Raw genomic sequence first — 68,971 nt, 5'->3', positions numbered from 1 at the left:
AAAATAAAAATAAATGAGATAAGAAAGTTAGCTTTTATATGACGGATAAGAGAAATCCTATCCGACCTTATCCTACCCCCTCTCCTAAGATTTTTTTATCCGGGTTATATCCCCCCTATATCCGACATTATATTATCCGGGACACCTACCAAACACGGGATAGGATAAAACATATCCTATCCCGAGTTTTATACGGACGACCAAACGCAGCCTTAGTGTTATGCAACCAATGCGCTTTGACGATAAGTCAACGAGTTTTCCCATGTACTGGGGTCACAAACACGTGGCGGGACTTTTGGATGCGACGTCGTTGCCATGTGGGTTCCTCGTCAGTGTTTTGTCGGAAATTTGGTTGAACTCCAACTGTGCACAGTCGGTACATGTGAAGCTGGTGGGCTTAAGACCTCAATTCGAGCGAAGGTACAGCATGAGATGATTCGCAAAAAAAAAAAAAAAAAATTAATACCATGAAAAACTCTAAATTGATATATTTGTGACAAAATTATTTTAAATTATTTTTTTATTATGAAAAATTCCAAATTAATATAATTATGATAAGTTTACTTCAAATTATTTTTTTTACCATAAAAATCCTAAACTGGTATACCCGTGATAGATTTACCTTAAATTAATTTTTTTTATTTCAAAAAATCTTAAACCGATATATTTGTGACAAATTTACCCTTCATTCAATTGGGTTAATACCATGAAAAATTTCAAACTGATACACATGTAACAAACAGAGGGTAAAAATCTCAAATTGATACACTCGTCAATTGTCACGTGTCATACAACTTTGCACCTTAACGGTTAGATCTAATGAAATTTAAAGAATGGTAAATTCATCATAAATGTACCAGTTTGGGATAAAATTCTCACAAGTGTATCGGTTTGAGATATTTTGTGGTTAAAAAATAGTTTATGATAAAATTGTCACAGATGTACCAATTTGGAATTTTTTGTGGTATTAACCTATAAATCTCCACCTCATATCTGGCTGTTGGATCTTGCAAGGCAAGATTGTTGTGCAAGCCCACAATGCAATAGAAAGATCCCAATCTTGGTATACAATAGCAAGATGAAGATCCGATGAAAGACTATGATATAATGAATTATTTTGTATGAAACATGACATGATAAATTTATGTCGCGGCTTTCCTCCAAGACTTAGAATTTTGACCAAGGCATAGATTTTTTTTATTTTTCTGTCCTAACACTCTTCACACTGACTTTTTACTTTATCTTTTTGTACAATGCGAGAGTCAAATCTCGTATTTATGATATTGGCGTTTTCATTCGTCCAATCTCTTTACTAGGAAATCTGCATGCGTATTCGCAGGCCTGCACATGACTCGACACTCGCCTTTTTTATTGCTGATGAAACCACGAAGCGTGAGGACACGGACTGCTTAGGGGAGCAACCAGAGGCCTCTTCCTCTGTCTCGTGGGATCGAGGGAATCAAAGTACGGACGGGAATTGTCTGGTTGCACGATTTAGTCCGACGGGGCATCCTTTCGTAGCTTCTTGCTGACGACGACGACCCACACTTGGTAATACATTTCCCTGTCGGAAGACGCTGCCCTCATCATCAACTAGACACTCTCCTTTCAGACCCTTTTGGTAAATGATTCCGAATTGAAGGGTTGATGTTCCTTCGAGTTCGGTGGATCTTTCAACTTCAGCTTTTGTTCTCTTCCTTTCTAAGGAAGAGTTAGCACAAGATCCCTTTTTTGTTTATTTAGGAGATGGGAGTTCGAACTATCATTACTTGTGAGACCTTCGCGGATGATCGAATCATGCCTACGATCTCCTTACATCGGACAAGATCGGGGAAGGAACGATTCACGACGATGCAAGAAACCAAACCACCCCTCATTCCCGGTATAAAATTTCATTTTACGAAAGTGCTCATGAGATCAAGATGCAAGTGCCATCGACGCATTGTCGCGTCAAGCAATTACGTTCGAGTGAACGAGCGCCGAGGTTTAGAGGATGTATAGAAGAACCGTGTCGCTAGGGTTTTTTTTATATCAAAGTCTATATTACTTATTACATCACCTACCTTATATTGAGTTCTTATTCAAGCAGAGCTGAAAAAATGGGTGCTAGTTAGGGGCGAGCAGTTTCAAGTTCCGTACAAGTTTCACTTGAAACTAAAATTTACCCGTCGGAACATGTTCCTTATTTTTTGAAACATAGAACCTAAATTATATGCTCTGAAACCTACCGTCACAGGTTCCATCTATAATTTTAATTGAACGATTATACTAAATCATCACTTTTAATGATCACCACTTATTGCTATGATCCGTTGATTACAACTCATATTTAAACATGTGAATAAATACGAGACATTAACAAAATAAAAGTCTTAATCATAAATATCACCAGAAATGAAAACTCGAATTAGTGGTTGCAGATTACACGCTCAATATCGCTTACTATGGAATACCGAGCGGATATCTATTCTAAGAATAAGTAAGAAAATTTATTACAAATTTCAGATTCTGCCTACCTAAAACTTAGAACATATCTATCGGAACCAGTTTTTCGATTTTTAAACCTGGATCCTACTCTACAAACTTTGAAATTGGATTGATTCCCGGTCAATTCGATTTCAGATTTCTTGAAACCATGCTCTCTTGAGGGTAGCTCCCCATAGTCGCTTCCCAAGAGCACAACTTTCATGGATCTGTCATTTCGGGCGATTTAATGCAACACCCATCGATGGGCGACCAAAGGGGAATTATGAATACGTAAGCGGAGCCATCAGTACCCACATAAGTGCTCTGATACGCGCAAGATTTCAAACTGAACCGCATGTCCTGCGAAACTGGTGAAGTCTTAATTATCTTCTTCGGATGTCCACCAAATTCTATTCACTACTGGCCCGTATCGTTTTGTCTCGTGCTATGGTTGCCCGATGCCTTCTATTTCCCCGTTAGGATTTGCTTTGACGTCCATGGCCGAGTAACTTTCAACTTCGATCGCGTGGATTCAATGTAGAGAGTGGAACGGAAATAGAAAAGCACAACGCGTGCCGACATGTTTGTACCCGAAATGTTTATAACTCAGTGTAATCGAGATAAGCTTTGTGACATCCCTAAACTAACTTAATTAAAGTATTGTCTATTTTGACCCGTTTCGTATGGAGCTTTACAATTGTCATTTGGCATACAAGTAAGCACTTTCTCAACAGATCACCCATCCTGATTATGTTCCTACCTGAGCACGCTTAGCTTTAGAGTTCCAAAGCGAAGTATTGTCGTTATCGTTATCGTTATCGATTTCCTTTCATCATCTTTGTTCTTTTTGTTAGTCATTTGGCTATCGACTCAATTCCAACCGGTTCGTGTTCTCTCAACACACCGAAAACAAAAGAAGATTTGAGCTGGGGGCATCGTCTCCTGGATATAGACAGAATTTCCAAACCACCCGGCCGAGTTGAATTACGTATTTATTTGGAAGAAATCATCGTTCTCTCGGATAGTGCCGTCGAATATCGGATAGTGCCGTCGAATAGCGCCTTGCCCTATTTCCTCTTCGCATTTTAATGGCTTCCATGGCTTCTCTTCGAACACCCCCGACACGACCGAATCGGGCAAACCGAGCGGTTCATTTGTGGATCATCAAAAAGCAAGTCAGTCCAATTGCAACTTCGAAATGTCGCAGGGACGCAGGGAATGATCATCAAAAACCATGCTACCTATAACTATGTAACCCATGAATAATTTCCTCCAACACGAGTTGAAAGGATTCCATATCGTGAGAGCTATCTGAGTAATTTTTCATTTTATCCCGAAGAAAGTCATGGTCAGATATTGAGTGGGATCTCTCGTATGATACATCCCCTCAATCTTCGAAATCTAGTCTAGTCCAACTATAGAGGACTTGATAGTTATCTTCGACAAGCCTCGATCGGGACGAAATCAATAGCAGATGGGGACACTCGATCAATTGATCTCTATCGAAAGACCTGTTATAGCCTCAAACCATATGGTACTTAGTACTAGTGCCACGGAAAGATATGGTTTTAGATCTCGTATTTTAAATACTCTTTCTCTATTCTTTTTTTTTTTGTTTATTGTATAATTTATTGTAATGTCTAATGGTAATACATATATGATTCGATATAATATATACGTAAGTAGTTAGGGACCACTTGTATATGAACGCATTCAATTCAATTATCGTAATCATATTGCAATTGTGTCAATTAAGTTCTAAATTTTTTGTACTTGTGCCAATTTAGTCCATTAGCCACTTTTGACCGGAAATCGCTGACGTGACAATTTTAGTCGTATTTTTAAATATTTTATAGAATATTCTTAAGTTATTTATTTATAACTTTCGTTTTCTTTTCTCTCTTTTCTTTTCTCTCTCTCTCTCTTTTTTTGCCTTTCTTCTTCCTCCGGCCAGTAAAAGTTGCCACGTTAGCGTCGGTAGCTCTACATCAACGATTTGCGAACAGAATTATCCGAACGGACTGAATTGACGCAAACGCAAAATGTTTAAAATTTAATTTGTAAAATTGTAATAGGTTTATGAATTTTTTTGATAATTTTCGTCGAGGAAAAAGCATCAAACGAGAGGCCACGCCTTTCTATAGAAATAAAACGAGAGGCCACGCCTTTGTTGTTTGTTTTAACTTCAAGCGGTTAGAATTTGGCAATCTTGTATGGATCAATCAGAAATGGAATTTTATAGCTCACGTCTACGTCATGTATTTCGAACTTTTCTAATTTTTATTTTATTTTATGTGTTCAATTTTTATGATTGTCAGATTAGGGGTGATCGGTTCCCGGTTCGATCCGGTCCTACTCAAGAACTGGAATCAGTCCAATTGCAACTTCGAAATGTCGCAGGGACGCAGGGAATGACCAAGAAGCATTTTGTGATCATTTTGAAACTATGATCTCTTGGAGGTAGCTCCCCATAGTTGCTTCCCAAGAGCACAACTTTCATGGATCTGTCATTTCGGGCGATTTAATGCAACACCCATCAATGGGCGACCAAAGGGGAATTATGAATACGTAAGCGGAGCCACAGTACCCACATACGTGCTCTGATACGCGCAAGATTTCAAACTGAACGGCATGTCCTGCGAAACTGGTGAAGTCTTAATTATCTTCTTCGGATCTCCACCAAATTCTATTCACTACTGGCCCGTATCGTTTTGCCTCGTGCTATGGTTGCCCGATGCCTTTTATTTCCCCGTTAGGATTTGCTTTGACGTCCATGGCCGAGTAACTTTCAACTTCGATCGCGTGGATTCAATGTAGAGAGTGGAACGGAAATAGAAAAGCACAACGCGTGCCGACATGTTTGTACCCGAAATGTTTATAACTCAGTGTAATCGAGATAAGCTTTGTGACATCCCTGAACTAACTTAATTAAAGTATTGTCTACTTTGACCCGTTTCATATAGAGTTTCACAATTTTGTCATTTGGCATGCAAGTGAGCACTTCCCTAACATGCCACTCATTCTGATTATGCTCCCATCCGAGCACGCTTAACTTTAGAATCCCAAAGCTAAGCATTGTCGCTATTGTTATTGATTTCCTTTCACCATCTTTGTTCTTTTTGTTAGTCATTTGGCTATTGACTCAGTTCCAACTGGTTCGTGTTCTCTTAGCACGCCGAAAACAAAAGAAGATTTGAACTTGGGGCAATCGTCTCCTGGAGGCAGGCAGAATTTCCAAACCACCCGACCGCATCGAATTACGCATCCATTCGGAAGAAATCATCGTTCTCTCGGATAGTGCCATCGAATAACGCCTTGCCCTATTTCCTCTTCACATTTTGATGGCTTCCGTGGCTTCTCTTCGAACACCCCCGACACGACCAAATCGGGCAAACCGAGCGGATCATTTGTGGATCATCGAAAAACAAATCAGTCCAATTGCAACTTCGAATTGTCGCGGGGGACGCAAGAGATGACCAAAAAGCCTTTTGTGTCCACGAATAGTGGCCATTCTTTTATTCTCCCGAAGCATCGCATGCACCCAGTTGCGATATTCGATTGCTGGCTCTTTTTCCTGATAATCTTGTTGTTATGCGCATAGAGGTATGGCCCCAGTACTAAATTTTCTTTCACGATTATGTTTGTGTGCGGAAGTTATCATCATACCATGATCTCCCGTGTCCGGAGAATCAAATACAGATCCGATGTACAAAATCACTCGTTGTTGTTACTTGTTACATAGGCGACTGACGTCACCCTCTCGGTCAATTCGCTTCTTCTTCCGGTGCTTGATGTTCTTTTGGCTCTTTAGTGGCGCTTCGGAGTAGGGAAAAGTTTTAAAGTCCTCCCATTCTCGAAATGGCCCGAGCATCTTAAATGATTGTTGCACCGACCAACTTTTGTTTTTCTAGGACACATTGCGTTGTAAATCCCCTTCCAAATCTTATATCCTAATCATATTGATTCCGTCGGGTGCATCGTGCGTAAGCCTAAGGTTGAGCTTCTCCGCCTATCCTGGCATGAGGGAAAATCATAAAAAAAAATTTAAAATTATTGCAACTGTGCCAATTCAATTCCAGACAGAATATTTTTTTTTCCGATTCAATTTTAAGTCTTTTGTAATTATGTCAATTCAGTCTATTTGGTCAAATTTGGTCAATCGTCATTGATGTGGATGCCTAGCCGATGTTGGCCTTCTTGCAACATAATATTTTTTATTTTATTTTTATTTTTTTTTTTTTTTTTCCCCCCTTCTTCTTCTTCTTCTTCTTCTTCTTCTTCTTCTTCTTCTTCTTCTTCTTCTTCTTCTTCTTCTTTCTCTTGTCGGTGATCGGCCAAAGGGACAGCCCGCGAGGTCTCGGCCAGCCTCGCTCGACGAGGGCGAGGTCTAGATCTGGACTAACCTCACCGTCGTCGGGAAAGGCGGCTCGAAACTTCGTCAAATCTGGTACGCCTCGGGGACTCGGCTACGTGTGAGTCCCTCACCCACGGCCCCAATCTCGCCCAAAATTAGCCGGATGGACTCAATCGACAAAACAGGAAAATGTTTACGCAATTAAGAAAATTAGAAGGTTTACGACTAAATTGACAAAAATGCAATAGTTTTGAGATAATTTTCCCCCATTAATTTGACTTATATAATAAGAACCCTAATTATTAGTTAATAATGCTTGCCAAGCATATCAGATGATTTCAAGCTTTGACAATGAGGAGAGATGCAAAAGGGCATGTTAGATCACTGTTCAGTGTTCATCTTGAGTTTTACGTCGCCCTTGCAAATTAAGTTCCTGGCAGGCTGTTTCGGAATCAAGCCACGTGCTGTGTCTGCATTCATTGTTGGAAACTTAATTATAAATCTGTGTGGGTTTTCTGTTGAGCGTAAGCTTAATCACGAGCCCAAAATAATTTGGTGCTTTGAACCTTATGATCCATGAGTAGAGAAAGGCATCTGGCTTGTAAGGATTCAATTAGCTGTTCTTTTTATTCTTTCGAATTTAAATTTAGCGGGGTCCTTCGTTTCTTGGATTTGTATAAGGTACGTTGCCAAACCAAAATCTTTTCAAACATGCAGTTACGAATGGAAACTCATGGAATAAATTCGGCAAAAGGACACTTGGAGTATCAAAATTTATATACGGTGTTCACTTAGGTGACAATATTTTTTTTATTACATAAGTGTCAAATCGGAGAAAAAACGATCACTTTAGTACCAACAGTGAGAAATTCTGATTAACTAATTATGTGGTTATTTAAAAAAAAAAAATCAAGGCGCGTGGCGTCCACGTGGACTTTTAAACTTACGAATAAGTTAAATTTTCTTAAAAATTACAATTAAGCATAAAATAACCTTAAAAAAAAAAAACCATCGCCACCATTGGCCCCACCATGCCGGCAATGGCCAGCAAGGGTGGGGATGGCCGAGGTCTCTGAGCCCTTGCAACTCTCGCCTAGGCCTTGCTAGGATCAGCAAGGCCCGACCATTCATGGGCGAGGTCGGCCTTGCCGCCCCTAGTGAGGCTTCGGCGACCCTCCTCCGTCAGCCCCCACCCATCATCGGTATTGTCGGTGAGGGCTACCCTCGTTGGTGCAACTTCCTCCTTTTTATTTTTATTTTTTTTAATATTATGTGGATTTTTTTATCGATTTTTATTTTTATTTTTTGCCGATCATGATACTCCGACAAGCCATGTAGATGTCACATACGATTTTAGGCGAAACTCATCGGAGTCAGCATTGAAATAACCATTTTTCAAAAAAATTGACACTTAAGTGATCAAAAAAAATATTGACATCAAAGTGAGCGCAAGACATAAAATTGATACTCCTGGTGTCCTTTTACCGAATAAATTTGATTTTATCAAAATTAAAAGTTGTACCCGTCAATGCCTAAACAAGAAAGGTTTTTTGACGTCTACACCGGACCAAATGAAAAAGATCTTCTTTCGTACACTTTCTCTATTTATTCTAGAAAGCTAACAACGGGTCTGTTTGGTTCAACATTTGGCCAATGGACTTTGAGAAAATGCAAATACATTTGGGCTAAAAGCCTTTTTCAAAATGCAAGTAGTATCTGGTAAAATGTATTTTAAAAACACATTGAAAAACAATTTTGTCATAAATGCTGTTTGGTGAAAAATGAACTTTGTAAAGTATTTTTACTTTTTGAAAAAAAAGCGGCGGTCGACGGCAGCGGTGGCGGGCGACGGTCCGCAGCAATTGGTGGTGGATAGTGGTGGCGGGCGACGGTTGGCGAGCGGCGGATGTCGGTGGGGGGCGGCGGCGATTGGAGGGCGGTGGTGGGCGGCGGCGGTGGCAATGGACGACGGCCTGCGGTGGTGTCCAGTGATGGGCGGAGGCGACCGTGGCGGACGGCGGGCGGTGACCGGTGGGTGGTAGCGAGTGGTCGGTGGCGATGGGAGGGGCTGCGGTGATGGGTGGCTGCAAGTTAAGGTGGCAAATTTAAAAGAAAAAAAATTAGTTGCATTTCGTAAAAATTCTTTAACCCAAAGTACTTCTAGGTGACAAATTTAAAAGAAAAAAGAATTAGTTGCATTTCGTAAAAGTCTTTTAACCCAAAGTACTTCTAGAGGTACTTTGAGTTAAAGGACTTTAGAGAGTATTTGAGATACAATTACTTCTCTCCAAAGTGGGTCAAAAATGAACCAAACACCATTTACATTTTGTCAAGGGACTTTAGAGCCCCAATGCTCATTCCCAATGCTGAACCAAACATGGCCAACATCACTGGAACATCTCTATTCTTAAGTCACCACTAAACAAGTCTAAGGAAAATCTATCTTCAAACCTTGTTTATACTTTGACATTTAATAGCTTTTCTTAAGAAATTCGCGATTGTTAATTATAAAATGGACCGACAATGTATACCGACCATATATCCTAGTACTTTTGAATATGGAAATCTCGATAAAACGTTTGTATGGAACTTGAGTTAGCGTCCAACCCGAAGCACTTGACCTCGGGTCCTGCTGACTCTGACCTTACCAACATCGAGACTTCATAAGCAACGATCTCGCCTGAAAGGAAAGTCAACGGGCATAATGGGGTTTGACTCACCGATCCTTTTTGCATATCGACGCGCCAATTGCAAGCCAACGACCGGGGGCATTGGACCGACCAAAGCCACCGCCGTTAAAAAGCAGTCGCTGACCTTTTGACTTCTCCGGATGCGAATATTCCGAAGGGCGGTTCGCCCGTACTCCTCTCCAGGGAAAAAAGGGCAAATGTTTGCTTCCCGGTCGAGAATCATCGGTGTGATCAGCAATCCACCAACTTCCATCGCGAGTCGATAACGAGGTAGTTTCGAGCTTTTTTATCTAGCGTCGTCGGACCTGTAGAAGGCATGGATTCGACTGGCGTTCATTACTAGTCTATCGTCTCCGAGTACCAATTCCAATTAAGTGAGGAATCGAGTCACGAAACTTTTGAATGTCAATTCTCTATTGAAGTTATGAATCGATAATTTGGTGTTCTTCTTCCCTTTTGCGGAACTGATTATTATGGGTGAGCAATTTCAAGATCGGTCCAAGTTTCGATTTAACCGTCGAAAACGATTCCTCAATTTTTGAAATTTAAAACGTATCATGCATACTCTGGAATCTAGAACCTACTCTATCTCAAGTTCGGGGTTTACCTAGATTCCACCTATATTTTTAATTGAACGATTGCAAGAAATCATTGCCTATAATGACCACTATTTGCTACTACAATCAATTGACCAACTTGTATTTAGACATGCAAAAAATATGAAATGTTAAGGAAATGAAAGTCCCAATCATGGATATCGCCAAAAACGAAAGGTCAGACCGGTAGTTCTAGATTGCACACTCATCAATGGACGCCATGGAGTACTATCGGATCGCGCGAAAACATTGATAATGAAAATCACAAAGATTTATTCTAAGCTACCTATCAGAACAAGTTCCCCAATTTTTGAAACTTTTTTTTTTTTAAATGAAACCTATCTTGTATATCTTGAAACCTGAAATCAGATCGAGACAGGTCCGATTTTACCATGAAACCATGCTCATCTCTACTAATCATTAGCGTGAAATGATATGCTCTCCAACATAATTTGAGAACGGTCTTTTAAGTGGAGAGCTCCGCTGAGTTAGGCACGGAATCACAAACTCATCATTCCCCCACATAATCTTCGTGCGCTAAGCTTTGCTGGCCACTTAATTTTAAGTGAATTTAGATAACCTTAACATGCACGACATAATCATGATTATGGGGAAAAAAAGAGGTACAAACGGTGCAGTTTGTCTGTCTCTAACGAAACTTCTTTGAGCAACCACGTTCAGGATGTAGTGTTGGGAGGTGTCCGGGCTCCGACACCAACCGTCCGCCACCGCCATCTCCTCCTTCCTATCTTCTTCCCCTCCCTTTGACGGACCTTTGCAATTTAATCATGCATTGCTTCAATGTAGGACTTTTCTCCCCCTATTTCGGACTATGCCAGCCATCCTACTCGGCGCCATCACCATGAGTGACGAGCACCTTGATTTTGATTAGCTGGTTCTGTCATATGCCGCTAACACGTTGCGTCCTCGTCGCATAAAACACGTACATTCTCGACCCCTTTGCGAGTCGCTACCCTTGCCCCCCACCCCCAACACGTTTTCGCTTTTGATTCTCATTATCTTCTTTGTTATCTTGGCCGAAAGTAGCCCCCACCCTAATTCCTGTCTAGAGCTCCTAGGCTTCAGTCTGCAGGCTGGAGATAGTACCCGCTCGAGTCCTAATTTTGAGGCCCGAGTCCGTCCAAAGATGTCACGACCCATCAACTCTCCGCGGGCACCCGCCTCGAAGTAGATCGGATCTCCTCTTTTATCATGGATCTCTGAGGACCCGTTTGTTCATGAATGGAGATCTTGTTTTTAAGTCTTAGCTGTTCTCTAGGGGGCCATGCGCATGAGATTAGGACCTAAAGGACAGCACAAGACGAGCTCGCCAAGCGCCCCATTCCGCAGTTAAGGATCTGTCAGCTCGCAACACATGCATACGGGGAGATTAGTAACTGAAGGATGATATGGCACCCGTTCACCCCGTTGAGTTCTTAGGATGGCTCGAACAAAACGGACCAATCCTCGCTAGATGTGACAATGATGCCGTTTCACGGACGATGGTGCCACCGTCCTACGAATATGGAATCCTTTACGTCGTTAAAATACTCTAATCATATCGGAATACTTCAAATCGCTAGCTAGAGTATTTCCGTGACCAACCTATCGCAAAAAGAATTGCAATGAGATAGTAAAATGTAGCTCGTATGGAGTAAATGTGATATTCCTCGATGTTATAAACATGACGGTTAATATTTTCAATCCGTTTTATGTGGCAATTTCAATCCAAATTGTTAGGCCTATGACAAAAGATTCTTTGTTTTGTTGTTGTTTTTGGATGTGTAGCATTCAGACGAGCAATTTCATGACTCGTGTGGGACATCGTGCGAAAAAAAGTTAAGTAGTCGTTCATGTCATCTCCCTATAATCTTAAACAAGGTCCGGTTTTCACACTTCGTAAAAAAAGTGTACCGAGTGTTTTTTGATAGCAATAAAATTAACTGATGATCGTAAATAAGAAATTATAGTTTTTTCTTGTTTAAATTCATAATCGATTGCTCAACGTGTACCTTTAAATACTCACTTTAAATCCAGGTTAATCAACCAAACTACAAACAAACACAGCACCGCCCCCTGTCAAACTCGAGCATCTGCCGTTTTTCATCAAAGAAACTCTGCGTGTGCACTGGAAGAGGATGTTCGCGTTAGGCCACGAGGAAAGTATGCAAAGCAAACACTACTGATTTGGTGAAACGTTTTGGGGACCCGACCGGACCGGACCGGACCGGACCGTCCATCCGATTTCGAGTGAGGCCAAAACTGTCTTTGGTGGTTTGGCGTTTCATTGGTTGTACTGAAGAGAAAACAACATTGTCCTGCACTTCTCTTTTGGGAGAATTAAATTAATCGTACAGTTAGCACTCAAAAGAAAAAAGAGCGAAGAGAGAAGAAATTACTAAGGTAAGAAATATTTGGCCATGGAAAACATGCTCAGGCGGAACCTTGGAACCCTTCTTGTCGATATTTGGGAGACGCATTCCTCGGAGACACGACGTGGACAATCGTGTTCTTTAGACCAATTACTACAGCAAACCAGGCGATAATTAGCTAAGAAAAGTGCAAAACAAAGCAAAAAGAAATCAAAGCTAGGAAGCCACGTGGCCATGCCTTAGAGGGTATATAAGAAATGGGCATAAAATTTCCTGAAAAACCCTAAACTTTATGTTTCTTTTCTAATTATGCCCCGAACTTCCTTTTCTGTCTCGAAAAGAAATTACAAACATTCGCTCAGGTACCAAATCTGCGTTGCGTCTGAAAATCGCCATCATTTTTGTCAAAACTATCAATACCAGGAGACCGTTGTCGTTCCAAATGAATTTTTAACTAACCACCATATTCACGATTTTGAAGAAAGTAATGGCGATTTCTTTACATGGGGCCACATTTAAGACTATAATGAAAGTTGGTGACTTTTTTTAATAGACAACAAAAGTTCGGGCAAGATTGATATTAAACCTAAAGTCGGGAGCTTTTTAAGGGAATTGAGCCATAAGAAACGCGACGGTTAGATATCCTATAGGGGTTTGATTCAAGTGATTTTGGAACCGGGTTTGATAAATTTCATGCAATGCTTGCCTAGGAGAATTATTACTTTTATAGCTATCTTTTATTACCGTCAATATGCCGGATGGAGAACACAAATTCATCATTGAATCTTACCATGGATGGCAAAATCTTACCATGGATGGCAAGTACCTTAGAAAATAAACAACGGCCATTGTCTTCTCCTCTCTTTGTTGCTAGTTTTGCTGAAACTAAAGCCATACAACCCGCCTCTCAAGATATTAGGAAAATGGATCTTATTAACTAGCGTCCTACAAATTATTTTATCGAGCACGTTATTATTGAACGAGGACGGTCAATATATCTAAAGTGTCGATTGCAAATACAAGAAAAGAGGTTGATGTGCTAAAAACTGATTACTCGACAAATACTGTGAGAACACTCTACAATCGAATGCATAAACACATTACTATTTTTTAAAGAGTGAATATCATATCGTCGCACTCACATCTCGCGGGAGGGTTCGAACCGGTTTTAACAACCGGTAAACCAGCGATTACACGAATTATGAACAATTCGTTTCAGCACGTGAAATGAGAATTTATGGCATCTTGGAATGTCGAGAGCTGATGATCACGACATGGGATCGGTCCCAAAAATCCTTTTTTGCCCTTTTAGGAATATTCCAGCCGAAATTGCCAAACCGACGCCAACAAAACAGGACTCCAGACTCCAGACCAGAGCACAGACGGAGTCGCTCGTTGCGCTGCGCACTCGGATTCGCTTTCGTCTCCCAGTTCCCTCCTGATCAGAAGTCAAAGCTCCATTCTTTTTCACTGCCCGACTAAAAGCCCCGTCGAACGAGCGTTTACTGTCGTCTCCTTGTCTCAATCTCTCCCTTCAATCTTTTTCTAATACGCGCTCCCGCATCAAAGGAAAGAATAAAAGAAAGTAAGCATAAGAAAACGATCAGTAACTTCTCCCCTCTGACAAAATCAAGAATCGACCAATCGCGGGATACACACACACACCCGTTCGCTCGCATCTCTTCCTGAGATCCCTTTTCGCTATCGTTTTCGATGCCCCTCAAAATCTTTGCAGTCGTCCTCCTCCAAGTCCCCCCCCATTCGCTTGCAGAGCGAGATGCAGAGACGAGGAAGTAGGAATTAAAAAAGGAAAGGCAAATCACCAAAGCCCCCCAACTCCACCCCATCAATACGTACTTCCACACAACCCCCACATAGAGGCATAGGGCTTCGTTCCTCTCCACTCCCTCTTCCTCTCTCTATATATACCGTCATCGGATCTGATTTCTGCAATACCCACATCGTGTTTTGTCTGATCTGTCTCTCTAACGCACGCAGTCTCTCTCTGTGTCTTGCGCTTCTTTTTCTCGTTCTTGAGAATTGGCCGACGACTGAGAACCGAGAAGTGGAGAAGAGAAGGGTGGGGGGAAATAGGAACTTTTGCTTCGGTCCCATGAAGTGAAGGGGCATTTTCATTTCTTGACCAGATGAAATGAAAATGCCCAGCTCATATACACGCCAACGATGACCAGAGCGATTGACCTCAGCGACGGCGACGAAGAAGAGCGTTACTACGAGTCCCTCGATCGCCTTATCTCATCCTCTTCTTGCTCCTGCTCCAACTCCGAGGATGAGCCCGACGATCCGAGCCCGGATCCGAATTCCGCCTCCGATCACCCCTTCCCCGTGCCCCGGTTCCCCGTGGGAGTCTTCCGGTACGATGTCTGGATCTCACAGCCGTCTTCGGTGTCGGAGCGGCGGTCTCGGCTTCTCCATGAGATGGGTCTCACCGCTGACCCGTCCCTTTCACGGGCGAAACAGGGAAACGAATCGGGTCACGCCGACTTTGGAAGGTCAGTATCGGCGGATCACTTGACGAGTCAACAGAGTGGTCAGAGCGCCGGTATCGTGCGGTCGAGATCAGATGGGTCTGTGGATCACGATGCCTCCACGAGTGACCAGTGTAATTCGAATTCCTTGCAGCCCATTCGTTATTCTACTTCTATTCTTTCAATTGATAGCAACGGTTCTTTTGTAAATAGCAATAATTTTGTGGATGGTGTCGATGTTGAATCACGGGGTACTGGGATTGGATCCGCGAGTGCCAGTCCCCTTAGATTGGATAGACCGCTAATCACGCAATGTTGTGAAAAATTCGACGAGGTTAAGAGTGATTCCACGAGTTTAAAAGTTGACTCGAATGACCGTCGCGTTGCGGCTGAGCGTAATGGAGAGGGTGGTTGTGATATGCACCATAATGGCACTGATGATAGGGCAAATGACACGGTTTGTACGATTAAAAACCTTGACAATGGGAAAGAGTTTGTGGTGAATGGAATTAGGGAAGATGGTACTTGGAACAAGCTCAAGGAAGTTGGGACTGGTCGGCAATTGACATATGAGGAGTTTGAGATTAGCGTCGGGCATTCCCCAATCGTGCAAGAGTTGATGCGGAGGCAAAATGTGGAAGAGGGTAATAAGGATCACATGGATGTAAACTTGATTGGGGGTGGTGCAGGGGGGTCAAAGTTGAAGAAGAAGGGTGGGTGGTTTAAGAGTATAAGGAGTGTGGCAAGTGCAATGACTGGTGTTAATAAGGAGAGGCGAAGTAGTGATGAGAGGGATACTTCTTCTGAAAAAGGTGGTCGGAGGTCAAGTTCGGCTACAGATGATAGCCAGGATGTATCATTTCATGGACCTGAGCGGGTAAAAGTGAGGCAGTATGGAAAGCCTTATAAAGAGCTTGCAGGGCTTTATAAATGCCAAGAAATACAGGCGCATAATGGATCTATATGGAGTATCAAATTTAGTTTGGATGGGAGATATCTTGCAAGTGCAGGCGACGATCATGTAATTCATGTGTGGAAGGTGGTGGAGTCCGAGAGGAAGGGAGAATTACTGATGGAAAAACCGGAAGATGGGGGCTTTCACATGTTGTTGGGGGCTAATGCATCACCAGAACTGGGCATCTTGTCGCCGAAGAAGGATTATTATCTTGAGAAGAAGAGAAGGGGGAGATCATCAATAGGCCGGAAGTCATTGAGCTCGGACCATGTTTTTGTTCCGGAAGTTGTGTTTGCGCTTTCCGAGAAACCTGAATGTTCGTTTGAGGGACATCGTGGTGATGTTCTCGACCTCTCATGGTCCAAGTCCCAGGTTAGTTACCATCCTCTGATATTCCAAATCTTTTCCTTAACGTTTGATTGGTCATCGGCAGTTCATGCGCATGTACCATTTCTAATTGTGTACGGTCTGATGGGGAGTTCATGAAACTCATTGCTTAATGACTAAGCTTCCCCTGGCTTAGCTATATTGCCTTGCTTTTGGGAGTTACATCTTTCTTGATCTGCTATGGAGAAAGTATACTGTTAGTTTAGGATATACTTTCCAGAGCATATCATGACAACCGTGTTATCACCACTTGAAAAACCTGCGTATGCATATTTCCAGGTGCCTTGTACAAGTTCCCCTTTTCTCTGCATGAAGTGTGTTGAAGCATATTTAGGGTTGTTAGGCATTAGTTAGTGGTTGAGTCTTAAATAAGTCAATGAATAAAGATGAAGCCTTTAGTTTCTCTCCACTCTTCTCTTGTTCTTTTCTCTTTTGATAAAGTTATTTGGGAAGTAAGTTTCAGCATATCTTATGCTTATCGAGTTATAACTGAGTGAGGCCTGTATGTTATGTTTAATTGTTGGATTAAAACTAGTGAAACATGCTAAAATGGAGTGTGGCATAGCTCATTCAAGTGATTACTATGTAAATGATGCTAAAATGTGTGTTCATGTTTGTAAGGAAAAAAATTTTAACTACTCCTTTTGGAATCCTCGTTAGAAAAAATTCATTGTGATGTCTTATGAACATGTCCGTGATGCAGTTTTATGTCTGTTCCGGTTCAAGGTTAACAGAAATTAGGTTGTTTAGAGTGTGAAAAGTTGGTCCCATCCGCCCAATGGATAGTTATTGGAGGGTTAGGAGCTGCTGTGAAAAGTTTCGTTTGATTGCATACTTGTCGATTCACCTCATTTCATTTGTATTTATATATTGTTCTGAATGCTTTTGAAGTGCAAATTTTGCTTGTTTCTTGATTAAGTGAACTTAATTCTTCACGAGCTCAAAAACTTCGGCTGCAATTGATTTTTATGGACCTATTGTAGTGTTGGAACGGTGCACTTCTGAGCATCTGCTTTTGTTCAAAGCGATTTGCCTTTGAGTCTGTGGTAGTGATCTGCAGTTGGTAGCTTGACATGTATGATGGATATCTTGGCGTGACATGTTTTGGTACCTCATTTAAGCAGAGGAATCTTCATTTCTTTTCCACTTAAGGTCCTTGTGGTGTGTGTTACGTATTTTTGATGGTAGAAAGACGACAGGCCACAACTCAATGAGTTTGGCCGTGAAAGTAAAAAAGAAAAAGAAAAAGAAAAAGGATATTGCCTGATTTAAGGGGTTAGATGTGAAAACAGACATGCAAATAGAGCCAGTCTGACCAGTGAATACCACCTCGTCTTGCAATATATGCGCTCCCTGCCAGAAGAGCTGTCGTAAGAAACACAAATTTTCGTGTCAAAGGTTTGCTTTATTAGAAAATGTGTAAGGTTTGTGTACCTGACTTCCATCTTGGAGCTGCATTGTTTTCATGAGAGTGAGGTCATATGTCGAGTTGATGATTGGTGTGTTATTGTTTAATGTTTTGAAAGCTCCATGTTGATGTCCTCATGCAACAAGTCTTAAAATTCTTAAAATTGTTGCTCTTTTGATGTTGATTGGAGTTAAATATTCCTGTTCATTTGAAGCTATTTACATAAGTTATGCCTACCGTAACGGTTGTGCTTTTTTAAAAAGGCTAAGGATGAGTGAGGACGGCAAATACAAGTGGTAGTCTTTAAAGGAGGTCTTGTTGCATTATGTACCATGCAGTGGCAGACTCTTTGTTACCAATATTTGCAACAGTTGCATCATTTAGTTTCCTTAATCATGACCTTATATGCTAACCTGAAGCTTTTTAACAGCACTTGCTCTCATCTTCAATGGACAAGACAGTTCGATTGTGGCACTTGTCTAGCAAGTCTTGTTTGAAAGTTTTCTCCCACAGTGATTATGGTGAGTTTTTTGTCTGCTTATCTACTTCCAGGGGATATATACTTGTTCCTCTTTGGTGGTAAACCGATGGCATCATCGGGCATGTACACTTTTTCTGTGAGGTGAAAAATAACTTGACAGGAAAAAAGAAAAGAAATAGAAAAGCATAGTGATTAGATTCAGTCATCCTTTTCTAATCGGGGCAAGTGATCGGGAAAATTAAAGGGATTCGCAAAATCTGCAAATGAACTTACTTTTTTCCTTTTTGGCATGCCATCCAAACTTATCAGATTTTGCTTTTATCGGATATGCTTTGATGCAGTAACCTGTATCCAGTTCAATCCTGTCGATGATAGATATTTCATTAGTGGATCCCTAGATGGCAAAGTGCGTATATGGAGTGTTCCTAATAGGCAAGTTGTTGACTGGAGCGATTTCCATGAGATGGTCACTGCAGCTTGTTACACACCAGATGGTCAGGTATGGACTGTAATTACTGAAATGCAGTTTTTCATGTATGGTGTTCACTATTGAGCCAATTGCTTAAGAGTTTTCCCTCCCCTTCTGTTATTCCCTCTCTTGACAGGGAGCTTTAGTTGGTTCATATAAAGGGAGCTGCCGTCTGTACAGCACATCTGGTATAACTTGATAAACAGACTATTTCCTAGTTTCTTGTCTTTATCTCTCCGCTTCAGAATCAATTGCCACATGTCAAGTTTCACTACTCTTACCAGCTTTAGTTTACTTTTTCCCAGAGAACAAGTTGCAACAGAAGAGTCAAATCAATTTGCAGAATAAGAAGAAATCTCATCATAAGAAGATCACTGGCTTTCAGGTAATGAAATGATCCATGATGTATTTGATAGATATGATAATCGGACACATCATGGAGATCCTGTTCGTCTATGGATTTTCAAGCCCTCTCGTATTTGATTTTTGTGCGCACAAAGTATCTTTCTCTGATATAAAACGGTATATCTAATGACAACTTTGCTTGACAGTTTGTATCTGGAAGTTCATCTGAAGTGCTCATCACATCTGCTGACTCTCGAATACGGGTTGTTGATGGGGTTGATCTGGTACACAAATTTAAAGGTCAGGGAAAAAGACTGGAAATTAGATTGTATATATAAAAAATAAATTGCTGTATAACCCGCTTGGTGGTCCGATACGTTAACTTTGTACTTAAATAGATTGAGCTGTCAATGGGACATACACTATATGTGCACTCGGGCACGATGCTGGGATATTATTGAACTTTCGTAAATATAGGGAAGAGCTCCAGATATTTTTATCACATTCTTGTATGCAAGTTCATGATTTCATATGTCGTCACATTGAATATTGGTTCTTTTCACGATAGGGTTCCGCAACACAAACAGCCAAATCTCTGCGTCCCTCACTGCCAATGGAAAATATGTGGTCTCTGCCAGTGAGGATTCTCATGTCTACGTGTGGAAGCACGAAGCTGACTCTCGACCCAGCCGTGGAAAGGCTGTTACTGTAACACGTTCCTACGAACATTTCCATTGTCAAGATGTTAAGGTGGCCATACCTTGGCCCGGTCTGGATGATGCATGGGGAACTCATGATGGTTACTCTGCCGATCCAAATGGACCTGATACCGAGGAGGCCTCCACCGCCAATCATCCTCCGACGCCTGTTGAGGAGACTAATGGTGCTGGAGGCTCAAGATCGGCATCGAGTTGCAGCAGCAGTCCACTTCATGGTAGCATTTCTTGGGCGACCAATAACTACTATGACAAAATTGCGGCCGCTTGGACAGACGAAAAACTTTTATTAGCTGCAAGAAGCAGGAGCCCTCGTGTCAGCGTGGATTTCTCCAACGGGATTGGCGAGAACATGTCAGCATGGGGGCTGGTGGTTGTAACTGCCGGGCTTCGAGGTGAGATCAGAATTTTTCAAAATTTTGGATTGCCCGTCCGGATTTAGGGGGCCTATGAGAAACCAAGAAAGTCATCATCTCTTTAATTTCCATGTTGAGCTCCATACGCCCTGAGTTCATATCGTCCTTGTTGCTAAAAACTGTACAGAATATACATGGGTGAGATTTGTAATATTAGTGAGTTCAGTTTTTCATTTTCTGTTGTCATGCTTGTGCTCGTCGGACGTGTCCAGATTGGGATCGCTCTGGCTGAGCATCAAGAGAAGCAAAATAGATTTGTAAGCCAGAAAAAGTTAAGTACAGTGATCTAGATCTGATGATCTTTCAGTAAGCGGGAAATTGTAGAGTTAGTGAGAACGAAAAAAAATCTTGTTAAGTTGGATAAAATGAAGATTTTTATGATGAAAATCTTGTGTATGCTCAGTGGAAAGCTGCAATTATGCAGAAAGTCGCTAGGTGGATATCTCCAATTCATGGTTCACAGCTATATTCTTTTGCCAACATTCTCGTTGCGGTGAGATTACATTATCGGACGAGATACATAGTTCGATAACCTTTACGTCCGCAAGTTACCCGGACCATATTTACATGACATCTCGGGGTTTATTACATAATACACGACCTGTCCTAGTGATGACACTTTCAGATTGTCCATTTATCGACCTAAAGTTCATAAGCAGGAAACCTGGCCTCAGATGGTTCAGTCATGTCCATGAAGAGGCAGGCCATCCCTCCTATGCCTTCGAACAAAGAGTAGGGGCGATCGCCTCCGTGCATCTTTCCTTCTGATATTAGCCTAAGCGCCCTATCTTGTAGGAAGCAAGCAAAAGCTTTAGCCCTGTACAAGTACTTTGCATTGCCCGTGAGTCGGCACAACGAAAGAAACACGTAGGCATTCCCACTGATGCCATGACAGATGCCAACACGCTTTAGAAGACCCCGATTCCAAACCACATCTGCCGCATCTACAGCCGCTTGCAGGAACTCCTGACTGCCAAAAACCTGTGAAAGTGCCATGCGGAAGATGAAATTGAAGCTAATTCATGACCAGGACGAAACATGCCAGGAATATGTTTTTTGTGTCGATTGAGCAAATATATATGACCGCAGCAGTCACTTCACATAGTACCAGTTGCTGCTACCAATATCCCCTCTCTAGACTTTTCTCCTTCGGAGTAAATGAGCATTTCACCCCACACTTAGATTTGCGTTCTTCAGACATTATAGCACTTTCTCAAGCAACAACAAAACAATTCAATTGAACAAGGAAGCTTAAATGAAAGCCGAACCTCAGCTGCCTTTACAAGGGTTAGTGCAACCCCTGGAGCACCATGGCACCAATGGACTAGACGATCGGTCTCGCTGCCTTCGCTTGAAGGATAATTGCCACTTGGGAATTGATTTTTGATCATATAGCAGAGTGTACCCTTGACATCCTCCACTTCATCTGGTTTTAGTGGCACGCCCATCAACACATACATAATGCCTGCCAATCCATGCGCAGCACCCCAATACTTCTTCCCATGCCACTCATACATCAGCGGACATTTTCCTCCTTTTGCCAATCGTCTTCCATGCTTAATCACATCATCTACCACTGCTCTCTGCAGACACATAAACTCCATTATTATCAATTGATTCCTATAGCTGAGCATAGGTCCAACTGTTAAAGAGAGGTAGGGAACCAAGAAAAAAAGTTGCCAGAGACTAATAATTTTTGTACCATGCGAGCTGCTGATATTGTCTCTTTACCAATGTGCTTATTCAGGAAAGAGCCAGCCCAGAGGAACCCTGCTCTCCCATATAACAACTCATTTGGCAACTCTCGTGGCAATTGGATCTGTTCATAAATTCCTGATAATGTGTCAAGACAAACACAGAATCCATGGACATTGGAAAGGAATATCACAGAAAGAAACCACAAACCTCCTTGAACCTTGTCAAGTAGTGATCAAGCAACCTTTCATCACCAGAATGCTTAGCCACAACTGCACCGAGAGCACAAACACCAGCATGCCCACATATAAATGTCACTCGCCTGCAATGTCACGTTTGCAAATCACGAGGGCATTACATTACAATCAATTGGCTCCTAATCTAAAGGTCAATAGCTTCTGATTTAATAGCTGCTCCTTCGAAAAAAATTGCCTATTATGTCATCATATGCCCCAGAAGATAGATTATTACGAGCCATACTTGGCATCCAGGTATCCACTTCAAAGGAAACTTGTTCGACTATATCTTCTGAGAATCTCTATTTTGACTAAGAATCCTGTTGTTGGATTGAATTCTAATCTCATTTTATTAGGGAGAGAGAGAGACTCAGAAGCCTAGACAGAATCACAATCATATCCCAGAAAAATTATTTTGAGCAGCTTCATAGAAAGGGAGAAATACTGGAGTCAGCCTAGACAGAACCATAGCCCGGAAAAATTATTTTGAGCAGCTTCATAGAAAGGGAGAAATACAAGTTACAATTCCACCAGTCATGACTAGAGAAGAAAAGTCCCAAACGATGTCTCAGTCTCTCAGCAGCTATTGCAGCCACAGGCGAGTCTGAAAGCATAGAACATATGATTTCAAGCAGCTTAACCAAAACCCATCTTGTTCAAACGGTCATTAGGTAGCTAATTCATGGAAGGCACTACCGTAAGCAAACTTAAGTAACAGTTGAGCACAAAAATGGCCCCAATTGAGAACATTAAACATGAGAGAGAGTACCCAGAATCATGAGAGGCAGCATCACAGGCCCTGATTATCTCAGAGCACAGCTTGAGATCACTCTCGTTCTTGGTGACCTGGAAAGCTTTAAAGACCAGGTAAGCCGTCCCTAGAGCACCGGTATACAGAGTATAATCCTGCAATCTTTTGCCACTCAATGCCCTTGTCTCCCTCACCACCTGAAACAACATGAAAAAAAACTCCAGTCGACGTTCTCATACGCAATTCATAGAACTTGAGGGATTTCAAGCTAATTATATTGGAATCTTCACTAACTTGAGTCATGTTCTACCCAGTATCCATCGTGAAGTCAACCGAGCAATTCAGAAACTCATAAAAGATGATAACTTGATGGATTCTAAGTTACTTTAGCGGCATTAACGCATGAGCATGACCCTTCACATATTCGAAGCTAATTTCTTCGAAGGAAACGGTATCGGAGATTGGGAAGTACAGTGTCCTTGAGGTCGAGAGCTGATTTCTTCAGCTTTTCGGAGAGAGCGGCGTGGGGAAGATGGAGGAGATTCGAGAGCGAGTCCTTAGCTCTTTCGGCGACGACAGCATCTTCCACGGAAGCTTCCGGTACGAAGTCCGGCATTGCGTTTGGGAAATAACGGTCCGCCATGCTCGAGGAGCCGAGTTGGCAAAGCTCTCGCGAGCAAATGAAATCCGATACGACCTCAGCGAGAGAAAGAAGCTTTGAGAAACATGCAGGTTCGCCAGTTTGATCCCATTATGGGCCTGGCCCAATGGGCTTCAAGTGAAGCCCAAATTCTACACGGTAAGTTCGGATCTGCAATGCCTTCATCTTGCACTTTCTTTGCGACCAGATCATTTCTTCCTCAATGACGATAACGTTGACATACCAAGTTATTTATGCCCTAAAATGGTATATGCATTAAGCATGTGCTTTTAGAGATTGTTGGGTCGTTCTTCAGACGTTCAAACATATCTCCCTCCGCCGATCAGCCCAAGTCTCGCTGGTGGGCCGAGTTAGAGAGGCAAGAACAATGTTGGGCGGCGGCATTCAGCTTCTTTCAAATTGATCGCCCCTATCTATCTAGTGCGATCTCTTAGGTGCGGACTATGATTTGGAGTGCTTTTAAGGTCAAACTCTATACACGCACGTGAAACAAACCGAAAAAAAAAAAAAAAAGAAAAAGAAAAGGCCGGCTACTTATCTGCAACTTGAACGTCCCCACGCCATCGTGTGATGATTGTTTTTATTATCTTTCCATCTCATTTTCCGAAGTTTTGAACTTCTGATGACATGGCGTCAAACCATGCGCAATTTGGAGCTTGATACCTATTGAAGTTTTTACGTTATGATGATTGCTCTCTAGCTAGCCCACTTGTAGGGCAACCTGGTCTTTTAACTCTGACCACTTGGGCAGCCCGTGCCATTTGACCTTATCAATAAAGTTACTTAGACCGAAAGTATGTAGGTACATGAAATTTGGCATGTAAGCATCGGCCCACTAGGGTTTTTACACAGGGTAATGTCTCCTCCAGCTCGATGGCCAGGAAACCAAAAACGAGATAGGAGATGCAAGTCGATGGTTCGTACCGAGCTTGTCATATAGTACATATATATGTTAAGATGATTTGGAGCTACGACTTTGAGCCCCACGATCTTCCATGGTGTCTAGCACTAGCATGCTATCGTACAAGGGGCATGGGTTCATACAGCTAGCTCCCGCGTTTCTCGGAAATCTATTTCCAATCTCGAAAGTCAAATCCACTATGAATCCACAAATTTGCCGTCGCGGTTTCGACTTTGCTACTTCACGCGCCGCCTAATCATATGACCAGGAATTTTCCACATCCAAAGCTCGGAAAAATCGACAGATTTGTACATGCCCGGCCCGGGAAGTGTTAATAATTGGGCTTCCGTGGCCCCTTTTTTCCTCCTACGGCGGCCTGAATTCTCATCTTCTTTGGGTCGAAGAGGAAAGATGCGAAAGCAGATTTCGCCACAGATGGTCGCCAGAAGGCGGCCGTACGTCGCACGTGCGGCAATAGATAAACATCGCCCATAAAACAAAAAAGAGACCCCTTTTCTCCCAATTTTTCTTCATATATTGTCCTCTTTTTTTTCTTCAATGTAATGACAGTCGCGTCGCTTTCGTGGGTTGTCAGGAATCACGTGACGAGACCAGGGAAGATGCCGCGATTCCCGCGCACCGTAGTCGCCGAAACGGAGAGAGATAAGCGACCCGCCCTCTCGTCCCGCCCCCACCCCACGGTGTCGTTTTGCGAGAGCGTCGATGGCGTTTCCGGGGGGCACTTATCTGTTTCCCCTCGCACGTTGAAAAGTACGGATCTGACAGCTCGCCCATCGGGACACGGACAGCGACGTCGGCCCTCCGTCGTGTTGCTGTCCGGGGTTTCCAGGCGGCCCTTGGAATCTTGCGCGACACGGGTCGCTTTTGGCTCGCTGTAAATCACTACTGCCCTTACTCTTTTTCGGACGCTGGTCAATTGCGTTTCCTTGTCCGTTTCGCATTCATTCTCGTTCGTACATTCTTCTGCGCGCGCGTGCTGAACGTGTGAAAAAGTTGTACGTTTTTTTACCATCTTGAACCGACGAGTCCGCTCCCATTCTGATCGCCGAGCGTGGAGGGTAAACATGGCCAAATAAAACCATAGATCTGGAACTGGCCTGTTAACTGAGTCCATGGTTCCAACGAATCAGCGGTTCCGCAGCTTGAAGACCGACACACGTTCTTCATTGGAACACAAAACATGACAAATAGATGACGTCACTGCTTAGGTTCGTAATTTAAATAAAGACAGGGGCGGGATATTTTGAAAGGATAAGGATAGATCTAAGTTAAAGATGGGTGTTCTCACATGGCCAGGTTGCAATCTTGACAAAAAGGTTCAACCGCTGGAAATCCACTGAAAAAACTGGCTTAAGAAATACGGGTTTGTATTAAACTTGGTTATAGATTCCGATCGGGTTTCAGCCTAATCGGGAACGGCTTCGTGCGCAAGGCTCGATGGAGTTATAGAAATTAGACTGTCTTTTTAAAGTTCGGTAGCTTAGCGAAAGAACAAACAACCTAATTATTTTAATGAAAGTAGGTGAGTCTTGACCAACCACCCAAAATATTAGGAATTTTCTTTAGGCATCAAAAGGGGAAAAAAAGAGGGGGGAGAGAGAGAGTCAATTGCCTTGCAAGAAAAATATTATGTTAGATGCAAAGAGATAGAGATAGAGAGAGACCAAGGAAATGGAAAGTTTGAAGGGCAATGTGATTGTCCAACCACCTATCGCAATAAAAAAAAAAAAACATTAACTTGTGCTCTTGTTGGGGTTTCAGGGCATATTTAAATGAACATGCTGGTCCACATCCAATACAAAAAGGCTGAACGGAAAGATTGATCCAAAGTATATTTTAAGATTCAAACAATGCTCTGCTATAGGGGAATTGAAGAAATGATCCTAAAATGACCGTATTTTTTTAAATTTATTGCACCTATAGTTTAGTTCTGAAACGAGAAAACAAAAAACAAAAAAAAAAAAAGGTGAGAATCTAATCAAATGACTTAATGATATGTGCTCATCTCAAGAACCGTGCTTATTGAAAAGCATATTTCCCCAACCTAAAATTGCAATAGTTTTGTCCTCTTGCTACTGTCCGGAGGTAGGCACGACAAAACATGTACATAGATATTCGTGAACAGTGCAACCCCACATGAAGTCCGCTGATATGCTATCACCTCATTAATTCTAATCATCTCGCCCGATACCTTATCACAGACAAAGACACCACCGCACCCACTAAAGCTAGCCTCATTTCAAGTTATTTCATTTCTTCTGCGGCAAAAGAAAAGAAAAAAAAAAACCCATTTGGAGTTGTTGAACTAATTGGGGATTACCGAAAAGAAAAAATGTGTGCTGCTGACTAAGCCAGTGAGCTATTCTTTAATAATTAAATTTGTATGCGCGTCACGGTTTACGAAAATTGGATTTTAAGAATTTCAAGATAAAAAAGAAGTCGAATGGAATCACTGAGGTCAATCTGCACAATGTAATATGTACTCGATTGTATCTACGATACATAATGTAGAAATTTCAGAACCCAGCCAAATTGTAAATCTATGGCCTTATCTTCCACATATGACTGAGTTTCGGCAATTAATCACGCACATTAGATGAACTTATAAAAACAGTCACTAATGAAATCCGGAATGAAGCTTTTCCTATGGAGGGGTTCCTTTCCTTTGTCAATAGAACTTGAAAAGATGGGTGTTCTGCATGCGACAAAGATTCCAGAAGATGCTTCGGATATCCATTTTCCGTCCGTCGGATGACGACAGATGATAACATCATATGGCAATCTCGACGGTCCAAATTTGATTCGATTTTGGAACGCCGCTTCGGACGCGACCAGACGGGACGGCCCTTCTCTCGTTTCGCTTTCGTGCCCACCAAACACGAAAAAAGAAACGCCACCAAAGCCCAGGGCGGCAATTTGCACCGGTTCTGTGCAATGCGTACGGTCGTCGCGAGCCGTCGCATTTGGAGGACAAGGCATTAGTGCCGACGATCCGCCTTAAAAGACCGACGACCCATTGACCATCCATGTCGAAAGACGCCGTCGCAATCTTGCGTCCACGATTCATGACCATCATACGAATGTGCACAGCTTGCGAAAACAGAAAGCAAAGGGTCGCGGCCTTTTCATCGTGTTCTTCCGAGTGTCGTCGTAAATTTCATGTCCGCGCTTATGACTAAACTTTTGTTTATCGTTTTCCTCTCCTCTTTGGCCTGTGATGACTGAATATTTTTGCTCATTTAGCTCTAATCCGACAGAAGATTGCAGGTCTTCAAAATCTGCTTAAGCAGGAAAAGGCTTTTGTTTGCCCGAAAGCTGGATTAGTTGAAAATAATTTGCTAGTCACTTCCTATGTGATTGGCAAATAATCGGCTTTCATGGCCTTTGACGATTTTTGGAGGCGGCATGTGTCCACTTTGGAACATGAGATAACAAGACACAAAGAAGCAAACAGAAAGGCCGAAACTTAATGATGGAAACGAATTCCTATTCTAATATGATGAATGTGCGAAAAACCGTACTCTAACATGTCCAATGATCACTAACTTGTATCATCAATTGGAGTACAATCACACGAGAAAACGTACTCGCTGTCCATAGAGTAAGAGCCTTCGACGTACGGCCTTGCAAGAATCTGTCATCCGAACTCGTGCAACGGAGTCTTGGAAGCTTTGTTCTTGAGAGAGCATTCCTGGAGAGGGAAAAACTGACTGTGTGGAACAGACATAGTTCCCTTCCTCCAACTTATCTTTTATTCGAAATGGAAGATAACTGCCTTTGATAACCACTGGTAACCTCCCTCCGATAATCGCCATTCGGTTTTAGCCCATTATGGGCGCATTAATTAATTCTAATTTATTGATTCCAACACTTAACATACTATAATTTAGTGTCTCCAAATCGATCGATGATTTTTCGTTAATGATAGCTAATTAATAGTATATGATGAAGTATTATCTCGCGACTACTGGACTTGATTATGCTTTACATGCACATTCCATCTATATATTAGCTTAAAACTTTCTGGTTCGACTTTCTATTCTAAAGAGTGCGACAAAAGGAAAATGAATGAGTTGAAATGAGTAGGTGTTTCCTTTAAGAAGCAAAATGATAGGTTGCGAACCTCTCACGAGGAATTACATAGAGGGATCATTGAGGCGTGTTTTCCACTTGCAATTTATGCATACCACTACTTAATTGTCCTCATGAAATGCATACCTTAACCACGTTAGTGCTAATCATATCACGTAAGATGTTCAATATTCTTGTCGGTGATTACAGATCAAAATTGACCGAATGAACTGAATTGGTATTGATATAAGTTCAATTGAAATGGTTATGATCAGATTATTATTTATATAATAAGTTTATGATTTTTTTTAAATACTTTTTTTTTCTGATTGTGACTTCGAATAGGGTGGTGGGGCCCCCACCGTGGGGGCATCGCTTAGATCAAGAGTCCGTACAGATATTTGTCCCCGTCGAAATTATGGTCAGTTGCACTTGCACGTGGTGGACCCCCTTGACCTGCATCATAAATCCTTTTCCTTCTTTCTTCTTTTATCCATGTGACGGAGGCCAGTACAGTAAACCCAAAAAGATAAAATGACAAAGGACACAAATTCCAGAAACAGCAGTGTCCTCCATTTTCTTTGGGAGTCCATAAATCATGCTCGGTCTTGATTGACACAGCATCGCTCGTTGGTGCGTTTTCCGCGATCCACCAGTTTACGCGTATTGATCCGACTTTTTTTGCGACAGACGTTTCTCGACGTCGGTACCCAATTCGGGCTGCCGGTCAAGAAGAGTTGTATCAAAACTTCCCAACTTACGAAAGCTGTCAAATTTAATCTGGGGCCAACATGTGAAAGCTGTCGACGGAAGGCCGGAAGGGGTGATAAGTGGGTGTCGTGGGAGGCATCTTCTTCCCCACTGCCACCATTTAGGTTTGCTATGTCAAAGCCAAGCTTTCAAAAATCGAACCAGTGTAATCTGAGCCCAGACGAGACTCTCTCTCTCTCTCTCTCTCTCTCTAACCCGCTCGGGCTACTTTATTACCATTTACCAGCATATTATCGGACCCTCTTGTCCTAGTTGCTCCACCACTAGCTTTTCTAAGCAAAGTCAGTGACTTTTTAGTGGTAACCGGCAATTTAGAGAAGTTAAGAATACGTGGTTCTCTTGCTTCTTTGTGATCCATCGTCTTCAATCAACACCCGTGAGCTTCTGGATGCTACTGACAGGCCCACCACATGTCCATTTAATCTTAATTTCGTCGGACCTTAACGCTTCTCCTTCTCTCCTTTGTTTAAGCATGGTTCTTTTCTCGTGGTTCAGATCCCTGAAGGAAACATCAGAGAAAGGGATGTGCACGGCTGGCGTGGTTTACTCTACCGGCCAACTCCCTTTTTACCCAGAAAGCAAAGTGACGGAAAGATGTAGTAAGATGCTCTTCTCATCTCATATCAATCGGTGGAAGGGGTTCGAGTCTTTGAGATGACGGCAAAGATAAAAGCGGTGGGATTCGTTGACGTCAGGATTAGGTGCGCAAATAGAATAAAATAAAAAGTAAAGACAGAGAAAGAGAAATCAATACACGAGGTTCATCTTGATTCACCTTAATTTAGGGCTACATTTAGCAGAAGATTCCGCTATAATTAGCATATGTTATCCCTCTATTACAACTTTCAATCACAAGAGAATGAAATTACATATCAACAGTACCTACTCATAGGCCCGAGCTCCAAATATTAATAGAAGCGCGACTCTCGTACCTTCCCGTCCATAAAAGGCATGAACCATATCTCGGCGGTTAACAGGCGACCTGCGCACGCAAAGCCCTTTCATTACAATATCCAAAGATGTCGAAAGCCATCCCATGGATCTTCTTCGATCACAGGTCATGAGCGCAATCCCTAACATTCGGCTTTTCCACAAAATGTGTGTTAGAATATATTTTTAATATTCAACGTGGGCTTTATTAATTATTATTGTAAATATTAATTGGTCTAATAAAATAGATAAAAGATTTCCTAATTCAAGTTGGATATGAGACTGGATAATATGGGTCGAGATAAGCTTTATCTATAATGTGGGGATAAGATTTCAATCTCTATAAATATAGCTCAAGTCCCTTCTTGAAATTATAATGTCCACATAACCTTACATCAAAGTCGTCAGAAGTGATGCGTGAGGGGTCGTCTCATAAAAGGGGTTCGTCGCAAATTTCGCATCAAGAACGATGAATCCCAAACAAGGTACGTCAATGCTTTAACTTTATAAATCTGTAATTTGTGTACCTAAACGTGATTATATTGGATAGCTGCGTAAGGGTGTTAATCGCGGCTATCAATGTGCTCATGCTTTCCGTGTTTGGCTTGAATATACATATGAGCTTGCATCGGCATCATATTTTTCCGGCTTATAATAAAAGCGATACGGAGCGTAGTTTCCATACAGATGGGTTTCGCAATCGGCTTTGCTTATTCCAAGTTAGGAGTAGAAACTGGCAGGATCATTGTCGCTGTGCATTGGTGCAGCCTTTAATATTACAGTCAACTTAGGCATGTGGTGCAATTATGCAGGGGGGAGGGGAGATTTTTTTCGCCAGTTGTAAATGGATCTTTTTCGCTAGACGTAATTAAACAAGGAGATGAAACAGCTGGCCCTGACATATGTTCAGAGAGATTGGAGCAACGTGCGGTCAGATGGTGATTGTAATGTAAGAATTAAAGCCTCCACCTCGGCGTCAAAGCCGTGTTCACACGTGGTCCCTCGCGAAAGATTTTGCCAACGTGATAGTCATTTTGTTCTGGAGAGACGCCGCGAACGTGGTGGTTGATTCTAACGTGTGTTTTGATGTCTTCTTGAGACGAGCGGATTGGATAGGAGAGGTTATGATCATCGGATACTAAAGACATGTCGTGATAAGATAATGCCCACTGTCAATAAACATTGCCATGGAATTAGAGTCCGCTATCGACGCATTGCGGAATGATAGCGACCGGTGAACCAAAATCCATCTCGCAGCTTAGCGGTGTTCATTCTGCACGCACAAGTCTCGAGTGAGGAAGTTCTTAGAGAGTTCGTTCTATGATGGTCGGGTTTCGACGCCAACCGCATCGGCCGAGTCAACCTGTCAAGCCTTTTTCATGAAAGTAACTTTTCTTTTTAACGCCGGCCGCACGTGCTACATTACTACTTGGTAACTATTTTTCCAAGCCAATCGTATAGGTCGATTGATGCTACGACGCCAGCCGTATAGGTTGCGTTACTCAATTCTGACTTCGCAAGCTAGCCGCATCGGCCGTTTGTTGTTTTCCATCGGATTCTCAACCTTTCGTTTGTCGTTTCAAGAAGCCGATATCGCCATCAGACTCGCCAACCTTAGACTAATTAAATCTTAATGTTAGAGATATTTTGATAATTCCGTTATTTTTTGTATCTCTCAAGATTGGCGTATATCTTGATTGATATGTTATCTTTTGTATTCTTGTTCAATACACATCGAAATCTAGAGAGAAATTCAGCAATTCTCTCTTCCGCTTCCTTATTCTCAACTAGTCCTACGGTCGAACTCAGATGGTTAATGAATCGTTAAGACATTAATTATTTTGAGCCGCAAGGGTCAAATATGTTGACTCTCTTTTTGTTCTTTTGGGTTCAATGCACTTCGAACGTGAAACGCGTGTGTGGCCCTGTTTGATGTGTAAGCTTGACGGAATCTTAATTACCACATTGATTATTGTCACTAATCACGGTTTGTAACCTTCCACATGCTTGTTTTTTGTTTTTTTTTACCTAAATATTCCGACATTAATCCACGTGCTCTTTTCACCTAAAACAACTACATTAGTCAAAACTATTTACACTGACCAGAGACAGTCGCAGTTCTTTTCTTTTAATTTTGTCGTCTTTTTGTTTGGGCTGTCAGCCTATCACAATGGTTGCAATGCATTGCAATTGAGTTATGATTAATTAATTAGACAGGTCAAAAGAGCTGACGTATTCACCACGTCCATACTAGTACTTCTACGGCCACAGGTTATTTAATCTGCCTTCTTTTTTAGGTCGCTAAAGGCGGGAAAAATTGTGCAAAAAAGTCTTAAATTTATTTTATCCAGGCCAGCTATTATTTCAATCTATTTTTTTTTTGCTAAATAAAATATGTTAGCAAATTATCAAAAGATTTAGAATTATAATAGCCAAATTAGAAAGCTCATGATCAAATTAACTGCGTCTACGGTAGATTTAAAGACTTTTTAGATAATATTTTCCGTCACTCGAAGACAAGACCCAATTTTATACCATTTTTGACCAACCAAGAATTGCCAAGAGGAAAAAAATACGTATAAATACATGTAAATAGTTTAGCAGGATACAAAGAGGGCCCACAGGTTTTGATACCTTATGTCGTACCCTTTCCCGACGACCAGGTCTCCCTCGCAACGTCGCTCCTCTATATATCTTAACCTCCTCCTTCCATCACCACTCCAACTCCTCCTCCTCCTCCTCCATCCACCAACGCCGCCGTCGCCGTCGCCGCCACACCGCCACCTCTCCCTCTCTCCCCGCCACGCAAAGATCGTATTTTGCATGGCAGCTGGGTTGTTCAGTCACAGAGTCAGCGACCTCTGCCTCGGCAAGCCCGCTCTGAGGTCGCTCTCCGTCGCCGCCACCGTCGGCGACGCCCTGTTCGCCCTGAGGAACTCCGAGGACAGCTTCCTCAGCGTCTGGAGCTGCGACCACCGCTCCGGCACGACGGTGCCGTCGCATGAAGGAGGAGAGGGAGGAGAGTGCCGCTGCGTGGGGAAGCTGTGCATGGTGGACGTCATCTGCTACCTCTCCAGCGAAGACAACCTCTCGTCTCCTTCGGAGGCGTTGAAAGCGCCCGTCTCTGCTCTTTTGCCGAAGATCCCCGGCCAAGTCGTGCATGTCGAGCCTTCATCGAGGTGAGGAATCTGATGTTTTTGTTTGGCTTTCAGTTTCACGTTCGTTCTGCTTTTTCCATTGCATGAATCAAATTCAGGGTCTTGTGCCACAAGTTCAAATTGTTATTATCCTTCTCTGATATGAGGATTATACCCTCCCGTTACAATTTGGAGTTATTAAATCTCTCCGTTATGAAAATCTTCAGACTGGTGGAAGCGATCGATCTCCTTCTGCAAGGAGCTCAAAATCTAGTCGTGCCAATTCAAACTAGGTCCCCAAGAAGGAAACAGCACCAAAAACTATCTTCCTCAACAGGACCCATCACAATTCACAAAGGGCAGGAATTCTGCTGGCTAGCTCAAGAAGATGTGATCAGGTTCCTCCTCAACTCCATCGGCATATTCTCTCCCATCCCTGCGCGGTCCATCGACACTCTCGGCCTCATAAACGCCCAAGTCCTCGCGGTTGACTACCATTCCCCTGCTTCGGCGGCGGTCGAGGCCATCTCTCGCTCTCTCGTCGAGCAAACCTCGGTAGCCGTGGTGGACGGGGAAGGGATCTTGATCGGCGAGATCTCTCCTTGCACGCTCGCCTGCTGCGAGGAGACGGCCGCAGCGGCCGTGGCGACGCTCTCCTGCGGCGACCTCATGGCCTACATCGACTGCGGCGGCCCGCCGGAAGATCTCGTCCGGGTGGTGAAAGAGCGTTTAGAGGAGAGGAATTGGAAAGGAATGTTGGAAGAGTTCGCGATATCGTCGGCGCCAAGTAATTCGTCGACGACGTCCTCCTCCTCCTCCTCGTCGGACGAGGAGAGTTTCTCATCCCCGAGCACTAAATTGGCAAGATCAGGGAAGTACAGCAGATCTCACAGTTACTCAGCTAGGATGGTGAGGAGGTCAGAGGCAATAGTTTGTCACCCAAAGAGTTCATTGATGGCCGTGATGATTCAAGCCATAGCATACCGGGTGAACTATGTGTGGGTCATTGAGGACGATTGTAGCTTGGTGGGAATCGTCACATTCTCTAGCATGTTGGAAGTTTTCAGTGAACTTTTGGAGAATTTGGAGTAGAGGGTCTTTCTTTCCTTTTCCTTTTTTTACTTTTGGTTATTATGGATTGTTATGGATATTATTGACCGGGTCAGAACAGAATGCTGAAATTGTGGGATGGGAGGATGGGAAGACCCCCCAAAAAAAAAAAAAAAAAAAAGCTAAGGAAGCTTTCGTATTTTCCTTTGTTTGATCAAGATCATGAGGAGGGTCTGTGGCTAAATGATTTGATTATGTTGATTTCCCTTTTCTAAAGAAACCCTTCTAATCTTTTGGTCATATGATATTGGATTTTGGGTTATCTTTCTTTGTCCCAGATTGTCTTGAGGTTTTCTTGTTTACATCATCGATGACGGTTCTGTTTGAGATTGTGTCATGTGCATGTGCTCGTCCGTTGTTGTCTTGTTCATAAATAAATGGGGGAGGGGGAGTTATTTTTGGGTCTGAAGGAATTAAGAATCTCTCTTTCATGTGTGTGTCTCTTCTAGGCTTTGGTTTGACATTTTACTCGATTATTCAGCCCTTTCCGTTCTAGCCTTTTGGCGGAGATGTCCGAGATTCTTTGGCACCGGAGCGGTTCGTGTTACTTGTGGTAATCCTCGAGTCACCGGCATACACCGGCGTCTATATCCTAAACCTCGAGTCACCGACGTATACTATGTTATATCCATAAAACAGAACAAGGCGGTGTTACGTCCTGGGATGGGAAAAGGAGAACGAAAATGCTTACCACTTTTGACTAAATAGCAATTATTTTTTTCCCTTGTGGATTTTTGACGAAGGGGATATCCGGATCTGTTCAGAGAGAGCAAATCATATGCTTTGGTCTGTAATGAATTCCAATTCAAGCGCTCTTGAAAGAGCCTTTCGTTTCCAAAATCAACAATTTCAACAGAGTTGCGTAGCTCACAAATCCTTTAATAGGCCGGGGAAAAGTAAAATCAAGAAAAGTTTAGCGGAAGCTTCAACATTTCCCAATGGTCACGCCAAGTAGTGGCGAGCGACTTCTTAATCAACCCGGTTATTTATTGGACGATGGTGGATTCCATTCCAGGTAGCCTCCAGGTAATAGAAGAGCTATTCTAATCTTTATTAACACGATGCGCGAGTACAATGTGTTGAGGAAACTCGGCTGTTGGCTAGACCGGTCAAAGTTGAATGCTATTAAAGTGGCCAAAGGGCTTCAACATGAAGCCTAATGGACAGACCAAACCTAAAGAATTGCTCGGTAATGTCCTGATTTTTGCTGTGACAGCTTGCTTTTCGGCCAGTTAGCCTAACGCTGAAGGCTTCAAGATGTGCATAGGCAGCGATCCCACATCAGCCCAGCGCGGCAGGATTTTCATACGACAGATTTAGAAAATGGCAAGCCAATTAAAAAGGGTTGATCGGAGACTCGCCTCCGAAAGTGTTTATCCTGGGAGATGCTTTGATTCATCTTCAAGGAATTGCAGGGTTTCCAGCTCAAGAAGATGGTTTTATGACCCTCGCACTGGATTCTGTAAATCCTTAAATGCTCAAAACAACGTGCTCTTTCTAATGCTTTCGGTTTCGACAAGGGTGGTCAAGCTCGAAGTAGGAATGGCAAATTTACTATTACTAGTCATTTAACAATTTGCCGGTCTTCATTATGCATAGAAAAGAACAGGTGCAATAAACCGACAAGGTCAAGAGAAGACCTGCCATTTGAAACGTGGCCGGGTCATAATTATTACTAAAAGTCAGCGCAGCCCCGAATCCGCAAATGTTTTCAACTTTAACCCATTTAAGCTCTACTTATTTTGGGAAAACAGGAAATTTTTGGAAAATACTTCGAAAGTAAATAATTTATAGAAAAGTTTCTATAGTTCCTCAGTTTTCCTTTTAGTATATCAAATGAGCGTGGGGGTTCAATTCTGACGGGACGTGAAAGGGAAATTCGTAAATGACAACAATAACGACAATCCTTTATAATGCATTCAATTTTGACAGCGCTGATCAACCTAAAAGTACGAACGGGAAAATTGTTAGTCCTGGTAAATTCGTAACTTCCGTCATCTTGGCATGTATATTCACAATGCAACCCTTCGAAGATGCTTTAATAAACTAAATGAGGAAGAATTGACAGATGGAAAGTCCGACCCTACCTTCAAGCTCTTCATAAGTATTCATCAACCTCCACCAGAAATTGCGGGATCAGTGATGATGGCTTAAAATAGAACTATCAACCATTAAGCCATTTCAGGTCGCGGACCTCCATAATGGTGCATATTTAAACCAATTCATAGGGAGATCCTTGAACATTTAATGACTTTCTGAGTTGCTGAGGACAAGATGGTGATGTCCTTTAATACAAGTTGTTCGTTCAAAAAATGCACCAAAAACATTGACATGGAAGTGCAACAAGCATCATAGAGCTCCAGGAAGAAATCAAGACTAGAAAGTGATATAGGAGACTATGTTCAAACTACACGTGGTGCAAGTAGCTTGCATAGAATTATAGGCCTCCAACATCAAGCTCCCAAGACAGATGGCAGTTCACTTTCATCTCATCAAGAAAGTTGTTTACAAACTGTATACAGTGGAAGAAGCAGATCATCAGCCTGGGATCTTGTCCTTCAAGTACGTCAAAACGGCTTTAGTTCCTTTATCAAGAATTGCCCTTCGAATACTGTACAAGTGAAGACTAGATTACTCTTAAACTATAAATGTGGACACCCACCTTTTGCTGTTAATTTGACAGTACAAATATTGAAGAAAACCGATACAGTTCTAATGTGAAAAACATGGAGTTTGCATTTACAGGGAACCAAAAAAAAAAACTTACAAGAAGAATGGCATGCAAGTGATGTTGCAGCAATGCGGGGATTTGAATGGGTTGCAGTTCGTGTGCATGACATTCCATTTCAATATGCTAGGCTGGAACATGAAGAGATGTTTTTGTGCCACCCAGGCCCACAGCCCGCTCTTGTTCCAATTCTTACCAGTACAAGTATTTTGTTAACACAATACTGTGACCTAAAATCAGCCCACTTTTGTTTGAAGGAAAATTATTTACGGAAAATTGTTCGCCAACTTTCCGGTGTTTGGATGACAAAAAACTAGTCGATTTACGGAAGTTGTTTTTTCATGGACCGAAAAAAACTAGCTTAGATTGGGGTACACGTACAACAACTTCTCTTTCTGGTAGGAAGGAATTTACTTTCCCTAAACCACCAAAAAAATGAGAACTAATGATTTTTCTTGAGAACGATTTCCATGGAAAATATTTCTCTTTATCATGAAGTTTTTGAGTAAAACAAATGCACCATTAATCTCTCTTCTCTCTCTCTTTTTTCCAAAACCCTTAATCCCTTTAAAGAGGCAGTTTCTGGAGTTAAATCAAAGACTCTGATCCCAATGTATGAATAGAAAATGAGATTCATCTCAAGCCAGCATACTTGGAGAAGTAAAACCAAAAAGACATTCTTGATAGTCAAAAACCCAAGTACTTGACCAAAGAAAATGAAAAAGTACAGCGTACCTTCTCAATGGATTTCCCTCAAGTCTTAAGGCCTGCAAGCTGGTTTCGAGTAATCCCTGATCAAGGAACTTTCTATTGAGAATACCTTCCATTATAACCTACTCTACCACAAACACAGAGAGATATACTAATGTATTTAGACTGGCAGTGGGTCAAGGCAATGCATATCAGATGAACAAGCACAACCCTGACAAGGTCAAAAGAGCTCTCAAAGTTCCTGAGGTTTATATTGTCTCAAATGGACATATAAATGCAAGCAAAAGTAACAAAGTGCAACCACATATCAGTCAGAGCTTAGTCTTTATAGAAAAAAACTTACTAGCTGAGGAGGAAGTGATGGTATATTGTTGTTGGAGAGATCAAGCTCTGTAAGAGTTGTCAGAGTCCCAATCTCCTGTATGTTATAATGAAAAAGAAACATACAATGTTGTTAATCAAATGGAAAAGGCATGCAAAACAGAAAATATTCTAATACCGCGATAAGACGAACTGCATCATAAACAGGAACATGTGCATGGTAATATACTGACTAGTAAGCATAGTCTGGGCACAGAGAGAGAGAGAGGAGAGAGAGAGAGAGACCTACCTCTGGAATAACTTGAAGGGAATTTTGGCTCAAGTCAAGGATTTTCAACTGCTCCAAGCTCAATATATCTAATGGGAAATTCTTGAAGCTGCATCTGTCTAAGTAGTCAAAATATAATTTTGCAAATGCATCAGGACATCATGCCTAATAAAGATGAAAAATTGCACAAAATACAAACATATGTACAAGAACATACTGTGACTTTTTGTTACCTTATGTATAGTTCCTGCAATTGTCGCAAGCACGAAAATGCTGGATTTCTTGGCAATGAAGCAGCATTACCACTTAAATCCAAAATCTGAAGCATGCTTACAGCTTGAAATCCATCAGGCGGAATCTGTAGTCACCAATGGCAGGGCAGTCACATAAGGATGATTCAAATGCATGGAACAGGCAACAAAAGAAAAATGGAATCAATAGTCAAAATTCATACAATAATTAACACTTAGGGACAATAGTTACAGTTCTAAAAAATGAGTGAAACCCAAGCGACACCCACATGGCAATCACATAAGGATGATTCAAATGCATGGAACAGGCAACAAAAGAAAAATGGAATCAATAGTCATAATTCAAACAATTATTAACACTTAGGGACAATAGTTACAGTTCTAAAAAATGAGTGAAACACAAGCGACACCCACATGGCAATCACCGAGTCAACTAACTGAATGTAGGAAAATAACTATCATGTTTGCACCAGTAATTGCTCCATATTAACTAACTTAAACTTCCTGTTACAAGGTTCAAAAAACTCTCCGGAACACCTCATGAACAAGTCCATAAGTCTTTAAATCCAAGAGCAAACTCAAGAGGATGCTTTACTTTGTTAATTTCTAGATGAGTATTTATCTTTCAAAGGTTAAACCAGAAAGCATTGGACTTAATATTCATAGGCCACTGAGAAATTCAAAGGATCGGTCAGTAGCAAACACATCAAAGCATCAATATCATAATCAAATAATCAATGACAATGCATTGGTTAGTGCAAAGCAACATTTGCATTCTATCTTTTCCTTGTTTTCCCTAAGAGAGCTTAGTTTTATGCAAACCAAAGGAAGAAATAGCCAGAAAACAAAGTTTTTCATCATGTACTTGATTCTCATCAAATTCACTGAAGTAGAAAACAATCGGGATTACCTGACCGAGGCAATTATAATCCAGCTTCAAGCAAGAAAGATTTGTAAGTGGTTTTAGAATTTCACCAGGCCACTCTTTCATTTTATTCCTGGATAATATCAAAGTCTGCACATTCAGACAAATAGAGACCAGCTTTCAGGCATAAAAAATAGAACATAAGGAGCAGCATATATATCTAAGCTGAAAAATTATCTGCAGCAGACCCATGGACCTTATCGCAATCAAAACTGTATTGCTATTGGAAATCCATAAAAATATTACCTATGAACGGAAAAACCCAGCTACAATAGGCTTCCCTCCCTCACAACAAGGGGAGGAAGTGTGGTTATTCGTTGAAAGCATAATTCAGATTTAAGGGGAAACACATATAACTTTGACACGTACATAGGGACATAGGACAGTCAGAAAGCTGGTGCAACAATTCTATTTACTCTGTTCAGCCATGTCCCCAGATCACACATTTCCATAAAGTTAACCATTCTATAATTAGATTCCACATAGGCCCTAATTGCAAATTCCATGTTATACAAAACCAGGACAAAATACATATTTCTCAATGGATAAGAAATATTTTGTGAACCTTTAGATGAAACAAAGTAAGGAGTGAAAATTAAAAGGATGAAATGAGGAGGATGCTATGCCTGTGGAACCTGGCCAGATAACAAAATATACTAATTGTTCTCCATTCTTCTACTTTAACATAGACGAAAAATGGAAGAAGGCGAGAAGAGAAGCGAATTACCTGCAAGGAAGCACACAAAGAAAGCTGAGAGGGAAGCTCTTGGATGGAATTCTTAGAAAGACTGATTTTGACTAGATCACCTGCTTCCCAAACTTCTGATGGCACCGCACTTAAACCCATTCCGTCTAAAGAGAGTTCCTGAAAGTCATAAAAGGTAATTCAACTCCATTAATGGCTGGGGTGGGTAATATCTCTACATGTAGTCTAAAACCAAGGGCTGAAACTGAATGTGCATTCGTGTGCATGCCTTCTTATGAACCTCCTCTAAAATTTGTAGCATCACATTACAATACAAGTTCACAAAATTAAGTGACCCGACCAAAGGATTGTGGTTTTGACCAAAAAAGAAAAAACCACAGGATTGTGGTTGCTGGCCACAAAAAAAAAAAAAAAAAAAAGCTGGGGTTATCACCTTCTATCCATATTTATCTCCAACCAAATGCATTTATTTCAACATTAGGAGAGAGACTAAGCCATGGCGTTTTGACCCACTGGACCAGCTTTAAATTACTAGAAAATAGCATGACTACAAAAGGGGACGTATCAGTTTTTTCTCCTTTATTACCCATTCTTGTTCATATGGTGAATTATCGGGCTCTGTAGTTTTTCACACACGAAATGAAGCATTCACCAATAACATTATTTTACAAGGGCAGGTTTATTTGTCCTATACTACAACTTATCTGGAGATTGCATAAGAAATGTACCTTTGAACTGACAGATAGTCGAGCAGCCATTGAGATGACATTGTCTTTTGTTGTAGCAGCTTCAGAATCTACACAAAGAGATGACATAACAGCAATTGAACAGACAAAATCATTGGCAAAAGAAAAAAAAATAAGGAGTGCAAAATTTTGCAAATAACAAAGTCATGAAATCCTACTGATAATGGAAGCACTAAAGATCTAAAAAGAGATGAGATAATGAAATAGTGCAAGCATGATGCTCAGATTCATTTACCTTCGCTTTCAGAAAGCCTACTTCGAAGATACCTCAATAAGGCAGGTGTAGGTCCATTAACCAACGAGCTGAAAATGGAACATGTCGTATGAGTGAATTCATGAAACATCAAATCTTCAGCACATTAACTTACAAACCTTCTAAGAGTTCGCAGAGGATTCCCAGTAAGCAAAAGTTTCCGCAGAGTAGTCATCTTTCCTACATGATTAAGAAAAGAGTTCATTTCCTACATGCGGGACTTGAGAGAGACAAATGTACTCCATGGTGTTCATCTTTTAATATGCATAATAAAACACAGACACACTGCAGAGTCAACTAGACATAAAATAATCACGACCCGCTCTTTCATATGACTTCTTCCTTCATGAATCCACAAATACCAAGCCTTTTATCTCACATGACAAGATGATTACCTTCTTCCACTGAACCTCAGAGCAAAGTTAAAGAGTGACATTAGTCTATCACTTAGATGCTAGAGAAGCAAAGAATTCAGTAATGTCTCAAATGCAGTATTGATTCCTTTATTCTTTAAATTATGCTTACTGACAGGGAAAACAGCTTGATTTTATCTTCTCTAAATTCTAGGGTGCCACAAATTGTTTGATGTTTATCCCTGGGGCTTACATTGCCCTAATTACAAACGGGATACGAATTTACCTTTGTCATCTTGTTTAAGATTAAACTCCAAACAAAACAAAAATCCAAGTGCAAGTATCTTGTAGGCCACTTTTTAACATATATTTGGAAGAAATGGTTGTGCCATCGAGCCAAATGCTGGGGAAAGACTATATTTTATTCCCCACTTACACTGCACAACATCTAAAGTTAATTTAACTGGTTAACTGAATTGAACAGGAAAAGAAAGGTAGGATTGTTAACCATCTTCAGATCAGAACCATTATATATATAGATGAGCTTACCAATTTCTGGGGGCAGTCCAGTTAACGAGTTATTGGATAGATCCAGGACTGAAAGGTGCAGCTTGCATGCCTCCACAGGAAAATCTTTCAACTGAATAAATAGGGACAAATTATCAACCCATCCAACATCTATTAATCTCAAAAGGAAATCAAAAGCCAGGAAAAAAGAAAGAAAAGCCTGAAAGAAAATGCATATGTGGCCAGATGCTAGGGTCAACAAAACCTTTCCAAATAAGTAGGTAAAAAGGGAAAACAAAATGAACTTCACATACCTGATTTCCACGCAGATCTAAGGTGCCTAATTTAGAAAGTTCCCCCATTTCTGATGGCAATGAATGCAGAGAGTTATTCCTGTAAGAAGAAGTCAAGCGTTGAAGTTCAACATTAAAACTCACAAATCTAAAATCAGAACTATCTTAGCACAGGAAAAAGACATCACCCCATATATAACTCTGCCAGGGAAGAGCAGCCCCTGATTGACTGTGGTATTGAAGAAATTCCTGCAGAAACACATCATGATGTATCAACGACCGGAATGAAGTATGATGCTGGAAAGTTAAGATTCAGAAAGGAATCTGGGGCTTGATTTACTCACGGTTTTGATGAAGGTCCAGGCGAATGAGATGGGAAAGGCTTCCCAGGTTCTCTGGTATAGCATTGAGCAAATTTCTCGCTACAACAAACAAGAGAGAAGTCAATTATCAAGTGCAAAAGAAGACTAGAAGAGAATATACTTGCCTACGTTGAGCTCTGTGAGCATGGTCCACGATGCAAACATATGGCCGGAGAGAACTGTCAACTTGTTTCCCTGGCAAAATTAGCATGAGAGATTTGAGCACTAACATAAAGCTAAAAGGTAAACCAGTCGAGTAACTAAAGGAACTAGTAACGTACCTCCACTTCTACCTTGGTTAGTTTGGAACAGTTTGCAAGATCTTCGGGTAAGCTGATGATGGTATTATTTGATGCCTGGAGAAGGTACAGAATACAAGTCCAAAAGTTACATTATAGGGAAAGGAGACTGTTTATATATAGAAGGCATAAACTCATTTCAATTTTCAGCTGTGAAATCATAATCACATAAAAAATCGGAATGAATATTATCAGCTCTTAGGCAGAGATAAGTCAGGACATTTGTTCTAATGATTAGCTGCATAAACATTGGTACAGGCAAAGTTTGCACGGTGAGAATTTCCTATTGTTAAGCATATCAAGGACTATTCTTTATTCAGACTTAAAAAGACAAGTGGCAGTTCTCTTGCTGATCTACTGACAAATGATGCAAAGGTCATAAATTAGTAAAATTTACTATGTACTGTTCAGTTGACCTTAAAGGGTGAGCTGCCATCATTTAACTTGAAAATTACATAACTCAGTGGCGAGTCGTCATAAATCAATCAAGATGGTCAAAAGTTACCTTAAATTCTGAAAGGGCCAAACATCTACCGAGAGAGATAGGTATATCCTTCAATTGATTGTATGAGCAATCAAACCTGTAAAAGGTTAACAGGAAAACAAAAAACTTCAATATTACCTGCTTGTGGCCAAACAAAACATGTGCAGACACCTTCTGATAAACAAGACGAAGAACCATCATTGCTAGCACATGAAATTAGTGTTGAATGCTAATGTTCTGTCACTCTGTGTATACCCTAGCCCCATAATCGTTGATATCACATATGCTAGTCTTACGTTTTGTTGGATGGTAATATTCAGTAATCACTTTCCATGTAGAGGAGAGGTGAAAGATTACGGTCAAATTTAAATAGCATGACCGCACCAATATACAGCAGAAGTGTCTTGTTGTGTATTACCATTAAACAGAATTAACAGGATCCACTACAAGTCATATCTCTCTAAAGTGCAGAATTAAGCTACTGGTTCTAAATAATGGTCTCAGAGGAATTTTCCTTTGAAAGCTATAAGTGAAACAGAAAGAGGAAAAAACAAGTTATTGATCCAAGCAGGCAATTCTTCCATGAGCAATTCGAAATTGGAATACTATCCAGGATGAGTAGCTCTTCCACAATGAAAGTACATGTGATCTGAGGAGGAGTAGCAAGATCGTCAAAAGATAAAGAAGATGTGGCAACCTACTTGACAAGAGAAGTTGCGGATCCAATCTCATCGGGTAAACCAGTAAGAGAGTTGTAGGAGACATCTAATGACTTAAGCATCGGAAGCCTGAAAAAGATGACGCTCACAACAATAAAATGAGCACTTAAAATAGGAAAATCAATTGAGATCCGAAGAGAATTGGAAAACTTACTCTCCTATAGCAGCTGGAAGCTGGGTGAGTTTATTATGGCTCACATTCAGCACAGTCAGCAGGGATAGGTTTCTCAAATCTTCTTTCAGAATTTCAATGTTATTATGAGCCAGAATAAGCTTTTGTAGCTCCACAGCCTACAGAAATATACTATCGAGATGCAATAAAAGCGAAACCAGATATTACATAGAAAGCAAAGTCTGAAAGATGAAAAAGAAGAAAATCTGAAGAGGAATATTTACTACCTCCCACCACTTTTCGCCATCACCAACCGCGTCCAAACTTTGGTAAACCTCATCGGGCACGTCTCTAGGAGCAGATAATATCAACCGATGAGCTCTTAAGTGTAAATCCATCATGTAGCATTGAGATTTATTCAAAGTGACAGGAAAGATAAAGCAGAAGGTGCAAAGCTGTCTATAGTCCATCTGCTCTGTTCCCCCATATTCAGTCTTAAATTTTTTCTTCCCCATAGACATTATTGACAAAATGATTCATTTCATGATTCCACGTAGGAGGTAATGATGCCATAGTCCGAGGTTCAAAATGACAGAGAAACAAATGGCGTTTAGCATGCACAACAAAGCCAGCTGAAAGTAAAGAATCACCGGCAAAAAAATGAGCAGAACTGAACTAGGAACTAAACCATAGTTTCAGCCAGTTTATCCCACTAACTTGGTACCGAACACAAAGCTTGAGACAATGTCCACCAGTTCCATTGTGTCCCCAAAAACAGCACAGCCAAACATTTCAAAACGTTACAGCATTAAGAGAGGAGATATTGGTAAAAACATTCTTGGTTGGGACTTCAAAGAAGAGTCGGGGGCTGTTCTGCTTCTAACCTGGGTTGGAAATATTACACCCGTCAATGGCAAGAAATGCATGGAAAAACAAAAATACAGGTCGTACAGCATTAATTTGAAAATTAGAAGCAGAATTGCGAACTTCTCCCGTGCAATTGCTAATGGTCGGAGGAATAGTTCTCTGGGAAGAAATGCTAGGACAGAGACAGTGCTTTTCTCTGTCGGAGCAGATTAGCTGAAGTCCCACTTAGCTTATCTTAATTAATTGTCAACCTTCGTTGCCATTCGCAGTTCAAATAAACCGGATCACGAGAAAAACAAGTAACTACAAATGCATCCGTAACGCTAGTGCCGACTCAGAACATTATCATTCGCATTCGTAGACACACGAAAATTACTGAGCCACGGATCGAGAAATCGATCTGTCATCGATCGATTGCGGAGTGGCCCAGTGGGAACACCTACAATTGATGGACGAAGAATCGATGGGTGGAGCGGTGCGAAACTCACTTGAGCGAGCGATTCGATAGGTTGAGAGAACCGGATGATCTCGCCGCTTTGAGCAGCCGATCCATGGCGGATCTGGGAGGGAGATGCAATGCAAGGCGTGGCGAGTTGTTACATCTATCGGTCGATGCAGAAGCGAAAGCTCGAAACTGGAAATGTTACTTCGCGACTGCAACTGAACACGCACGGTCGCACATGTTACTTCTCCGGATTTTCCATCTTTTTCATGACTTCTAAAGGTTAAATTGGAAGGATTACGTTTAACGATGAGCACCCCGCTGTGCTTTCCTCATTTATAATCATTATCAATTAAGTCCTATTATTATTATTTTTTGGGTCGAATATCAATTGAGTCTTAACAAAAAGAATTTTATTCCCATCGGTAGTTATTTTTATTTTTTTGAAAAAATTTCAAGGGAAAAATCCAAAAAGAACTCTTTTTTCTCAAATAAAGTCAAATGATTTTCCCAAATAATGATCTAAAATGATAGATGTTAAAAGGGCAAAGTTATAATATTTCAAAAAGGCGCGAAGGGATTTTCGTCATTTTATTTTAAATTTTTATTCATTTTTCTCTAATTTTCCTTTTTCTAATTAAAAAAAAAAGCCACACGAGAGGCCCCTCCCGGTCATCGCCACCACGGTGGAGGCCACCCATTAGCGGGCCTCCTCACAAAAATTTCAAATTCCCCATCCTTCTTCTTCGGCTTCATGCAACTCCTTGCGAGGAGTTCATCGCCTAACCAACGAGGACGAGCTCGTGCGACGATCTACTTTGTGCTCCCAAGTGAGGCTCTAACACTCTGAAGGCCTCGGACATGGCGGCCCGGCCGTGGGCGAGCATCACGATGCAAAGGCGTTAGGCAAATCTGCCCCGTTGGCCACCCTTGGGTGAGCTAAGGGCGCTCGACCTCGCCGAGCGGCGAGGCGAGCGGCGAGAGCCGCCCTGCTGCCGGAGGCCGCTCGCCCTCGCCGGTGGCCCCACGTAGCTAGAAATAAAAGAAAAAAAAAAAGAAAAAGTTTAAAAAGAAAATGACTAAAACCCCTTTTTGAAATAAAAAACCACCAGCCCTTATTTAAAACAACGTCTATTTACCCTTATTTGAAAAATCGAGAACACTTCCCTTAAACGAAATTTTCCCAATTTTCAAATAAAAGCTTAGACATAAAATATATTTAAAAGAAAGGCATGAAGTGCCTCCTTTATTTCAAAAAATGACCCGACCGATGGGCATTCTCGTCTTTTATCATTTTAAATTTCTTTTTTCTTCAATTTTGTCCCTTACTTTCCTTTTTTTTTTTTTCTTTCCCCTTCCCTAGCCAACACTAGCCTCGGGCAAGGGCCGCCCATGCCGTTGACGGGCAACACTCTCCTAGGCCGACGTCAAGCGAGGATTGCCTTGCCATGAGTCGCCCTCATTTGGGGGTTGTCAATCGTTGGGGAAGGGGAAAGAAAAGGCAAAAAAAAAATTAAAATTAAAAATTAAAATGGTAAAAGACGAAAATATCATTTGGCCATGCTTTTTATTAAAACAAAAATGACACTTCAAACTTTTATTTAAAAAAAAAGAAAACACCACAAAAAACCTTAAACTATACTCATTGTGACACATTTACTCTAAACTTTTTCTCGTGACTTGAAAAATCCCAAACTTATATACATGTGACATATTTATCCCAAACATTTTTTTATGACATAAAAAATCCCAAACTTATATCAATGTGACACATTTAGCCCAAATTATTTTTTTATGACACAAAAAATCCCAAACTTATAATCATATGACACATTTATCCTAAATATTGAGGTAAATATGTCACATGGATATAAATTTAGGATTTTTAGTGTCACAAAAAATTTGAGGTAAATGCGTCACACTAATATAAGTTTAGGGAAAATGTGTCAAATGGATAAAAGTTTGAGATTTTTGGTATTATAAGAAAATTTTTTAGGGTAAATGTGTCACAATGGGCATAGTTTAGAATTTTTAGTGGCTTTTTTCTTGAAAAAATCAAAGCATTTAAAGTCCTTATTTAGATTTTTTTTAAGTGAGGAAATCCATAATTTTAGCTTTTAAGAACTTTTTACCTATTATTAACGCTTTTAGTGTTTTGGCTTTCTGATATTTACAGTAAATGTAATTATGGCAGTCAAAATAAGTGAGACAGCAGATCCATTTTTAGCTTAAATATTTAGATTATTGCCCGCGCTTTTTATATGCCACCGGTTCTTGAGTGCCAATATCAATATGGACTGGGCCTAGACAGAGAGGTAGAAGCACGGCTTGGCCAGCAATACGTAAAAGAGCCGACGTGACTTGGGCCCGTCTAAGCCGTCCCATAAACCAGGCGGACATGGCGAGAGATGGCTACGAGCCGAGCCGAGCCGAGCCGAGCCGCCATCAATGCTGGGATGCTGTGTCGGCCTTCTCCCGCCTCCTCCGCTTCGCTTGCTCTAAACCCTAATCTTCACTCTGTCCGTCTCCACAACTCATAGTTCATATTTCCGATCTTTTCTTCACCAACTCGAAGATGGCGAAGAAGAAGGAGAGGAAGGTCAACGTGTCGGGGAAGCCGAAGCACTCTCTGGACGTGAACCGGAAGGATGGCAAGAGCGAGGCTCGGACCGCGGCCACCGTCCGGCGCCTCAAGATGTATAACTCGAGGCCCAAGCGTAACAGCAAGGGCAAGATCGTGAGCCACGAGCTTCAGTCCAAGGAGCTCCCGAATACGCGCATTCAACCTGATCGTCGCTGGTTCGGTGCGTGGACTTCTCTCTTTTTCCCCTAGCAGTTTCGTTTTCATGTTTGCTAGCATAATTGCGACTCAAGTTCATTTCAGTTTTAGATACTGTTGAATTTCACTGCTGGAGAGTTAATTTGTGTGACTCACAAAGAGAGTTTGAGGAACTTTTTCTTCTCGTTTAGTTATGCGGTGTTCAACTGTTGCGACTGCTGCTCCCAAGTAGGAAAGGTCTGAAATGATGATTTGTTTTGATGTCCGGAATACTTGCTCATCACGTACCCAGCAAGCTTGTAGATAGATAGGTGGATGACTTCTTATTCTGATGGTGGTTTTTGTTGGTGATGATGCAATCTTCATATTTTTGGTGGACTTGTCGAGCGTTACAGATAACTGAGTAATTGGTCATACTGATGTTATTCTTGTTTCACAAATATAGGGAACACAAGAGTAGTCAATCAGAAAGAACTTGAATTTTTCCGGGAGGAGCTGCAAAGTCGGATGTCAAGTAACTATAATGTTATTTTGAAGGAAAGGAAGCTGCCTCTGTCACTCCTCAACGATCCTAAGCAGGTAAGAGACTTTTGAATAACGTATATGTTATTAGAAAGACTTGCATTGCTGAGTTGTAACATACAATTAGGTCCCTTGCCCTCACTGGGTGGAGGGAAGTGTGGAGAAGTTGTTTAGCTACCTTGTGACTTCTGGGGCATAGATCTATACTCACGTATTTTCCTTATTTGCAAGCAAGCTACCAACTACAAGTAGTTTGTTAGTATTCGATGCATATTTTGGCGAATTAGATTTACTCTCTTGTAATTGTGTATTTTTCTACATGATGGGCTTAATTTGTTTGTGGATACCATACAATTCTTAATTACCTAATTGGTTTCTGCATTCTTTAAAATGCATGTGAAGCAAGCCAGAGTTCATCTACTTGATAGAGAACCTTTTGGGGATGCATTTGGCCCTAAGAAGAAGAGGAAGCGCCCAAATCTCTTGGCAGCAGATTATGAGTCATTAGTTAAGAGAGCCGGTGGTTCTCAGGGTGAAGCGCCTTTCCTTATGAACTCCCCCTTCTCTTGATTAGTAGCTGTTATTATTATTATTATTTTTTGGGGACAGGGGTGGTGGGAGGAGAATCAGTATTTTAATTGTGGCAATAGGCCCATCTATTCTGATTCATAAAGGTTAATGAGGAATGTTTATTTCCAGGGAAGTGGCCCGTAATGTATTTTAGGGGAAGGGTTCTTTCTTTTTTACAAACGATAGCAGTCCTTGATTCTGCGAATGGCAATTTGTTCATATGATATCGGTAATTGGTAGCAGTGCATTTCATACTTATTGCCTTTCACCGTGCAGACGCTTTTGAGCAGAAGCATGGATCGTCTACAGAAGGGAATGAAGAAGATGGACTCAGAGACTTGGTGCGCCATACCATGTTTGAGAAAGGTCAAAGTAAGCGCATATGGGGTGAGCTCTACAAAGTCATAGATTCATCAGATGTAGTCGTTCAGGTACTCTACTCTTTTTAGTTCAATGGATTGGTATCGGTCGCTATTCGAAGAATAAGATTGCAGGGAAGTTAATCCTGTAGTTGATCCTTGGTGGTCTCTGTCTTGCTTGTGTTGTTTATATGTACTCCGTAGTTTGAGAATATTGTTTGGAGGAATTATTTAGTTGCTCCACGGTTTCTCTTTTTTGTCAAAAGCTTATATTCCCTCATGGTCTGGCGCTCTCTCTTTCTTTGCTTCTTTGGGCCAATATCTGACCATGCTGATTTTTTTTTTTTTTGGTTCAAGGTTTTGGATGCTAGGGATCCACAAGGTACAAGATGTCGTCATTTGGAGAGGCACTTAAAAGAGCATTGCAAACATAAGCATATGATTCTTCTCTTAAATAAGGTTCATTTTGGGATTATTTGATACTCTGGAAGCTAACTTCTCCCAAACTTTTCACATCTCATGGAAGTTGATTCTGCTATGCAGTGCGATCTGATTCCTGCTTGGGCCACAAAGGGATGGCTTAGGGTATTATCCAAGGAATATCCTACGCTTGCATTCCATGCAAGTATCAATAGGTCATTTGGCAAGGTATATGGCAAAAGCTCTTTTTTTTTCCTGGAGAAAAATGGGATCGAGGTTAAATAATTAGAAATTTTAGATTCATCCACCTGCCTTTTGCTTTTTCTCTTGTTTTCTGGGCTTTTTAAACTGTTATACTCTCTTGTTTTTAAGAAGTTGTTACGGTTCACTTAATCAAAGGTTTTGTCATCTTTTATTATTTCTCTTGTGGACCTTAGTGCGGTTATTAATGTATTACTGTAAACCTTTGTTTTCATGCTGAAGTTAATGAGAATGGTTGCCATTTAGGGTTCGCTCCTATCAGTGTTGAGGCAATTTGCTCGCCTGAAAAGTGACAAGCAGGCAATATCCGTGGGATTTGTTGGCTATCCAAACGTGGGAAAATCGTCAGTGATCAACACATTGAGGACAAAGAATGTAAGTTCGGTGTTCCTTTGCTAGTTATCACCTATTACCACACCTGTCGTAAGATGAATAGCAGAGAGTATGTTGACTGCAAGAGGATTCTCCATTATACCACATTTTGCCAGTGTGTAGAATATGCTTGTCATTTTCCACTCCACTTTATCCATACTAATTTAGTCTGTTTGCAGTTCTTGCAATGTGTAACTTCTGGATTTACAAGCTACTTTGTCACTTATTCATCTGTCTCTTCCATCTATAGGTTTGCAAGGTTGCTCCAATCCCAGGGGAGACAAAAGTTTGGCAATATATAACGCTCACAAAACGGATTTTCTTGATTGATTGCCCTGGAGTTGTATACCAGAATAGCGATTCTGAAACAGACATTGTTTTGAAAGGCGTGGTATGTTATATTGTTTTATGTCAAATGAAAGATGTTCCTGATGAGCATTGTTTATTCGTCAAGAGCTTGCATATGAGTTCTGGAATTTTTCTTTAAGTTGCTTTTTGGTGTTTTCTTTTAACTCGGAGTAAACCATCCTACTTCAACATGGTTGACTAGAAAATGGATTGTATGACCACCTTTCTCATAAGATAAATCTGTTGATAAAAGCACTTTCTCTCCTCTTCGCCCTTCACTTCTTACCTTTTAGACAAGTAGGACCAAACTTTTTTATGACACTTGCATTTGTTTGTTGAAGTTAAAGGCTTTATTCTCCAATGCACTGCCCAAATATATTTTAAGCTTGAAGATCGAGAGTTTGGTTACATGTACAGATTGTTTTCTTTTTAATCCGGTACTTCTTATAGAGATTAGATTAAAGTGTGCCCCCATTGTCACAAATTAATTCAGCTTGTACATGTGGGCATTTTGAAAACAGGTCCAAGTCAAATAGTGATGATTTGAAGCACTTTTCCTTTGTGTTCTGATATGTGTTTATCCATTTGAGTAAAAGTTATCTTGTACTTACAGGTGAGAGTCACCAATTTGGAGGATGCTTCTGAACACATTGGAGAAGTCCTGAAACGTGTGAAAAGGGAACACTTGCAAAGAGCATATAAGATAAAAGACTGGTATAACTAATTTGTGCTTCTGGTTAGGGGCTTTATATTGTGATGTTTGCAATCATTTACCTGTAATCTTTCTTGGTAGTGGCCTATCAGCAGTTTTCCAAGATGATCTAGTTCAGGATCTTGCTGGATTTCAGCATCTCTAAAGACAAGTTTCTTGCTCAATGTTGTACTGCAAGTTAAAAATAAGTTTCTTACTGGACATGTAGAGCCTGATTATGTTAAATTTCAGCATCTCAAAGACCGAATTGAGTGACCTTTTAAAAGAGAAAATTAGACATACTCGAGGGGATGCATTATATTAATGTTATTTGGCATTTTTTTTTCCTCTACTAAGCGCGGTCCCTTTGAGCCACGTGATTCTAATCAACACTAATTTTATGCAACTTAGTGTAGATTTAGGAAACGAAGTCTATGGTATTTAGGTTGCATGTTATCTTTGGGCATCTATTTTCCGAATGATGTCTTTGTTTTTCCAGTTTAAGCACGCTGTTGTCCTTGCAATAAACTATACTGTCTTGGTTTTTTCAGGGAAGATGACAATGATTTTTTAGTTCAGCTATGCAAATCAAGTGGCAAATTGTTGAAGGTATATTTTTTCTTCCTCCATAGAGAGGAGTCTCACCATTTAGATGTAATCTGGATAAGTGTGATATTTGTGTTGCTTTTGTAGTTTTAGATGTTCAAATATAGTTTTATATGCATGAGCCCAATCATTTAAACCTGCCTTAGTAATCATTAATTCTTGGTTCATTTAGGGTGGTGAACCAGACCTGACAACTGCAGCAAAGATGGTCCTGCATGACTGGCAAAGAGGTAAAATACCCTTCTTCGTTCCACCTCCTCAACAAGAGAAGGAATTGTTAGAAGAACCCGCCAGTTATGGTGTAGAAAAAGAGGCAGCAGTGGACAGCAACAAGGCATCTGCAGCATTCCGAGCAATCTCGAATGTGATCACATCTCAGCAGCAGAAAAGTGTGCCTGTACAAAGAGACCTCTTCACTGAGGACGAGTTGAAGGGTGAATCTGCTGATCACGGGTCTACTGAGGATGCAGTGACCGAGGGGATCCCAGCCTCAGAATCAGAGGACAATGACTTGCGGCCTTCCCCAGAGGAAGACGCCGAGTAATCTCAAGTCTCCAATTTTGAGAAAAGCCTTTTAATTTTCTAGAGATGTTATAATTATGGCAAGTGTAATCCAGTTAAGCTATCCGTTTCATTCAAAGAAAGCAAAAGAGGAATAGTTATTTGTTAAACGTGGTATATAAGCGGTCTTTCTGGCTAGTTCGAGTTTTGAAGCTGGTTATCTGTCACGGAAGTAAATCCAATCTTGGTGAGAGTGTGCGCCCTATAAAGAAAGGCAGGCGTGCAATAAGCTAAGTTTGCCTTGCCCTGAGAGAGAGCATAAGATAGAGTAAGACTGACGACGCTGCTTCAGACCCGGATGGGCTAGGTAATGGTAAGTTGTTTGGCCTGATTCCGTTCACTGACCTCTTAGCTGCTTCGCTTGGTTATGCGTGCTGCCTATGCTCTTGGGTGGAAGACAGAGTATAGGAATAAGCCCCTGCTTTCCAAACCTTTCATTCGTTACCGGATTCTCCAGTCTCAATTAGTTCACAAGGTTGAATGGCAAATTTGCCTTTGGACCTTCGATGCGGTTGTTTCTAAAGAATGTTGAGCTGGCTGTGTAAGCCATGTGTCTGGGAGGAAATTAAAAGAAGGGATTTCTTCCGGTTTTTGAACTCTGTTTTGGCATTCGTGGTTGGGCTTGGGTTGCTACTTCTACGGGGTTGATATTCGTAAATGTCGGCAATCTCATAAACTGGTATCGTCCATTTTGCTTGCGTTCGATATCAAGTTGAGCATGCTGAGAAAGAGAGAAACGCAAGACGACGAATGGTCGTGTTGCCATTCTCCATCTTTCCCCCTACATGAAATTAAATGCCGTGCACTTCAGACGCTTGCCATTCGTACGCTTTCCCTTGGGGTTCTTCAATATTGGGCTCGATATAGATCGGTTGGTGTCAACTAGCAATTAATTTTTTTGGTGCATTCAAGCTGGTCAGCTCACGGGTCTAGTGTATTTAATCCGTGTTCGTTGTATGCATACTTACTGTCACACGCGAGACTCGCTAAAAAATAAAAGATATACTTCGAATTTATTTCTTACTTTGTGATTGGTTACATTCATAAAAATTCAAGTCTGAAACTCATGGAATTAACCGCTTTTGCTTTTGGTTAAGCTGAGAAAAATAAGTGGGACACCATAAGAATTGAACGATGAGCCGTGTGAGGTAGGAGACTCTTTAGTATGGTTTAAGGTAAGAAATTGACCCACCTATTCCAATCGAAAAGAACAGGCTATTCGATAGGGAGATTCTAAAAGCCGCTGACTATTGAAAATAAGTTAGAGCACTCGCTCCTGGTAATTACATACTGTGATTGGTTCCATTCACGTGTTAATAAATAATTCATGGCCACATTCTCAAGGTTAAGCCTCATCGGCGACTTCAATCGATCACGCTTTTGTGGGCATTGAAATCCGGTGGGGACTTAGCCAATGAGATGCCCTGGGTCGAGAGGGCTGACATGATCGCGGGTTGGGTCGAACCTACTTCATCGCTATTGAGAGGAGCTACGTTTTTTTTTTTTTTTGGTCGAAGAGAGGAGCTACGTTAGGGTGGATGAACTTTAGGTAATCTGTCACTGAGATGCAATAAATACGAGTCGCTTTCGGCCATCGGGCCATAGCTACTAGCTTAGCATCTGCACTGTTTTCGTTTCATGTCTTCCTCATGTTTACTGCCCATCTATCACAAAACCTCGTAATGGATTCGGAACTAGGACACCATCTAATTGGGAATGTGATTAGCCAGGATCATGGGTTGGATTAGGAACGGAACGTAATTGAGGTGGGGGGCCAACGTAAAGCACATGCACCGAGATGATCGTGTGGCTTGCGCTGAATTATTGGTCCGAGACATGCTTTAGACCTAACGATATCAAACTCTCGTTACTCCTCTGCATATGTTTGCTGCCAAAGATCTCGTCGTAACCAATTTGGCTCATCATTAGTCCATTGATTTGTTTCCACGTTGTGGCCAGAGTTTCTTGTTTGATGCGCCTGCGTCCCAATCCGTTTGCAAATGATCAACGCTTTCATTTTTTTCCCAGCTTTTGAATAAAGCATCTTTATGAAAAGCCGGACTCGAGAGGGGGAGGGGACATCCCATTATCTTCTGTCTAGTCAATTTGTTGCATTGCAACCGGTTTAGTCGCTCTCTTACTATTAACACTTTAAGAGGGAATCGAGCTAACCGTTCGTTCCGCCATCCATTATCCGCATATACCATTAATTCAGAATGGATGATTTTTGAATTTCGCCCTTCTTTTTGGGCACCTTGACTCTGGAGATCGGGCTTCGTGGAGGAGTTGCTGTTAGCCTGTCATCTAATTTGCAACCTCCTTCGCCAAATGAAGAGAACGTTCACACGATAATATCATTTTTCCAAAACACAGTTTATAGTGAAGGAGTTCTTATTGGTGGTCAAAAAGTGTGTACCTAATCGTTCCTCGAGTGCATCGAGAGTTTCAATGTTCAATCACATGATTTAAGCTTCGGATTGCACAATGCGACGTCGCGTCAAACAGTAAAAAGCTAATCGATTGTCACGAAAATCATATAAAGATCGGTTATGGTATGAGCAAACCTTTTTGTCCGTAAAGAACAGCATTCCCGCATGGAGAGCCAACTTCAAAAGGGCAAAATTGCAGGCCAGGCTCATCAAGATTGCCCCAATCGAACACGAATTATTGCGTCAAAAAGGAGAACGTGAGGACCCCCATCTTTGCATCGTGCACGGTTCAATCAAAGGGATTGTCGTGCTAAACGCTAATGCACGGTGGGCCATTGACGAAAGCATAGAGAGTTGTCGATGGTGACCGACTGGACCGAGCAATTGGTCCGTGGAACGATAAAGATTCAGGCTGTCCGATGATGGTCAAGTTTGAAGACGGCGGCGGCGCAACTGAGTGCATGTGAATTCTATCGCGCGCGCAAATCACGAGCGACGTGAATTCGATGGGGTTGCGCAGCTGGTCTTCGGTCGCGAGGTCTTGCTTAGACCAAAGAAGTAAAAACCGAAAGAAAGGTGTCGGTCCTAATCTGACCAGCCTCCCCCGCATCGTACTCCAGTTAGACGCGGTCGAGACAAAATTGATCACGAGATTAAACTCCAATACGAGAAAACGCGAGACGTTTCATGCCTTGTTTGTCCCGTTTCGCCGGAAGAGACTCGCAACGTTTGATTGAATCAACGTCTGTCACGTCTTCTTTTGTTGCGAGGGGTAGGAAAAGGATACGTGCTTTCTTATTATTTTCTTGAAGATCTTGGATAGTGGAGGACTAAGCGTTGAAAATGACAGGGACGTCAAAATCACTATACTTCCGCCGCATAAAAAACGGTTTGATTCCACGATAATTTAAATTATTTCGAGAAAGTTATAGTAACATTGGGCTGGTCGAGAAAATTATCCAATCAACCTTTAGGTTTATTGTACATATGTCGATTCCGTTCTAAAACTTGTTAATTTTTCCAATTTAGTGCTAGACATTTGCGCCAAACTTCAATGCAATCCTTCCGACTAATTTTCGTCTGAAATTGCTGGCATGAAGGTCCGGCGAAAAATTGGTAGGAAATGATTGCATTGGAATTCCATGCAAATATTTATGATCAAATTGACAAAATTTTTAAAAAATTAGGACTAAATTGACATCCGTATAATAGATTTGAAACTAATCGAATAACTTTTATTATCATGTACATGAACATCTCCATACTCAATCCATAAATTATAGGGCTATGAGTATCCTAGTATCTAGCATTCCAATTATTAGAAACATTAAGATAGCTCAGAGCACGAGAATCACGGTAACCAAAAGAAGCAAGTCTTCCTTGCTCGCTCATTTGCAAAACTAGATTAACAATTAATTAGGCTTTAAAATTAAATTAAAATTTAATCTTATTTCTGCATCACACGTGGTGATGATCTGATGCGCACACATGCACATGCTTGGTGTAAACTTTAGTGACATAACCTTTTTTCTTTCTTTGAATTCCTCCATTTCTATCGTTTGTCTATTTTCTCGGAGTTCTTGAAGTTATGAATATATATATATATATATATAAGGGGTTTAGAAAACCCATGAATTTGACATAATCAAAGTCGAGAAATGGTTGTTAAACCTTGATTAGACCGATTAAACAAGTTTAAGAAATATATATGCCCCTTTATTCCCACCCATTACTTTTCTACCCCAACAGCATCTTTTCTTCATCAGATTTATATTGACGAGAAGTCTCGCTTTAGATTAATTTGCCAAGCACATGGTCTGTCCCACACGTCAAATTTTTTAAAATTTTTAAGTCCAGACTTAATTGAATAAGCATATTTGCGAAATCACATCACATGAAAAAGAGTCAAGCAGGCCCGCACTTGGAAAATCACTTATTAAAGTTCAAGCGGTACCATCAACAGTTCTAAACATTAAATACTTAATAAATCCGAGTGGCACCTTAAAACACTTGACTCTTGAATTATTCAGACGTCACGGTTCCGAAGACTCCAAGTGAGCATGTGAAAAGCCATGTCGTGTGAGATTTACGTTTAACATTGCCAAATCTTTGATATATTAGGCTTCGCATATTTGGCGAAAAAATGCATTATTTTTATATATATTTTTAAAAATTGAATGCTTATGTCCCTTGAAATACTAGTACATAAAAAATATTTTTACTGTCAATTACAATTCATATCTAAATAATTTCGTAGACGATAATTTCTTTCGCAGCGATATAAACGATAAGTTCAAACTTGACCATTGTTGAATTCTAATCCAACGGTGATTATCCCTACTTTTTCATCGTTGGATTTAAAAAGTGAAAAATCACGACTTTCCAGGTCGAGATCCCTTGAGAGGCTGAGATTGTTGAATTCTAAATCCAACGGTGAAAAATTATGATGGCACCGTAGAGCGGGATCCATAGAATCCCCCGAACATTTGGGATTCCTTTCTGCGAACTATCTCGCGACTTTCTTGAATTGAAATTGCCTTTTGTTTCTTTTGAAGAAAAGGAGAGAGAGAGAGAGAGTGTGCGTGCTGGTCCCGCAGGGCAGATCTGCCCGGTGAAGGCAGTCTTACGTTCATTCCAGAACCTCCAAATAAAACGATAGCCAGAACAGTGTTCTGAACTGGACGTGTGAGCCTCCCTCTCCTGCCTTTTTAATGGTAGGCCACCACCCCCAAAGATTCACTCAGAAACCTCCCAGTGCTCCCCACCTCTGTCATTTTCTTCTTCTTCTTCTTCTTCTCACAGCGAGCTCAGACGTTTTCAAAAGAGGAAAAAACAGAGTCCCCTCTATGCAATGTGCCAACTGTAATGTAGCATTCGGTGAAAAACGAAACACGCTTTCTTCTTCTTCTGCTTCTCTGTATCTCCGACGATTCGCCAAGACCCACCTCCAGCGTTTTAATCCCGTCTTTTCTGAAATCTTGGAGGTGTTCTGATTTCGAAACGCTGAATCATTTTGATTCGTCTGCGATATTCTGCACCCACCGGTTCACCGAATTGACTGTGCTCCTCAACGGGAAAGTTCCCACCTTTAAAGTCGAGAGAGAGAGAGAGAGAGAGAGAGAGAGGGTTAAGTTCAGCAAGTTCCTATCTTGTTTTCAGAATTAGAGGGTGCTTGTTTTTCCTGATTCGGAGATTTCCCTCTTATTTTGGAGAGCGATAAGCCTGAGTGACTGGAAGATCTCTTACGAAGCTGCAAGTGCAAGTAGCATCAAACATCAGAGGAACGTCTGGATCAACCAATTAATACACTCGCAAAGAAAGCGAGCTCATTTTAGAGTTTCAAGTCAACCTTCTCAGTGACTGTGGCAAAGTTTTGATTTTCTGGAAGAAAATGCTCCATCTCGGGATCAATGCGGTATTAAATTTCTCTTCTTTTCTTCTTCAAGACCTTGAAGTGTTGTTCTGATACTTTGGGTCATCACGAGCCTCAAGATTCATTCTAAAGAGCCTTCTTAGAGACTGCAGTTCTAGTGGGACAATTTGCTTGAGAAATCACAGTGCGGCGTAATTGTGCCTGGTGAGACAAATACTGTGACTGAACTTCTATGTCGTGGATGCTTTTTGATAATGCATCAAAAGCAAAGTTTTGGCTGTGCCCATTTGGAGAATATGCTGGAATTGATGGCTAACAGGTATCTGGGCTAAGTCATTAGCTTAAATCTGTGCGCGACGATTAGCAATCTTCAGTATGTCAGAGAATACACAAGAAGTTCGATCTCTCGGCCTGACGCCAACATGGTCTGTTGCTACCGTATTGACAGTTTTCGTCACAGTTTCATTGGTCGTGGAGCGCTTAATTCACCGGTTAAGTACAGTAAGTATCATTCTGAGAACATCTTGAGAGACTCCAATAGATACGTAGAGTTCCCCGAACATATGCTCCTTTTGCACCGTTTTGAGGCCATCATGTTCGATGATAGCGAATGAATCACCGATGTCGGTCATCATTTATCACTCATAAATCTTGAACTTTCTCTAGTTTACTTTCTAACTTTGTACCATTAGTTTAGTTTTATGGGATAAACTCTTGCTCGCGAGTTTGTTTAATGAACACTTTCGTTTGTGTTATCAATCTAATTCATGAATAGGCGGCCCGATCATAATCTATGTCGAGAATTCTTCATGATGCAGTAAAAATTAGTTAGTTTTTCATTCAGATATCTGTGGCAAAAAAGAAGAATCATTCGGGTACCATTTTGCTGAATCTCCCAATATTAAATATCTACAGCATGACTTCGAACCATGTGTTACCCTGCATATTTGGCATGTTTCTTTTGATTTTGATTAACACTGCACTTTCACGAGTTATTAGTAAGGTCCCGTAGGAATCCCTGTAAACAGAACTTGCATAGTGTGAGTAAAACGTAAATAAGCTCGCTCTTATGAGAAATCACTTGGCGAACTTCCATGGATGTTCTTCTTTTCTTTTTTGGGCTAATCTGGAGGAAACCCATACTCACACAGGAGTCTGTGAGATGGTAAAACTTCCTCGGATGTGGGAGCCTCCCTGTACTCACTGCGGGTTCCAGTTACCAAAGATCTTAGTGATTGGACTCAAGTGTAGTGGTGGATAGTTTAGGCATCTACTAGACTGAAGCTAGATTAAAGTAAGGCTTGTGCCAAAATCGTGGAAGCTTGTCCAGTAGTGAAAAAAGAAAGAAAGAATTGCTTCCCTTGCTTGTGTTTTGAATTTGACTTTGCGCTCACGGGCATTGTGCAAGGCTTGTTATCCCTGACCTAAAATGCAAGTTTCTGTCATTTTTCTATTTTTCCTTGGATACATTCAACATAGCAAGTTTATAACCACAAAGGTTACATTGAGATATTCATCAATCACGGAGACGGTTTCAGCTCACTAGTCTATCTTCTAATGTTTGCATTTCCTTATTGACACTAATTTATTAGCTCAAAGTAGCTGATGAAATTTTTTCTGTATGGTCTTACAGTGGCTACGTAAAACTAATCGTAAACCGTTACTTGAAGCTGTTGAGAAAATGAAAGAAGGTATTCATCCCACATTCTTACTTGGTCTTGATACTATATTCAGCAAAAAGGAGGTCTTCATAATGAGCTTCTTTCTGCATTGCTGATGATTGATACTGAGCATGTTGTCTAATCCCTGCGATCTACAAACTTTGCTTCTCAAATTTCGTGACAGAGCTGATGCTGCTTGGATTTATCTCTCTCCTTCTGACGGCCACCTCAGGCATGATAGCTAATATCTGCATCCCGACGAGGTTTTATGATCGTACTTTTGCTCCGTGCACCAGGCCTCAGATTGATGAAGATAGGGAGAACAATAGTTCCACGGAACGTAAGATGTTGGCCGAACATTTCCTGAATCACTCATTCAGGAGAACGTTGAATACATTCAGTCAGAATTCCTGCAAAGAGGCATGTGGTTTATCAGTAATTTTTAGTTAAGATCTCATCAGTCATTGCTTGAACACCTGCTAATCTCACATAATGCTGAGAAACTTCAGTTTTTTCAATTGAATTATGTATTAAATGAAGTAACTGATCTTTTGCTTTAGTTTGTAATATGGGAGCTTTTCCTAGTGTAGTGTGACATTCATTATTTATCTGTTTTTTTCAGGGTTACGAGCCATTTGTGTCATATGAAGGTCTTGAGCAGTTGCACCGCTTCATATTTGTCATGGCAGTAACGCATATATCTTACAGCTGCTTGACAATGTTGTTAGCAATAGTGAAGGTGAGAAACTGTTCAGAACAGCAGCAAATTCACTACCAATTCACTGTCACACACAAAAGCCATGTTCTGCAGGCTAGATTCTGCTGTTGCAGTAAACAGATTTTAGACCGCAACACCACCTACTGGTGGATAAATTCGATGGACTGTAACCCATGTTTAGTTTAAGATAACAGGATAGTGTACACTCTTATCATGTTGGAGGACAGATCGGCCATAATCCCTCAGCTCTTTGAAGGTTATTGATCCTGAAAAATATAAAGGTTGCATTAAAGAGATCTAGTATTGACATTTCATATTCTTATCTAGATTCCTCCACTCAATGGCGTATGTCACACTTGCTGTAGATTATATACTGCATGTCGCTCCTTCCATTTTGGCCACATGGAAGAATGTATTTGAAACAGCTGCTATGCTTTTTCCATACATTGACTTGGGCAGATTCACAGTTGGAGGATATGGGAAGATGAAGCTCATGTGGATCGGCATGATTTCTTAACTGGTTAGTTCTGAGCTGGTTATTACACTGCACAATAAATTTTCTCATTCTTGTCAGCTTATTTCGCACAAGCCTCTAGCTTTTTCTTTTTTCTCAGTTATAGTGAGCTCCAAATTTTTGGTGTTGGAAAGTAGTTTTGATGGTGAGAAGGGACTTTAAAAGAGGGCTTTAGGCTCAAAAAACCCTCGAATTAGCATTGGAGAATGTGCACCTGGCATTGTGCTAAGAAGTAGCAGTATATTTGTGATGAACAAGACAACCTTTGGTATTCTGATGAGGGAGAAGGGCATGTTTATAAGCTTTCAAAACTCATAAAGAAGAAAGGAAGGAAACTCTAAGCCTATAAAGGTCTCATCCTGGATCTCATGTTGTTGTAATGCTTCTATAGTCAGTCATGTCGTTACTTAGCTGACGAAATATTTTGATTCGAGGCATTTCATAGAGCTCTAATGTCTAAAATTTCCTTTCAAGTTAGCTGTTTTGATCTTTATTACTTTATAAGATCCATGCGAGTTAACCACCTCTTCTCCTAGCAGAAATCACAAGAGAGTCGATATTACAGAGACAATCTACTTTTGTCAAGATTCATACAGCAAATCCTTTAGTCAAGAACGGCTTTTTCATCTGGGTGGTATGCAGACTAGTTCATGTTCTTGCATCATCTTCCTCCTCATCAATTCAAAATATTTCCGGAGTAAAGGGAAACAACCTATATAGGGATACATTCACAGAACATGAAATCTGTCAGATCAAATAAGGAAACAATGTGAAACTTTTGTTTTGCCGATTTTTATAATTTTAAGAAATGTAAGCATCTAAACTTTGCGGGTAAGAAATTATTCCTTCTTTTTGCGGTGAAAGCTTTATTGCACGTGCTTGTCTAGTGGTTGACGCCTAGAATAGTGTTGAGCTGGACCTTGTTGCATTATAATCTCATAACTGGAACCTATAAGCTTTTGTTTCAATTGGGTGCACTGATTTTGCTAAACATACTCGTTCTGCTGGGTTAATCTCTCTCTCTCTCTCTTGTACACATTTGCTTGCACATAGTCTCCTTCAGAATTAAGTGCCAGTGTAATCTTCGGATAGCTTGTGCAAGAGGGAGTTCTTTCACTTACTTCTGTATCCATTTGCATATGCAGACTTGTTTTTTCCGCCAGTTTGGGCATTCAGTGGTTCGTGACGACTACTTAACTTTACGTAAAGGCTTCATCATGGTATGGTATTCTGAAACGTTATCCTGAATAAAATTTCAGATGCTTTTCAATTAAATCAACCTTTTGACTGGCTTAGAATTGTTTTCTTTGTGCGATGTGAAGGGAAGATTTTACCTTATGATAAGAAGATGAATATGCTGTACAATAGGAACTAGTTTAGGCAATAGGAGACATGTGAAATGGAAAAGTGTATGTGCAAACCATTTACATGATAGCATTGTGATATTTCCTTGAGAACCTCTGGCTTTCTTTCATTCAAGCAGATTTCCCCTGTTTATCTGTTGGTAGCATAAAAGGTTGGTCGTACCATCTCCATGAAGCTTATTCTAACACTGTTTTTGTTGCAAACAATGACTTTCGAAATCATCTGTTTAGCTGTTGTGGTATGATTCGATAAGAAGGCCCGTTGACATGAGTCGGTGCGGGGCTCTTCCTTTGTTTTGAGGTCTATCGTCTTAGTAAGCAGCTTTTCCTTTAGCCTTTTTATTTAATAGATACTCCGGATCTAGAAATTAGGGGTGCGTATGGTTACGCTCCAGAAACGCGTATGGTAAAAAAGTGTTCCCAAAGTATTCCGGGAACACTTTTCAGAAATGGGAACACTTTTGGAGCAGAAACGAGAAACAAAAGATACTTGTTTCTTTGTTCCCGGAACACTTTTTATCAAAGCTTTTGAACACATTTTATAACGCAAGAGGAACACTTTTTGCAACGCTCTGTTCCTGGACTACTCCTTCACACTTTCAAAGACGACGACTTTTTATCAAAGCTTTTGAACACATTTTTTTTTTTGTAGTTACCAAACGCGTTTCTGTTCCCAAAAATCGTAGCCGGGAACAGAAATAGAAGAAAGTGTTTCTGTTCCAAAAGTTGTTCCGGGAACAGAAACGTTACCATACGCACCCTAGCTTTCCCTCATCAAGTTCAGTTCCTGGCCACTTCACCATCTACCAGCTTGGACCTCCTACGGTGGTTGCCAAAGCTCCGAGTGAACCCGAAATGGGAAGTTGCAAATGACTATTTGTCACCATACCAAATTATGTTCCGACAGTTGTTAAGTTCCCAAAGATATTGTCTATACACTGTCATTAGTAATAAGCTAAAAGGAAAAAGAAAAAACTGTGAAAAGGAAAAAGGAAAAACTGTGATTAAAAACTGTGATACTTGGCTGAAAGAGTACCTTAGATTAAAGATTGTAAGTTCATTTCCTATAAGATCACGACACAGTGAGCATTGTAGAGAAGATTGTTGCTTTAGAAGAAGCAATAAGTTTCAAATTGTTTGTCTTGCCCCCTTTTCATCTTTCATTTTCTTCCTCCATTTTCTGTCGAGATCGGCTTTGATGTTCCAATCTAGTCTTTCCATTGTCCCCAAATCAAAGTTGCTGTCTAAGTAGAGTTTTGAATGCTATAGAAATTTTGATGTGTTAGAAAGAGTTGATGTCACTTTTAGATTTTTGCTCCTCATTCTATCTTAACTTTTGGGATAAAGGTGATGTTGATGTTGATTCTATCTTAACTTTTGGCAGAATCACAACCTTCCACCAAAGTATGATTTCCACAGCTATATGATTCGCTCTATGGAAGAAGAATTCCAACGGATAGTTGGTGTGAGGTGAGATGTTCGCTGGGATAGTCCTGTTAATTGTGTCTCCACAATTTTCGGTAAATTTATGATCTTCTCAGTGAAATCAGCTTTCTTCATTGACTTGTGGCTATACTTAGCTAAGGAAGTGCCTGGAGTTAACTTTGGCAATACCAAATTTCTAACTCATTGTCTGTTTATCTTATCCAATTCTTCCTCAGTAGTGTGTTTACACTTCTTCTGAATAAGTATCCGACATGTTCATAACAAGTACCATTGTAAACATTTTATGAATGAGATAAAGGAACTTATGTAACATGCCCTCTAAGTGGAAAGACTATAAATCCTTGTCTGCGGACAGGAAATTTTGGACTTTACTCCCTTTCTGTAGTGTACCTGTTTACAGGATTGCCTGGCCCTTAAATAATTTCTATAGTAACATATAATACAATTAATTTCTATTGGAATCTGGGAAACTAATTTCTCTTATAACTCTTGCAGTGGTCCTCTATGGGGTTTTGTAGTTGCTTTCATGCTGTTTAACATAAAAGGTAATCCATGTTTTCTGAACGAAAGGAGAGCTTCGGTTAATTTTTGGATCTCAGTTTGAAATTTGGTTGCTCATTGATGTATAGACTTGTATTGCCCAATGGATTCACTCACAATTTCTTGATATTCTTATTACTTTGCAGGGTCCAATCTCTATTTTTGGATAGCCATTATTCCTATTATGGTAAGTTCTCCAGGTTACCTGCTTCATCTTTTATCAATAGATGGACGTAAATTTAGGTGGAAATTGGTTAGTTCATTGACATTGACTAATTGCATGTGCTGGATAGATTTTTAGGCTCATCCTTTGAACTTTTGAGTCGATAAGTAGATCCATGAATTGTAGCTGGTGTTGTCCTTTATAACCAGTTGAACTTGTGAGAAAATGTCTCCATTCTCTAACTTCATGTCATTACCATGTGGTGCCTTTTTTGCATAGCTCGTTCTTCTGGTGGGAGCAAAATTGCAGCATGTCATTGCAACCTTGTCATTGGAAAATGCTGGAATTACTGGATTCTTCTCAGGAACTAAACTGAGGCCTCGTGATGAACTCTTCTGGTTTAAGAAGCCTGAGCTACTTTTGTCCTTGATCCACTTTATTCTGTTTCAGGTTAGAATAATAATCTAGAATACGTGAAAGCAACTTTTGTTTACTTTTTTTTCCCAGAAAAGCTATAAATTCCCTATATAATTAATTGAAGCTGATGCGCCTCCTTTTTATGCTTGAATGACTTTTTTGCAGAATGCATTCGAACTAGCTTCCTTCTTCTGGTTTTGGGTAACTGCTCTTCCACCGATCTTTCACATAGTTGACCAAATTTCTTTTTAATCAACTTTGGAATTATTATCACTGTCAAACTTTGCCCTCTGAAATTCTCACCACCTTTTAATGTCAGTTTGAAATTAAGTTGACTTCGTTTTGACCGAGTTATTAAATAAACGGGAAAAAGACACTAGAAGTCTCATAATTTTCGTATGGACGTTTACTTTAGTGCCAAAATTTTTCTCTGAATCACTTCAATGCCACTTTGAAAAAGAGAAGAAAAGCTACGCCTTAACTGATCCGGTGACAAAATCTGGCAAAAAATATTAGTTTGACTTTTTATTACAAAAGAAGAATGTCGACGTATGCCGAGACTAAAACCAACACGCACAAAGTAAAAGAACTTAATCTCTCTCCACATCATCTCTTGTCGATGTATGCCGAGACTAAAAACAACACGCACAAAGTAAAGGAACTTAATCTCTCTCCACATCATCTCTTGCCGCTGAAATAGATAGATAGGAAGTGTGCTCGGCATGGCCCCGAGGGAAGTAGAAGACACTGAAGTTCACTGGAGGCATTTAGACCATCCTGCACACGCACGTGTGCCAAAGCTGCGTATCCAAGCTCCTCTGGTTCCTTCAGTACTGTCATCTCTTGCTTGAGCTGGAATTTCTTGCTTTCTTTTTTCATTCTTTCTACTTTGTTGCGAGAGCAAGATTGAGAACAAGAATGAAGATCGATTGGTTGAAGGAACTCCTAACAAGAACTGGAGAGTTTTTTTGGGGGAAAACAAGAACCCATCCGAATTCAATGCAAGAAGAGTGAAAAGAAATGAGATATTTCCATTGGCTGAATTGCAAGATGTCAGAAGGGCAAAGGAGAAGAAATATTCCTTACCTTAAGACTTGTTCAGGGACGACAAAACATCATCCAAGGGATCAAAGAAGATGGTTTTAAGATTAGGTTTTATAGAAGAGGGATAATGACTTGATTTGTCCGAATTAGGGTCTAAATTTGGGGCAAATATGTTGTGCAACGTCATTTAGGGCTATTAATGCTTACTCAGAGCACTGGCAAGCTATGTCGCTTGGAAAAAATGATAAAATATTTCCTCAGTGTCCCAAATCGGCAAAAGCTTTTAAGCGATTGTTTTCTTTTTTCTTTTTCTTTTTTCTTACAAAAGGGGCATTGAAATGATCCGACAACGAATAGTTTTGGTATTAAATTGAGCCATGCGAAAGTTATAGCACTTCTAGTGTCCTTTTTCCTTAAATAAACAAGAACAACCATAACATTTGTGCAAGCTAGGAGGTCTCACTTTGATCTGTGTTTCCTGAAACTTCTTTATTCAATTTTACAGTGGCAGTTTGGATATAACTCGTGCTTCATTAAGAACCATCTGCTTGTCTACTTACGACTGATTCTGGGGTAAGGATGGATTTCCTCAAATTACACATTCAATTCTTATAGAGGAGATATTGTTCTGTTGTTGCATGACTGTTCGATAATGTAGGTTCGCTGGACAATTTCTTTGCAGCTATAGCACATTGCCTCTATATGCTCTGGTTACTCAGGTATAGTGCTGTTCTCCGGAATCTGGATTTCAAAATGTATTCAGCTGCTGAGATATAGCAGAATGGCTTTTCAGTGTAAAGTAAACTTATGGAGGGAAGTGCCAAATTCATTCTTTTGACTTATACTATCAAGTAATCATCCGCTTACAATGTTTGACGGTTCACCCTCCAAATTATTGAAATGGCAATATAAGTTTTCGACAATGTTTTCGGCCACATCTAGTCCTTGTGCGACATTTAAAATTGACAAAACTAGATGGCTGCCCTTTCCCTAATCTATTCACATGTTAAGCTGTCGAAGGCCTTTTATTGCCACACCCTATCTTATAATGTTGATTCAGCAACGAAGTTTTGCTAAAGAACGGTTAATCATCTAAAGGGATATGTATGTACTAGTGAGAAAGTATTTTGTCATTTACCGATCTTGATTCTTCCTTTCAGATGGGAACAAACTACAAGGCAGCCCTGATTCCACAGAGAATACGAGAAACAATTCATGGATGGAAGAAGTCTGCTAGGAGGAAGAGAAGGCTTGGTATGTCAGCAGATGATTCAACAATACATACAGACACAAGCACAGTTATATCCCTGGAGGAATACGATCGTCAATTGTTTGATGAGCCCACAAATCCAGCTGATGCATACACGAAAATTGAGTTACAGCCATCTCCTCCTACAATCGTCATTAGTCCTCCTGTTGCTAACGAGACTTCAAGTAGAGTTGGTACGCCTCTCCTTCGCCCTTCTGCGTCTGTGTCTTCATCGTCCACCACGAACTTCAATGCAGGTGCTTTTTCAAGATGCATTTCCATGCCAGCTAGAAGAGAATGATAACCAGGTTTTCATGGCTATGATGGGGGCAGCGAAGTGCTTGACTGGTTTTGTTCGTAATGTCTCATCTGAGGATGCCATGTCAGAGTTTAATCTTAACAGTGTATACTGCGATACGTAGGTTGTAAAATTTCCTCGGGGGATAGGTAAGGAAGTAATGGAATAGAGTTGGTGTGACTGGTAGATACTGACACAGATACAAAGCATAATACAGGCCCTGCAGTTTCGAACGGCTTTCGTTAAAAAGTTCCGGAAGTTTTTCTTTTCTCGTCTGAGGATAGGTAAGAAGGTAGTTTTTTTTTGTTTTGTTAGTTTTTGGTCCCATGTAAGAAGGTAGGTTCACAGAGCAAGAACCTACCTTCTTTTGGTTGTGGTGCAACCTGATGAAAATGGCCATGATCCTTTAGAATTTCAGAAAAGAGTAGTTCTTCTGGACAACTCGCTGGCATAGCCTGCTGAGGAGTCGGCTTCTCAGTTTCCTACAAACT

General features: G+C 40.9%; 6 protein-coding genes and 1 long non-coding RNA gene across 13 annotated transcripts; 5 read left to right on the top strand and 2 right to left on the bottom strand.

The window, feature by feature from the left end:
* Window positions 1–9,355: 9,355 nt before the first annotated feature.
* On the top strand, window positions 9,356–37,361 carry LOC125313776. The gene is made up of 3 exons (XR_007197378.1): window positions 9,356–9,366; window positions 24,160–24,166; window positions 37,161–37,361. It is a non-coding gene; the product is annotated as an uncharacterized LOC125313776 (long non-coding RNA).
* LOC115754768 lies at window positions 13,872–20,415 on the top strand. Its single transcript, XM_030693923.2, has 7 exons — window positions 13,872–16,294; window positions 18,148–18,238; window positions 18,540–18,697; window positions 18,804–18,855; window positions 18,973–19,052; window positions 19,219–19,312; window positions 19,581–20,415. Exons 1-7 carry the CDS (start codon window positions 14,663–14,665, stop codon window positions 20,168–20,170), a joined length of 2,697 nt encoding a protein of 898 aa, XP_030549783.2. The 5' UTR covers window positions 13,872–14,662; the 3' UTR covers window positions 20,171–20,415.
* LOC115754772 (lanC-like protein GCR2) lies at window positions 20,616–23,878 on the bottom strand. 2 transcript variants are annotated; one of them, XM_030693929.2, is made up of 6 exons: window positions 23,299–23,878; window positions 22,845–23,023; window positions 22,050–22,161; window positions 21,847–21,963; window positions 21,413–21,727; window positions 20,616–21,125 (listed from the first exon to the last, which is right to left on the bottom strand). In XM_030693929.2, exons 1-6 carry the CDS (start codon window positions 23,467–23,469, stop codon window positions 20,787–20,789), a joined length of 1,233 nt encoding a protein of 410 aa, XP_030549789.1. In that variant the 5' UTR covers window positions 23,470–23,878; the 3' UTR covers window positions 20,616–20,786. The 2 variants fall into 2 exon arrangements, with proteins under 2 accessions (XP_030549789.1, XP_030549791.1); XM_030693931.2 differs by having other exon boundaries at window positions 23,121–23,441.
* Window positions 29,424–34,836, top strand: LOC115754773 (CBS domain-containing protein CBSX5). 2 transcript variants are annotated; one of them, XM_048273974.1, is made up of 3 exons: window positions 29,424–29,439; window positions 32,975–33,360; window positions 33,546–34,836. In XM_048273974.1, exons 2-3 carry the CDS (start codon window positions 33,005–33,007, stop codon window positions 34,408–34,410), a joined length of 1,221 nt encoding a protein of 406 aa, XP_048129931.1. In that variant the 5' UTR covers window positions 29,424–29,439; window positions 32,975–33,004; the 3' UTR covers window positions 34,411–34,836. The 2 variants fall into 2 exon arrangements, with proteins under 2 accessions (XP_048129931.1, XP_030549794.2); XM_030693934.2 differs by lacking the exon at window positions 29,424–29,439 and having other exon boundaries at window positions 33,005–33,360; window positions 33,546–34,431; window positions 34,492–34,836.
* Window positions 36,440–46,059, bottom strand: LOC115754770 (plant intracellular Ras-group-related LRR protein 6). Of its 4 annotated transcripts, none has more exons than XM_048273972.1 (21): window positions 45,822–46,059; window positions 44,754–44,817; window positions 44,509–44,645; window positions 44,337–44,423; window positions 43,657–43,732; window positions 43,134–43,208; window positions 42,978–43,047; window positions 42,835–42,912; window positions 42,679–42,739; window positions 42,512–42,590; window positions 42,240–42,330; window positions 41,457–41,517; window positions 41,320–41,387; window positions 41,067–41,134; window positions 40,360–40,497; window positions 39,618–39,722; window positions 38,690–38,814; window positions 38,478–38,571; window positions 38,211–38,285; window positions 37,892–37,947; window positions 36,440–36,984 (listed from the first exon to the last, which is right to left on the bottom strand). In XM_048273972.1, the coding sequence occupies exons 1-21, from the start codon at window positions 45,884–45,886 to the stop codon at window positions 36,921–36,923; spliced, it is 1,737 nt and encodes a 578-aa protein (XP_048129929.1). In that variant the 5' UTR covers window positions 45,887–46,059; the 3' UTR covers window positions 36,440–36,920. The 4 variants fall into 4 exon arrangements, 2 of the variants coding, with proteins under 2 accessions (XP_048129929.1, XP_048129928.1); XM_048273971.1 differs by having other exon boundaries at window positions 36,440–37,039; window positions 45,822–46,056; XR_007197376.1 differs by lacking the exon at window positions 36,440–36,984 and adding an exon at window positions 36,989–37,039 and having other exon boundaries at window positions 37,892–37,963; window positions 45,822–46,058.
* Window positions 46,060–48,247: 2,188 nt separating this feature from the next.
* LOC115754771 (nuclear/nucleolar GTPase 2) lies at window positions 48,248–53,416 on the top strand. Its single transcript, XM_030693928.2, has 11 exons — window positions 48,248–48,579; window positions 49,000–49,133; window positions 49,479–49,608; window positions 49,923–50,077; window positions 50,363–50,464; window positions 50,549–50,653; window positions 50,933–51,061; window positions 51,309–51,449; window positions 52,020–52,120; window positions 52,649–52,706; window positions 52,876–53,416. The coding sequence occupies exons 1-11, from the start codon at window positions 48,351–48,353 to the stop codon at window positions 53,245–53,247; spliced, it is 1,656 nt and encodes a 551-aa protein (XP_030549788.2). The 5' UTR covers window positions 48,248–48,350; the 3' UTR covers window positions 53,248–53,416.
* A 4,881-nt stretch (window positions 53,417–58,297) lies between these two features.
* LOC115754730 (MLO-like protein 11) lies at window positions 58,298–68,729 on the top strand. Of its 2 annotated transcripts, XM_030693862.2 has the most exons (16): window positions 58,298–59,108; window positions 59,212–59,567; window positions 60,700–60,757; window positions 60,912–61,147; window positions 61,350–61,466; window positions 61,905–61,965; window positions 62,499–62,593; window positions 63,105–63,179; window positions 64,708–64,793; window positions 65,265–65,314; window positions 65,456–65,496; window positions 65,752–65,922; window positions 66,055–66,090; window positions 67,439–67,506; window positions 67,592–67,652; window positions 68,094–68,729. In XM_030693862.2, exons 2-16 carry the CDS (start codon window positions 59,442–59,444, stop codon window positions 68,481–68,483), a joined length of 1,671 nt encoding a protein of 556 aa, XP_030549722.1. In that variant the 5' UTR covers window positions 58,298–59,108; window positions 59,212–59,441; the 3' UTR covers window positions 68,484–68,729. The 2 variants fall into 2 exon arrangements, with proteins under 2 accessions (XP_030549722.1, XP_048129930.1); XM_048273973.1 differs by having other exon boundaries at window positions 58,298–59,567.
* The last annotated feature ends 242 nt before the right edge of the window (window positions 68,730–68,971 follow it).

This window comes from Rhodamnia argentea, chromosome 2 (genome assembly GCF_020921035.1).
Source record: "Rhodamnia argentea isolate NSW1041297 chromosome 2, ASM2092103v1, whole genome shotgun sequence".
In the NCBI taxonomy this organism is placed as follows: Eukaryota; Viridiplantae; Streptophyta; class Magnoliopsida; order Myrtales; family Myrtaceae; genus Rhodamnia; species Rhodamnia argentea.
The sequence above is the reverse complement of the archived record's forward strand: the minus strand, read 5'-3'. Positions and strand labels throughout refer to the sequence as shown.

Coding starts and splice junctions, on each gene's coding strand:
- LOC115754772 (XM_030693929.2), bottom strand. CDS start 23,469: ATGGCGGACCGTTATTTCCCAAACGCAATGCCGGACTTCGTACCGGAA. Junction 22,162..22,844: donor GCTGCCTCTCATGATTCTGG/GTACTCTCTCTC, acceptor GTGACATTGCAG/GCGAGTGACATTTATATGTG. Junction 21,728..21,846: donor CAATATCAGCAGCTCGCATG/GTACAAAAATTA, acceptor ATGTGTCTGCAG/AGAGCAGTGGTAGATGATGT.
- LOC115754771 (XM_030693928.2), top strand. CDS start 48,351: ATGGCGAAGAAGAAGGAGAGGAAGGTCAACGTGTCGGGGAAGCCGAAG. Junction 49,609..49,922: donor GAGAGCCGGTGGTTCTCAGG/GTGAAGCGCCTT, acceptor TTCACCGTGCAG/ACGCTTTTGAGCAGAAGCAT. Junction 52,121..52,648: donor GCATATAAGATAAAAGACTG/GTATAACTAATT, acceptor TGGTTTTTTCAG/GGAAGATGACAATGATTTTT.
- LOC115754770 (XM_048273971.1), bottom strand. CDS start 45,886: ATGGATCGGCTGCTCAAAGCGGCGAGATCATCCGGTTCTCTCAACCTA. Junction 41,518..42,239: donor TGGACTGCCCCCAGAAATTG/GTAAGCTCATCT, acceptor TTAATCATGTAG/GAAAGATGACTACTCTGCGG. Junction 37,040..37,891: donor GAGGGAAATCCATTGAGAAG/GTACGCTGTACT, acceptor TCACTTGTACAG/TATTCGAAGGGCAATTCTTG.
- LOC115754730 (XM_030693862.2), top strand. CDS start 59,442: ATGTCAGAGAATACACAAGAAGTTCGATCTCTCGGCCTGACGCCAACA. Junction 64,794..65,264: donor CAACGGATAGTTGGTGTGAG/GTGAGATGTTCG, acceptor TAACTCTTGCAG/TGGTCCTCTATGGGGTTTTG. Junction 67,653..68,093: donor TATATGCTCTGGTTACTCAG/GTATAGTGCTGT, acceptor TCTTCCTTTCAG/ATGGGAACAAACTACAAGGC.
- LOC115754768 (XM_030693923.2), top strand. CDS start 14,663: ATGACCAGAGCGATTGACCTCAGCGACGGCGACGAAGAAGAGCGTTAC. Junction 18,856..18,972: donor CCGTCTGTACAGCACATCTG/GTATAACTTGAT, acceptor ACTTTTTCCCAG/AGAACAAGTTGCAACAGAAG. Junction 19,313..19,580: donor TCTGGTACACAAATTTAAAG/GTCAGGGAAAAA, acceptor TTTTCACGATAG/GGTTCCGCAACACAAACAGC.
- LOC115754773 (XM_048273974.1), top strand. CDS start 33,005: ATGGCAGCTGGGTTGTTCAGTCACAGAGTCAGCGACCTCTGCCTCGGC. Junction 33,361..33,545: donor CATGTCGAGCCTTCATCGAG/GTGAGGAATCTG, acceptor GAAAATCTTCAG/ACTGGTGGAAGCGATCGATC.